This window comes from Vigna angularis, chromosome 4 (assembly GCF_016808095.1).
Source record: "Vigna angularis cultivar LongXiaoDou No.4 chromosome 4, ASM1680809v1, whole genome shotgun sequence".
NCBI classification, from domain to species: domain Eukaryota; kingdom Viridiplantae; phylum Streptophyta; class Magnoliopsida; order Fabales; family Fabaceae; genus Vigna; species Vigna angularis.
Window position 1 is genome coordinate 25,547,151 of NC_068973.1, and position 65,689 is coordinate 25,612,839.

Consider the following 65,689-nt stretch of genomic DNA (forward strand, 5'->3'; position numbering starts at 1 on the left):
AACACATTATATGTTCAACACATGTGGCAATCATAATATGTGTGCATTTCACAGTAAGCATAAGCACATACAACATGTGACATATAACACAATACATATTCATGTATTTTTATTATCAATGTGTTGTCATCATCAAAAACCAAAGTCACAGGGATTAGGTTCAGCTATCACAGTGCTTCCCCGATCAACAATCTCCCCTTTTTTTTATGATGCACAACCATGATTAATAAAACCATGTTGTACAGTCCACAATCAAGCACAATTCAGTTATCTTAGTAAGACAATTCAATTATTTCAATTACTTCTCCCCTTTTGGGCATTAGCAAAAAAGGAAATGTTGTTCATTGTAATTGAAACAGAGATAATGAAGCAAATAGAGATGCATCAACCAAATTTTCAGAAATATATATTTGGTAGGTAATATCGATGAAGCTACTGCGAAGGCTACGAACGTAGAAACGGAGAGCAATTTGAAGAAATGACTTTAAATCTTTGTGTATTGACCCCCAATCGAATTGTTTGGGATTCAGAAGTAAAGGAAATCATTTTACCTACTAATAGCGGACAAATTGGATTATTACCTAATCATGCGCCTATTGCCTCAGCTGTCGATATAGGTATTTTTAGAATACGTCTTAAAGACCAATGGTTAACAATGGCTCTGATGGGGGGGTTTGCTAGAATAAATAATAATGAGATAACTGTTTTAGTAAATGATGCGGAAAAGGGTAGTGACATTGATCCACAAGAAGCACAGCAAACTCTTGAAATAGCAGAAACTAATTTGAATAAGGCTGAAGGCAAGAGACAAACAATTGAAGCAAATCTAGCTCTTAGACAAGCTAGAACACGAGTAGAGGCTATCAATGTTATTTCATAACAAGTTGAAATTGATGCGTCCCAATATCCGAAAACAATAAAAAGAAAAAAGAAACAGTCAGAAGAAAAAAGTAAGTAGAAAAGCTTATTAGATATTCAAATCCGATAAGGGGCTTTTTACTTTTTTTTTTTCAAAAGCAATAGTCTTTCTATTTGAAGGAAGAATAAAAAGATTCTTGCTATTTTTAAAAAGTTTTTATTTGTAATAAAAAAGAAAGTAATCGTAGATTTTCATTAGAATAAAGTAATAAAAATGAAAAAGTGTAAAATTCTATAATGGAAAAATAAAAAAAAAGTAAGTGGACCTAACCCGTTGAATTCTATTTATATCTACTATTCTGATATTCAAATTTGATAAAGATGAAATTCGAACAATTTTTTTTCTTTTTAAGACTTTTTTCGTTTAGACTCACTCCCTAAGAATCTCACAAATAGTCAATCCATCCTAAGATTACTTCCAAGGTAGACATACAAGATTGACCATGAACTTATGCTCCTTTACTAACAATAAACATCTAGCACATACTATAAATGTCTTAACCAAACCTAAACCTAAAGTATATACCACCAGTTCATATTGCAACACCTTCATAGGTAAACCCAATTCTTGAACACGAGACTCTAACACAAAAAGTGTGTCGCTCCAAAATCATATAACACAAATAAACTATTACCAGCTATATCATTCAACACCGAACAATGCGATTACCTGAAGCTTGAGGTTTGTCACCTCCCTTCTTTACTAAGTCTGAAATTGTGGTAAATGTCTTGTCACTCTACTATTGTTAGAAGGATAGTCTTTGACAATATGTCCTTCTTTTCCACAACTAAAGCATCTCCTAGCACCAACAAACTACGAACAAACATCCCTTAGATGTGCCCCTTATACTGAAAGCATTTGACCTTGGATATATGAGATTGTTGTTGAGAAGAGAACCCTTTATTCCCTTGAGATTAAGGCCTAAAGTATGGTTTCTTCCTCTCCTCTTGTCTAGATTTGGACCTAGATGGTCCTTCAACCTTTTATTGTTGTCTCTATTGAGCTTCCATTTTAGCCATAAGCCTTGCCTTCCCTACTAAAGCAGGGAATTCCTTAATATAGGGGCTATCATCAACTTGAGATCTCCCCACAAACCATTTTCAAACTTTCTACATTATCACTCCTCATCCATTCTCAAGGTATGGAACCTTCCTAAATGCTTGAACTACTTTGAGTACTCCGACACTAACATGTTTCCCTGCACAAGCTGTAAAAATTATACTTTGTTTCCATATTTCACACTGTCAGGAAAGTAATCAGCATAAAACTTCTTCTTAAACAACTCCCATGTGATGTTCTCCCCACTTTCTTTCAACGTCATCTTCATACTAATCCATCAATGTATTGCTTCTCTGGAAAGCATCTACTCGGAATAGGCTAGCATGTTCTTTATTTGACACCTTTTTGCAACAAATATTCTCTCCATGTCTCTGATCCACTGATCCGCCTCATTTGAGCTTGTTTCCCATTAAACTTAGTCAAATAATGCTATAGGAAACTCTCCAAACTCCACTCTTGAACTTAAGGGGTGGAGTTTGAGAAGGTCCAACAGATGCACGAGCTTCTCCTAAATGTTGCATGGTACCTAGATATTGCATGGCTTCAACTGATAACCTAGCATACTTGATTTGTTGCATGACTACATTGTGTTGGTACACCATAGAAACTGTATTTTAAATAATGAAACTCATTTATAAAATCTTTATTTATACTTTAAACTTTTAATATTAAAATAATTGAATTTCATTATTATAAACATAATTCTAAAACAATTTTTTAAACTCTTATCAAAGAATGATTAAAACAATTGATCGATAAAAATGTGATGAGCAAAAGTCATCAAAGTTTCAATACTAAAAATTGATAAAATTTTACTATTTGAAAAATAAAACATAGGAAAGAAATATTCATCAAGTTATTTTCATTATCACTTATATATATATATATAAATAAGTAGTTAGTATATTTAACGAAATTAATTAAAATCCAAAGGAAAGTAAACTCATTGTATGTAAATCATTAAACTTTTTGTTATTATACTAAAAGCAGAAATGGGAATTGTTTTATATAAAACAAACATATTTTATCAAAAAATAAATAGAAAATATGTACAGTCTCAATATTTAAGCAATATTTAGTGCTTGATTATACAAAGAATTAAAAAAATTTAGAACTAATAAATAAGTTGACGTAAGTTAGTATTGGAATGTTTGTTAAAATTCTAAATGTTTGGCAAATGCTTTATTTTAAGAAAATAGCTAAAATCTTAAAACTTTAACTTCGTTAAGCAAGTTCCTAAAATATAGAAGTTGAATAAGAAGGCACTTGCTTGATGTTAACACATTGGCGAAGAAAAATAAAATAAAATTAAAGAGAAAAGCTGTTAGTGAAGGCATGTTTGGAAGCGAATTAATCTGAATGTCACATCAACTTAAGAGGATGGTACTAAGTGAAAGAAAAATAAAATTAGAATTGTTTATTACGATGCTGTAATCTGGCAGTTTGTGACAAGGGGTTATTACTAGCAATTTCATAATATAAAATTTATTGCCTCAAATTAATGTCATGATAAATAAAAGAGGATTAAATATGTTTTTAGTCCTTAAATTATCAAGTAAATTTGTTTTTAGTCCATCTTTTAAAGTAAGGTACATTTTAGTCCTCTTCTTTAAGGAAATTTTAATTTTTGATTCTCCAAAACTAACAGCGTTAAAAAAAAACTGAGCTGGCTGACGGTGTAGTGTCACATTATTTTTTTTTCTGACATCACTCCTGCCAGATTTTCTCCCCTTCCACCAACCCAACCCCATTCCCCCACCATGGACCTCAACCCCCACACGGCGCAACGCCACCCCACCCCCTGCCACGCTTGAGATGTTCTCACCGCCCCTCAGCCACTAACGACTCTCCCCTCCCTTTCGGATCTCCTCCGCACGGTTTTATCCGTCTGCTTCCTCATCTCCTCCTCCAAGCCCAACATCGCTTCCACTCGCTGCCCCTTCCCGCGCCGCTTCCTCAAATTCCCCGCCATGTCCCTCACCGCAACACCTTCCAAAAATACCACCACAGCCACTGCCCTCAACACCCTACCCCCGCGCCGCCACAACTTCGCATCTCCTCATTCCCTCTCCGACTGGCTCAAACCCCGCCTCCCCTCCGAGTCCTTCGCCTCGTGGGGCATTAAACCCGACACCAAACATGCACAACCTCTGGCTCGAACTCTCCCAGGGAGAAACCTCCCTCGCCGATTCCACTCCTCTAGTTCAGACGGTCCACGTCGTCCTCGTCCCTGTCACCGCCAAACACGATCATAGAATTGCAAGCAATTCACAAAATTAATAACATCAAACCTTGTAAAAAACGAAAATTTTGTGGAAATGGTTTATCACCGAAACTGAAAATTGGGGGGAAATGGTTGTCGGAGCTGCCGTGGAGGGTAGCGCGAGTAAGGGTGGTCGGGTGAGTGTAAGATGAGATCTAATGAATAAGCTGAGAAACTGAAAATGGAGACTAAGATGGAGAATGGCAGCCTCACCGACGCGGAAGAGGCAATTGGGATGAACCTCAAGCATGTCTTTGGTGAGATCGATGGTGATGACGTCGGCGCTGCAGCCCATGCCGCCAAGGTTGAAGCTTTTGACATTGCCACAGAGCTTGTACTTGTTGACGATCATGGCGGAAAGGGAGGGCGTGGGGTTGACGATGAGGAATCTGATGTCCTTGGGTTTGACGCGGGTGTTGGCGAAGAGGTTGTCAAGGGTGTCGAACATGACCTGCTCGGCCTCTTCCCTGGCGGTAGGTTTCCTTGCCGAGGCCAAAGCGGAGGAGAATCTTGCGCTCGAAATCGAGGGAGGATGGGAGGAAGTCGTCGGTAAGGGTGGAGTGGTGGATGAACTTTTGGAAGTGGACGGTGAGGTGATTTGGGGGACGGTAGTAGGAGAAGTCGAGGAGGTAGATGGAGGTGGGGCAGGTCATCACATGTGCCAAGAGTTAGGAAGGAAAACAGTGAACATACGTGGCAAAACGTTAGCCAGCTCAGTTGGTTTTTAACGGTGTTAATTTTGGAGAACCAAAAATTAAGATTTCCTTAAAGAAGAGGACTAAAATATACCTTACTTTGAAAGATGGACTATAAACAAATTTGTTTGATAGTTTAGGAACTAAAAACATATTTAACCCAATAAAAAATCTAGGTCTGTTTTTAACTTATTTTTTTTTCCACAAGAATACCTTTTTAGAAGGAAATTTCCAAACGAACCTAGTTTATTATTTTAGGGTTTAGTTGAGAATTTATTATTTGGATAATATCATTTTTAATTAATTTTTTATTCTTATACAGAAATTTGTTTCAGAATTTGTTAATTGGGTAATCGAGTTTTTAATTAATTTTTTATTCTTAGACAGAAAACTCTTTCAGGATTTGTTATCTGGAGCCTGAATTTGGAAAAGGTTTTATTTTCTCTTCGTTGTTTTTTCCAAAAAGAAATATATTTTTTTGAAAAAAAAGATAAGAAATTAAAATTAAAATTTTAAAATAATTAATTAAAAATGTTGAGATTAATTTTAATTGTTAAGAAGAATGACAAACTAAAAAATGGTTTAAAGACGAATAAATGTTACTTTTGTAATATAATTTAAAATTAGAATTAAATGTGTTATTATTGATTTGTTAAAAAATAAAATACATACAATTATAATAAAAAATATAAATTTTATTTTGAGAATTTGAATTAAAAATAAATATAGTAGTTTAAATAAAATAAATATTATTTTGGTGGTGTTAAAAATGTGAGTAAATATTTATTTATTAAAAAAATATTATTGTTACGCGTAAGATGATAGTAAAAAGTTTGAATGATAAAGAAAATGTTAAAGGATTTTTTAACCATGTTTAATAGTAAACTGAGAAGGTAAACTTATTTGAAAGTGACAATTTATAGATATATTTTATATTATCAATCTGGTGATAAAAGTTGGAAATGATTAACTGTGACTCTAGGTTTAAAATTAAAATTTTAAAATGAAAATTTATAATGATTTTGCAATAAAGAATATTTATAAATGTCTATATTTTTTATTTAATGTATTTAAAATTTTTTGCTACACTCATTTATATTTCTTTACTGTATTTTACAAATTAGTTTTCTTTTTAAATTATATGATCAATAGTAATAATAATAATTTTATGAAAATGTATATTTTTATTCTATTTTTCATTCAATTTTTATATAAATTATTTTATAATAAAAAATTATTATTAATTATATTGGAAAATTATCGTAACATCCTAATTTAGTAATATAAAATTACTAAAATAAGACATATATAGATAAGAACTTATAAGAAACTTGAAGCTACTAGAACAAAAGATCATATCCTTGACGGACCAAAATCTATCTATCATGTTGCTTTTCTCTCTCAACCAAATGTTAAATTTCTTGAAAGATATCATCCCTAAACTCATACCATTTAGGTTATCATTGCAAAAGAGAAAACATACCCAAAGACAGACAACACAAAAACAAGAGTAAGTTAGTGGATAAATAATTCATCTTAAATAAAGAAAAATTCATTATGCATTATATTACACACACAAGATAAACATTTATCCTAAACATCCCACACACTTAGACTTGATCATTTGATACAATATGAATGTCACACTATTGGTAGTCTGTGCACTTGTAATGATAATATAACTGGCTGAAACCAAGCTACCATACAAGGTTAATCCATTTCAGTTGCCTATAGCCCTGACCATTGTCCATAGACAAGGACCTCCCACTACTTTCACCACATGTCTCACCCCTCTCTACTTGAGAATGGATGATCATTAGAGTGTCAGAATAGACCACTAGTTCAAAGCTCCATACATTCATACAACAACAACAATACAGGGCATCACCATGTAACCCCTCCACAAGGATCATGAAATTATGTCCATCAATACCATTCACATAATCAACCACATATTCATTATCATCATATCCCTCTCATCATCAAATATATACTCCTATGCATATTCATATGCATAATCTTGTTTCCAATTCATATTATAAATCAATTCATACTCCACAATACGTAGTATAAACCAATCATTCAAACACTCACATACAATGAACACACTTTAAGAAAATACATAGAAACTTAGTTGAAAAGTATGATATTTTCGCTCAGCCACCAAGTCTACTCGCTTAGCTAAAAGTGTCTGTCAACCCACTCGCTCAGCCACCATGACTCGTTTTGCGAAAACAGAAACAGTGGGTTCTGCTCACTCAACAACTACACTCGCTCAGCGAGAAGTGTTTTGCTTGCTTAGCTAGAACACACTTGTTCAACGAGACTGCATAATTTTGCAACACTAAAATTGTAGAATTTGCACCTCTCACCCACTCATGACCTATTCTATGCATCTTTCCTAACTTCTAACACTCCTAGATTGTATTCTAAAGTAAAATTGACCTAACTAAACATATCTAAATCAACCTAAACTCGTTTTAAACTATTTTACCTCAAGATCCCAATCCAAAAATAACAAAAACCTCACTTTAGACACCAAAATTAAACTCCACCAGTTCTAGCTCATAAATGAGCAACTTAGGGGTTTGAACAAGTCCCAGATGACTTAATTACAGACCCCAACCACTCCAAATTGCCTCAGAACATTCACATCAAAATTTCACTACTCAAAACCTCCAATTTGTACCTAATAACCATCCAAAACACCACCAATTGTATATCATACATTTCTAAACCATTTTTCTCTTAAATCACCACACAACTAAGTTTCAAATGACCATCCCATAGAGCCTAAAACATTATTTTTCCACTTAGACCAGTTTGTCTAAAGCTCACCTATTATAACCTTCAGTTTTAGACCAACAGTGACCTACAACCAAGACTACCCACTCATTCCCAATAATTCCAATTCAATTAACATAACTAACTTCACAAACACAAAAATTCACAATCAAGAACACATCCAAACAAATTAATCACATTCTAAACATTCGTTATTGCACCAAGCATCAATTAACTATTTTAAAGCATTTCAATCCCAATTCATACAAAGGCAGATAAACTTCTATTTTTAATCACATTCAACACAACCTAATTAAAATCATCAATTAAAATAACATCAAGAAAGGTCACTAGCTTCCCTTACCTTATACCGAAACAACGAAACTCTATAAACATCGAACCCTTGCTTAGAGTTCACGGAACTTTAGAAATGCCTACAAAATACCAAACAGAGATTAGAGAGAATCCTTAGAATCTTTAATCAAGAGCAAATTAGGAAAAAACATTACAACTCACATGCGACAAGAAATCATCAAACATGATCTCAATTAAGAACGAAAAGAGAAAAAGGAATCGAAACTAACTTACTTTATTAAATAAATTGATCAGGTAGAAACATAGACCTTGTTGTCGTGGTTGATTAGGTATCTCTTGATCGTCAAAGAGATGACTCGAGACTTAGAACTCTTAGAGAGAAGGTAGAGAACTCTAGAAAAGTGGTTTCTAGATACGTTTTAAAATAATGAAACTTGTTTATAACAAAACTATTTATAATAAAACCATTTAACATTAAAATAAAGAGTCTCACTATTTTTAAACTTATTATCAAAATTTATTCACTCTTACATTATTTTCAATTTATTCTTTTGTCAAAAGAATTAAAATTTAATCTTGGTATTTTTTAAATAGTTTCTAAAATTATCTTTACATAATTTCAATTCCAGTTTTTTTTCTTCCCTTTTTTCGAAAAGAGCAAAGAAAAACCAGAAAACTGGAGAGCTTAATTTCGAGGAGTTTTTAACCGTTACAATAAGAATTTTTTTCTTTAAGAAAAACTATTATGGTTAATTTTATACTAGAGGATAGTAAAAAATGTATATTATATAAGTAGATGCATCTTTTTCAATTATTATATATTTATTTTTACTTTTTACATTACTATTTAGGACATTTTTAAGAGTTTGGAATGCTAAAATAAATTTAAAAATGAAGGCGGTTCAAGAGTTTGGAATATTCAAAATAAATTTAAAAATAATTTTTTTATTTAAAATTTATTTTTTAAGGATTTTTTAAGAAAAATTATCTATTAAATTATTATAATTAATTTTATTTAATTTTAGTATAACTTTTAATTTCAACTTATATTGATAGTTTATTTTATTAGAGATTTCGTTTTCATTATTAAAAAATTGAATAAACGTATTTCTAATCTTATATAAATTAAAAAAATAAAATAAAAACAAAAACAAAAAAAGAAAGATACTAACAAAAAAATAAGATAAAAAATTAATATACATAAAATTCAAGTAATGAAAAGTCAAAACAAATAAATAAAAAAATAAAAGAGAAATCAAAATTTATTATATAACATTCTCTCTCCTTAACAAAATTATAATTTACTGAAAACAGTTTTAACTCATTAAATATAATTTTTAATATCAATAAAAATTAATTAATTTTTAAATTTTTTCCTTAAATATAAATTTTTAACTAATTTAATAGAAATATATTAATATTAAAAAAATTAAAATCTTTCTTTCTTGAACATAATTTTATAATCAATTTATAGAGAAATATTACTTCTTAAAAAATTTAAAAATATTGTTTTTTTAACTTAAAAAGCGAGTGTTTTATTTAATTCCATAATATTTTATCATTAAAACATAACGTCAAATGGGATACTTTTTATTACTGAAATGATGTTCCAATAATGACAGGAAGGTATAATGCATGGACGGGGGTAAAGGATTTCCAAGAAGAGATGTTAAAAATGAATGTGATCAGAGGGCAAGAAGGTTTTGCTCTGTTTCTTTTGGTTGCTCAGCTTCTTTTGGTTGCTCGGCTTCTTTTGGTTGCTCTGTTTCCTTTGGTTGCTCTGTTTCTTTTGGTTGCTCAGTTTCCTTTAGTTGCTCTGTTTCTTTTGGTTGCTCTGCCTTCTCTTCCTCATTTACAGCTTCCTCTGCTTTCACCTCCTTTACCTTATCTTCTTCCTGTTGAATGTTGTCCTTTGGAACAAGAAGGGTCTCGCCCTCAGCATTCTCTGGTGTGATGGGAGTCTGAATTGGGACCTCCTCTCCCATGTTCCTGGGACCGCTCACACAACCTCCCATTATAAATTTAACTAAACAAATATGAATGAAGGAGGAGTGTTTGTGATCCAAGGAACAAACACCACTACGCAAAGAATGCTGAGGTTACTATAACGTTGCCCAAACCCTCTTATTTATACCTTTAAGCCTCTCCGTTTTAGGAGCACTTTTCGCCTTCAAATACCACTCCAGGGGGATTTTGACTCTTTCCAATACTCATTTACGTTCCCTTCCATTGTCTCCAAAAGTGTTTTTCTTGGAATTTTTAGAAAATAAAAATCTGTACTACAAAGTCATATTTATTTTCTTGATACCTGAACATGGAAATGCAATGGTGTTTTTGTTAAAATAAATTTAGAGGGTATGAAATATAATTTTTTTATGAGATTATTTTTCGAAAAGACATTTTTAACCAAAGATTCTCGAGAAAGAAAAAGAAAACATTCCATTGAGAGAGTGAAAAATATGTGTTAATGTTTTCGAACAAAAAGTGTCGTGCGAGGTTGGAGCAGTGAAAGCATAAAAGGATAAGGGTAAACATATCATTTTAAATAAAAAGGAACAAGAAGGGTTGTCTAGATAGAAAAATTGGGTAGTGTAAATAGCATAAGCCTACATTTAGTCCATATTTCATTCTCGTGATTTGGAAGAAAAAATATTAGTACGTACACCTGAAATATGCTCATATACACGAGAGGTGAGAGAAAATTGGTTTGGAGGAAATAAAATGTGATAAGAGAAAAACAAGGGGAGATGTTCAATAAAAATAAAGTATTTTTTTTTAAATATCTACTGTAATTTGCATTGGATGATCCAATTTTGTATAAAGAAGTGATAGACAATATATAAATTTTAGGATGGTTTTCGTTATTTTTCTTGCCTTGTCTAGAAATGTGTTTTCTCCTAATTTAAATCTTTATGTATGAAAAACAAAATCGTGATTGGGAAAATTATCAAAGTGACATGTGATTTCAAATTTAAAAAGTTTAAATGTGAGCATGTATTAAAGATTAAAAACTTATCAGCTACAATTATTCATTTAACTAGAATAAAAGCACCTACTATATATGGTTTCTCGAAAATATTCGTTAACTGTATGTTAAATTATTTTTAATATATGCTTTTGCTAAGCATGCTTACGTATTTTAATACGTTATCTTAGGAAAAATTAATGGTAATTAAGTTTTGTGTTTTATTTTAATTATTTTGACGCGGAGACTGTATTTTTTTTCTTGCACACGTTTATGTATTTATCATTAAGAAGACTTTGATATTAGCACCAGAAGTTGACAGAGCAGAGAAACAGCAAAATGAATGATGAAGATTGATAAGCAATAAAGAAAGAAAGAAAGGTGCAGAGTAATTCGTGTAGTTCAACCACCACTCTCATCCCTCAATTTTCTTAACCTATCTTACAAACTCAACCCATTTCAATTTCTGTTCTCCGATTTCTCAGGCGAGCTTTATTAAGCTCGCCTCTCCCAGATCATGGCCGAAATCTTCAAAATCCTCTACTTCTCCGCTGTCTTCATCGCCGTTTTCCTCTGTGTCCTCCCGCCCGTGACAGCGAATGACGTTGTCTCGACGGTTCTCCGGATGCCGTCCCAGGTTGCCGGTGACCAAGGACAGAAAATATGCGGTGGGATAACGCCGTCATCGTGCCCTGTGAAGTGTTTTCGGACGGACCCCGTTTGCGGCGTGGACGGTGTGACGTACTGGTGCGGGTGCAGCGAAGCTGCGTGCGCCGGCGCACAGGTTGCGAAAATGGGGTTTTGTGAAGTGGGGAACGGCGGTTCTGTCGTCCCTCTGTCTGGTCAGGCGTTGCTTTTGGTGCATATTGTGTGGCTCATCGTACTAGGTTTCTCCGTCCTCTTTGGCCTTTTTTGAAAGAGGATGTAACATAGTAACAGTAGTATACGTACGAATAGCATATAGAGTTACGTATTATTGTACGACTATGTCTATACGATGCATATGGCTATTTTGTTTTCTAAGGAATGTTTTAAGTCGTCGGAGAACATAATAGAATTCAGATTTTTAGACACTTTGGTCCCTTGTATATTATTCTCTCTGAAAATGCAGTGTTAAATTGTTGTCACTGTTGATGAATTTCCCTAAGAATATTTCTGATTTTGGAATGAGAAGATTACTTGTTTATGGGACCACCTACGAGCTTAATTCCAGAAGGAAAAAAAAAATTCAACTTGTTCTTCAGAAATATGACTTGCTATCACATAATAAATTTTTAATTTATGTGAGAAATTACACAACATAGTAAATTTTGCCATGTGTGGAAATTTATTTTTGGATAAATTTGAATTTCGATTAGATTTCGTCTTTCATTTGCTAAACCAATTGTTGAGTTTGTTTTCATTAATGTTTTCCTCACATGATCATAATAGTTAAACGCGTTTTGAAGATATATGAATTTTTTTAGCAGGTTTTATCTAGATTTTGAAAATTATCGACACCATGGACTCGTTAATTGTTAATCATAAAAAGTATTTTGGACATCCTTAATGCTAAAGGATGCCAATAAGAGAATAAATAGAAGTATTAGAATTAATATGTGTAATAGGAAAAGGAATTCCAAAATAAAAATGGTAATGTAATAAGAGACAAGAAAAAAAGAGGTAAGTGTTACAAATGATACTTTTAATAGGAAAACGACATCAAAATTAATTGAAACAGCTAAGTATTTTAAATTATAGTTTTTTTTTTTAGTTTTGGCTATTTTCTTTTATACAGTGCTTCTTAGAAGTTTACTAGCCCTTTTTCATAAGAAAGTTTATCTAAATTATTTTTTCCTCTAATTACATCTTTTGTCAATAAATAATAAATATTCAATTAATCAGATACGTTAATGATAACTCAGTTGTAACGTATGCTAATTATTTATATAAAAATTAGATAAACGAAAATAACAACCCAGAGAAAAAACAATTTAAAAATATCCAGAATTTTAGTATTCAAATAAAAGTTTTTATACGGGTTAAAAAATACTTTTATAAGAAAGTTCTTCAAATAACAACCTAATTGGATATTTAGTTTTTCCTACCAGACTCTAACATTAAAATGTGCTTTATTTTCACAATTTATCCAAATTCAAGCAAAATTAAACACATCACTAATATTATCTTATATTAACTCATCTTCATCTTTTAATTTTTAATCAAACAATGAAGTTACAAACGAGAGTGAACATTTATTTGTCTTTTAATAAAGTCAACATCCCAAAACATACATTCACACTCATTCTCTTTTTTACCGATCATGTTCTGAATCCAACAATGATGAGCAAATAAAATTTATTTGCATTCATGCATTAGTTAGGTCATTTTCATACATTTTTGCATTCTTGAATGATTTCATCACATATTATCTTTGTTTCTAATCATATATTTGGATTTGTGTATCATTATTCTAAACAGGTGTTTTGAGATGTTGCAATTACAATTTGGAGGGAGTTGGTGTCAAAAGTAAAGAAAGCAAAATAGAGAGTTCCACAAGCAACTCATGGATCTTTTACAACCTATGGATTTGGTTCCAAAATACATAATTCAAATCAGCAAGTTCCACAGGTAACTTATGGATTTTTCATAACTTGTGGATTTTTCAGTAAGCAATATTAAATTTTAATATTGTGTGGACCGAAAAGGATTAGAAAAAGGAAACGAGAAAAGAGAAAAATGGTTATGAGAGAGAAGTAACCACCTCTGCAAATGGAGGAATCCAGGAAACCATAAAGGGGGAAAAGGAGCAAAACAAGGGGATCTTCTTCCATTTCAACTTCTTCTAATTCTATTTATTTTATTCATAAATTAAACGCATTGCTAGACGTAACAGGAGTAGTGCTAGAAGAAGAAGGCGAGAAAGAAGGCAAGAAGAGACACCAATTGATAACAAAGAGCATATATCCACAATAACAAAACAACCTGTGAGGAAGACTCTTCATAATTATTCTATGCCATATCCTAATAATTATTAAGGAGCATTGTGAGACCTCCTATTCAAACCAATAATTTTGAAATCAATCTTGAATTAGTACGAGTCATCCAACATAATCAATTGGCGGTGCAATTTTAAAGGATCTCAATTCTCACATGGAGAATTTTCTAGCGATTTGTCACACCTTGAAGATTAATGAAGTTTCAAAAGATACAATTCGCTTGGGGCTTTTCCCTTTCTCATTACCGGATAAAGCTAAAAGTTAGCTTTAATCATAACCTCAAGGCAATAATTCTAAAAGGGAGGATACAACTATAAAATTTGTAAACAAGTACTTCCATCCATCCAAGTAAGCTAGAATGAGAAATGAGATCACTTCTTTTGTGCTGCAAGAAACTAAATCTCTAAATGAGGCTTGGGAAAAGTATAAGGAGTTAATGAGGAAATGTCCACATCATGTTTTACCAAACTAGTTACAAGTCTAGATATTCTATAGTAGTCTTGCACCTTCCTTTAAAACAATTCTAGATGCAACAAGTGGATGATTGTTTAATCTTAAAATAGTAGAGGAAACTTTGAAGACTTTTGAGTTAATGGCAAATAATATCGTGAATATGCAATTTGACCACCAAAATAGAAAAAGGTGGATTGTTAAAGTTTAATACTTTGGATGCTATCCTAGTCCAAAACAAGTTGTTCACACAACAAATTACTAAATAAGAAGGTGTACTGATAATGCTAATTCTTACCATTATCTAAGCATCATTTTAGTAACAAAATCAACTCTTCTTTAGCTTATTACTTGCTTAAATCCTCTCTTTTATTTAGTTTTAGTATTTATCTATATTTTGAGCTACATTACGTAAATAATACTCTAATCCCTTGTTTTCTTTGATCTATTTCGATGTTAGGAAGATCATCCATTACATTGAAGAGCCTCGGTGATCCAAGAAGTCATTGATTTAACAGTCATTTTCGCTTAAGCGAGAATAATTTAGCTTAAGCGAGAATGACTATCTTCTCCAAGAAGAATTCTCGCTTAAGCGAGAATAATTTAGCTTAAGCGAGAATTCAGGTAGTATATATACTTACGAGGCAGAAAGAAAAAGGGTCTTTGGTTCTTTGGAGGCGCGATTTCACGTCTGGAGCTCATGGAGGGCGCGAGGAGCTTGTGGGAACATCTCCTCCTCTTCCTTTGGGTCTCCTTCTTCTTCCATCTTCCATGTTTGTAAGCTTTAGGGTTCTTCATGGAAATGGAGAACCAGATTCATCTTGTTAGGGTTAGATGTAGCCAATGAACTCTTGTGTAATGAATGATTGTTTCGTATTTATAAATGCATTTTCTATCTATTACTAGTATTATTGTTTCCGATCTTAAAGCTTGCATGTAATGGGGACGTTCATGACTTGATTTTGGGGTTTCATTGAGCCAGGGATGGGATATGATTCACATGTTGTCTTAGATCCTAGTTCTTAATGCAGGTTTGCTTGTTAGATTGTCCAAGGGATTGAAGTTTGATAAGGAAAACCTAGGCTCTTTCACCTAAGGGATTATGGCTAGAGTGTTTTAGTGGATTGACTTTAGTAAATTGATAGAGAGGAGATGAAATTGGTTATACACAAGAGTGCATTGGTGAAAACTAACCTTAACAATGTCATTTCATACCATTTCTAGTCTTTTCCATTTCCAAGTGCCTTCAATACCAAAGTCCAACCTTGTAATTACTTGTGAATTTATCTTTTTGCACATATTCTTAAATGATGAGTTGTTCTTGAGTCTAGATGAGTTGTTAATCGCACAATTTTCTAGTATTACGAGTCTCTTGGGAAAATGATACCTAGTTTTACCACGGTTTATTACTTGAACGATTTGGTGCACTTGCCAAAGAGATTAACATGTACCGAGGTTACCTGAGGTGGCCCGAGACAACCAAAGTAAAGGCATAAGTATAAAAGAATTGTGAAGCTACAAAGTGCTTTGTTTATCTTTCTGTGCTCACTTACTCACTTAGTGTATCTACTTATATCTCTTATACGTCTTCATCCTATCTCTGATTATACCTTGCCATTTTCGATTTACTTATACTTGTAATATCTTATAAGCAATATAAACACATCAAAGAAAAAAAATAAAAAAATAGCAATCAAAACAACCTTTTACTTCCCTTCAACGCAATGTTTAGGGCTTGCAATGCTATTTTCCGTTGAGGTTACGATTTGTATATCTTGTTACAGACTCCATCATTGATGTGGTTTGCATAAGTTTATTCTTTGCCATCTCTCTAGTGTTATTATTGGAAACATGTTACATGTGGAACATTATATCTCGTTGGTGCTTGGGTTTAGTGTTGATTTTGCATTAGCTTATTGAAATCTATGTGGTCATATTGTGTTTAGGGTTATATCCTCATAATTTGCATTTGCATGTTGTTGATGTGCTCTCTGAAATTTCTACGCTAGAAAGTTGGTTTTTATGCTTTTTTGTGCATTGATTGATTATGTTCTAGTTTGAATGTTGTTGTCACTTCTATAGTTGCAATGGGGCGAAAGATCATTGAATCTGACCAAGGTTAGAACTATATGCATAAGGGAATTCACAATGTTAAGAGAATCCTTGAAAGATTATTTGAAATTTCCTTTAGTTTTAAGAAATACATGATGTTATACATGTATCCTTTTTTCTTGGGTTCTGATTTTGTTCCTGACAATGTTTTGGTGGGCTATTCCATCCTCTTTTTAATGCATAATTTTGAATACTTTGTATTTTTTTCTTAAGATAATCATCACTGAATCATTTATAATATACGCATCCAAAAGCCCTTATATGGTTTTTTACAATAGCTCTACTACAAATACAAGGAAGGATATATATGATGAATACATTAAAACCACAATAAGAAAAATCCCTTGTTTATATTATTTTGTTTGTATTAGTTTCTTAGTTAACTAATTCAATAAGTTAAATAAGTTAAATAAGTTAATTAGGTTCTTCTCCTTTCTCTTGAAACCTATTTATTATAAATTATGTTGATATATGATATAAAAAGATATTTATAATACCATTAAACTACTCAAATTTGACCATTTATTTTGTTAATATATATAGTAACTAAACTAACCAATATCTCTATTAATATTATTTATCTGATTCAGACTAATAACATTGAATGAGACTTAATGAACCATGCTCTAGTATATTTACAAAATATAACCATAATATCCAATAAATAAAACTTACAAAAACCTCTCTCAAAGCAACTATTACCAACATCAAGTCATGGACACGGACGGGAAGGAGGACAGAGTGGTTCACGGAAATTGAAAGTAATTACAAAATAAAAAGGGCAAAATGAACATTTTGAAAAATAGGCAAAGTATGACGAAATTATGTGGGGTACGGAAAGCATTTGGTTTAGTTTTGTTTGCTAGAAGCAGAAAACAGAAACGGGTCATATGTGGGCCTAAAGTCAAAACATTTGGAGTGTTGCTCCCTCCACCACCACCAAATGCTTTCTGCACCACCCATACCCAATTTATCCTTTATAAAACGGATGTCAACATTCGTTTCATCTTCAACACATGTTGACATCCGTGAACGGATGTTGACATCTGTTTACCTATTTTTTTTTATATTTTAATTTATTATTTTTATTTTAGATTTTATTTTAATAATGTTTTTTATTTGCGTAATATATTATAAAAACAAAAAAATAAAATACTTTATAAATTAAAATATAAAAAAATATTACATAATATTTATATATTCATTTAAAATATAATAAATTAATAAATTAAAAAAAACGAAAAACCTTAACGGATGTGGTTTTAAGTAATTATATAAAAAATATTAAACAATTAATTAAATAATAATACATAAATTAAATTAATAATAATTATTTTATTAAATAAAATAAATTTAATTTATATATAATTACATAATAAATTTTTTAAAAATTTAAACAATATTTATATATTAATTTAAAATACAATAACTTAATAAACTAATAACTAAAAAAAGTAAAAAATAAAACCTTAACGAATGCTACATATCCATTTAACTAAAAATAAAAAAAAATATATTATTTAATTAATGAAATAATAATACATAAATTAAATTAATAATAATTATTTTATTAAATAAAATAAAATTAATTTATATATAATTATATAATAAATTAAAAAGAATTTAAATAATATTAATATATTAATTTAAAATACAATAAATTATTAAATTAAAAAAAATGAATGTGGCATATCTATTTATCTAACATTATATAAAATATTTAAATAATTAATTAAATAATAATACATAAATTAAATTAATAATAATTATTTTATTAAATAAAATAAAATAAATTTATATATAATTATATAATATATTTAAAAAAATTTAAATAATATTTATATATTAATTTAAAATATAATAAATCAATAAATTAAAAATTTAAAGAAAAATCTTAACAGATTTGGCTACATTCGTTGACGAGGATATTAGTTGAAGAATTTTTCTTTCAATAAATAAATGTCGATATTTGTTGAAGAAAGGAAGTCAAATATAAAATATTTTAAAATATAAAAGGTAATTTTGGAATTTAAAAAAAATATGGTGGTGTAAGAATAATATGGGTGGTATTGGAAGTAACCCTCAAACATTTGATATGTGGACTTAAAATCAAATCATAAATATAATTGTTCATTAGGGTTTTGGAAGTGCAGTGAGGGAGGTGCGCTGTCTGCGACAGAGAGGGAGAGTTGCAGCAACAATGAAGACGATTCTCTCATCAGAGACGATGAACATTCCCGATGGCGTGAGCGTCAAGGTTCACGCCAAGGTGATCGAGGTTGAAGGCCCTCGTGGAAAACTAGTGCGAGACTTCAAACATCTCAACCTTGATTTTCAGCTCATCACCGACGAGAACGGAAAGAAGAAGCTTAAGATCGACGCCTGGTTTGGATCTCGGAAAACCTCCGCCGCCATTCGCACCGCCCTCAGCCACGTCGACAATCTCATCACCGGCGTCACCAAGGGCTACCGCTACAAGATGAGGTTCGTGTACGCTCACTTCCCCATCAACGCCAGCATTGGCAACGACAACAAGTCCATTGAAATCCGAAATTTCCTCGGCGAGAAGAAGGTGCACAAATACTCTCTTCCTGTATATTTTTAATTAATTAATTTTCTTTTTTATTTGATATTAAGAAAAATGTGCGATTAGGTTTATTGATTTATTTAGTTACTTGTGCGTGATTAGGTGAGAAAAGTTGACATGCTCGAGGGTGTGTCCGTTGTTCGGTCTGAAAAGGTTAAGGATGAGTTGGTTTTGGATGGAAACGATATCGAACTTGTCTCCCGGTCTTGTGCTCTGATTAACCAGGTATTTTCTTTCTCTCTGCACATGCCCTGCCCAAACCCTTTTCTATTCTACTCTTGTTTAGACTTCAATTGTTTTTCTGTTATTTGCTACAGAAATGTCATGTTAAGAACAAGGATATTCGGAAGTTCCTTGATGGTATCTACGTAAGCGAGAAGGGAACCATATTAGTAGAAGAGTAGACCATGAAATCAGACATGCTACTATTTAGTTTTGAAATCATTTTTGAGATTGAATTTTACAATTTTTGTGTTGTCAAACTTGTCTTTGCGGAAATATTTTATTCGAAATTTATGCCATGGAATATTTGCCCAATTCACTTCACAGTCCATAGATATTTTGCTATTCTTAATGTGTATTGTGATGAATGTTTATTTAAGCAGTTGATTGACTGAATTCATAACCCTGCTGTTCAATGTGGTTAGTATGCAATCACAATTAACTATTTAAATTTCTGTAGTGCGACCTTGATTTGATAAACTGAATTTTTTATTTTTCTTTATTTCATCGGTAGACGATGTGTATGAGAAGTTGTCATTATGTTCTACACCAGACTGCCTTGAACTGGTGGTTGGATGACTTACAGAAATCTCATTTATGCACTCATGGTTGAGTAGATTCATTTAATAGAAGCAGGTTCATTCTTGAGGGAATATATATCAACAGACAGAAAGTCCTAAGGCAAACCATGTCAATGAAAAACACTTGTTTTTGTTTTTGTGTAGAGTCCCCATTTCATTAAGGGCGTAATATTTTTGAATTAATATGAAGATAATCAAGTAATACTTGTTTGGTGTTTATTGTGTCTATTAACAATATTCAGTGGCAGCTGAGATTAACAATTAACCGTTTAGTTCTTATAAAATAATTATAGAGCTAATGAGAACTGTTTTTAAGTTTTATAACCTTGAGAACCAATTCATAAGCATTGGGAAAAGTTTATAAGAACTAAACTAAGGGGATATGTTTATAAACTAAACAGTTCTCGTAGAAAAAAATTTATAAGAACTAAACTAAGGTGCTATGTATAGAAGTCTAGAATTAGCCAGGAATGAATTATCATTTTTAAAAATCGTGATCATAGAAAGGACTTGGAACTTCATTAAAGGCTCGAATAATTGGATTCTCAGAAATTTTATACAATAGAAGAGGAATTACTGTGAATTGATTGACTTATCAACACAGTACTTGTTTTGTAGGATCATTCACAAACTCAGGATACACTAGAATTAAAGTGAATATTGAGAAATACAACATTGTAGATAATATTGCCATTCTTTATTAATTATCCTAATAACCAAATCATACAAAAGGTTTTTCCGTATAAATAACATTCGAAGCTTTTAATTACAGTGCATTTTGTCAGCTAAAGCGTTATTCTTGCATGATGAATACTTCTTCACCGGCTGGCGAATAATTTTTCCATGGTCAACAAATTAGACAATGGACCATGGTTATCAAACTCGTTAACTAGTACGAGTTTATGTTTCTGACTCTTGGTTTTTGAGTTAATTAAGAAATAAATTCGATTTTCAAGTAAAATCAATAAAATTGATTGTGGAATTAGTAGAATTGTGTGAAATCACGACTTTACAGTTGTTTTGAGAGTTTGAAAAGAGAGAGAAATGAAAAAAAAAAGGTCGTTTTAGGAGAAACATGGCTTAATTAGGGCTTGATTAGAGTTTTAATGTTAAGCATGTTTTGTTTTGTTGTGCTCCATTATTATCTCTCGTGTCTTGGATTTCTCGTTGTGGTTTTCACGCTTGTCGTTGTGTCTCTTTCATGCTTGCTATCTCGCGTCTTGGTCTCGCTCGTCATTGTGCCTCTTGGTCTCGCCTCCTGTGCGTGGGTCTTGCCTTCGTGCTCGCATTGTGTCATTGTAGTATAAGTGAATTTATTTTTCTAAATAGTAAAGTAAAGACCTCTGCCACTATTTTTAATATGTAATTATTGCTTTTTTTTTAATGTTTTGTTGTGAAAAAGCATTATGTATGGAAATGCATCAAATTCAATGGATACTAATCTAATTGCATCTTCATCAAAAGTAGAAGTAAAAATGTTATGGGAAATCTGTATGATGTTGGATGGAAACATGGGTTTGATTTAGTTGTAATAGAAGAAAAGTTAAAGTAATTATTGTTCAAAAATTGTGAGTAAAGACATATTTAGATTTAAACACCATCTTACTGCAATGAGGATTTTGGACCTTGTGCTTTTGTTTCAGAAGAAATTATAAATTTGATGATAAAAATAGTTGTAAAAGCTAAGGATGTTCCATTAAAGAGAAAAAAAGTTAAATGTCATTGATGAAGGCCATGAGGAAAGTGACACTGTTGAAGGAGACCATAGGGTGTTTAGTTTTAAGAAACTAAAAGTTGCCACTACTAGCAAGACGAGAGTCCAAGCAACTATAAATCAAATGATGAAAAAAGGATACAAAGAAGAAGTTGATGCTCAAGTGGTTGAACTCTTTTTCACTAGTGTCATTCCTTTCAATGTAATTAGAAATCCAACATTTTTAAAGAAATGTGAAATGATTGGTAAGTATGAAGTTGACTAAAAACAACCATCTTATCATGATATTAGAGAGAAGATATTGAAACAAGTTGTGAACAAAATAGATATAATTCTTGAGGAATAGAAGGATGACTGAAAGAGAACTCGCTATACCATTATGTCTGATGGTTGGACAGACAAAAAAAGATGTTCTATTTGTAACTTCTTGGTGAATAGTCTTAAAGAGAAAATTTTTCTTTATTCACTTGACACCTTAGGCATTTAAAAAACAATTAATAAATTATTCTAAATGATAGATGGCGTTGAGTTTGTTGGAGAAGAAAATGTAGTTCAAGTTGTCATTGACAATACTGAAATTTCAAGACAGTTAGAGAGATGCAAAAAAGAGAAAAATTGTATTGGACTCTATGAGCAACACATTGCATTGATTTGATATTTGAAGATTTTGAAAGAATTTGAAGGTCCATGAATTGACAATTAAAAAGGGAAGAAAGATTACCACTTACATTTATGGAAGATCAGTGCTGATTTTGTTGTTGAAAAAGTTCACTAAAGGTAAAGACTTGATAAAACTAAGTGTGACTAGATTTGCAACAGTTTATTTAACTCTAGCTTGTCTTCATGAATTGAATGCATCATTGTTGACCATGTTTAGTTTTGAGGAGTAGAATTCAAGCTACTTTGGAACTTCACAAGAGGGGAGAAGAGTAGAACACGTGGCATTAGATAGCCTGTTTTGGAAGAACGTTTCCACATACTTGAAAGTTGCTGCCCCTTTTATGGTGGTCTTAAGATTGGTGATAAAACCCACAATGAGTTTTATTTATGAAGAGATGAGTGGTGTAAAAGAGAAGATTTGGTTCAATTCTAACCATATTAAAAAGAGGTAAAATTTCAAACTTTTACTAATTCAATGTTTAATTATTTATGTGTGAAATTATTTCAAATATAGCATAATTGGTTTGGTAATTAAATGTAGTTATGAAGAGGTTTGGAGAATAATTGATGTTCGATGGGATAATCAACTTTATAGGCCTTTGCATGCAACTATCATTATTTATATCACATCCTTTAATTCGTTCCTTTTCTAATTTGATAGAAGAAATCCTATATTATTTGTATCACATTATGTTTAATGAATATGTGGTACTAAAGGCTTGATTGATTTTTTATTAGGCAAGATTTGAGTTTTATGCTACCTTGAATATTAGTTTGTATGTAATTAAAGTTGTAAGTAGATGTGAACTTTCAATGATGCCTATATTGCAAAATTTTTGTTGTTGTGGTGTAGCAAAAAGAAATATATGTTTCTGGATGACATTTTACTCCAAATCCTCTTTTAAGCCATAATTCAGATATCTATATTCTGTTTCTTTGCAATTATTATTTTATTGTTCATTTCCCATTTGCTTGAAGTAATTTATTGATAAAATGTTTACTTGCATGAATTTTGTTAGTAATAAGCTTTTTAAGGAGATACAGGATCTAAACTTTGAAGTTGTCCAAATTGATTCATTTTTACCACCTATAGCATAATTATAACTAAATATCTCTCGATCTATCTCTCACTCACACAGAGGAACTAGGAGAGAAAAATTAAACAAAAAATCCTTGGCTGTCTTATAGTTCTATTTTCTTAGTTTATGTCGTATTACAAATTTTGCGTCAAAAAGTTATTTTCATGAAGCAAGACTACGTGATGAGTGCATATTTATGCCCACATTTATGCTTTAAAATTCAAATTTTTGATGGGATAATTGTGCTTAAATGGTTGATTTTAAGTGAATTTGTGATGATTGGAATTGTTGGGTTTGGGAAATAAAGAGACGTAAAAAGTGAGTTTTAGCGCATAAATTATTCTTGGATGCTCTAATGTTTATTTGTGCAGCTGAGAATATAAGTTTTATTGGTCCAAATGGCAATTCAAGGCCCAAAATAAGATTTTATTTGGAAAATAATATACAAATGGGCCAAACTGATAGACTTTACCCTTGCACCTCCTAAAATTCCTACATACACTCCTATTTCTCAAACAGACCAAACAACCAGGCCCAATACTAAGCCAAACAGTAACCCTATTCTAAATACACCTCCTAAATTTCCCTACCCATACCCTTCCTAAATCAAACTCCACTAGATTCTGCCACGTGTCCAAATCCTCACACACATATCTGACCATCTAGAATCTGCCACGTCATTAATCCTCTACACACCAAATTGACCTATCAGCTTTTGACACATCATCATCCTCCATCCAAACAGAAACCCTAATTTCATCATCCTAACCTAACCCTAGCTGCCACTACCGTGCCGCCGCCGCAAGCCCCAACGCCGCTCCGCCACCAACCTTCAACGCACAGCAACCACCGTAACGCGCAGCCTCCACGCCTCGCTTCAGGGCACCATCATCATCCAAATCGGAGCGCAAGTCGTCACCTTCATCGTGCCATTAACGGCGACGCCACCATCAACACGCGTCAACCTTTGTCGTGAACCTCTATGGCCGCCGCAACCTGCACAACTCAACACACCACGATTCACACTTCTCACCATCTCCACAGCACTGCCTCGGTCTCGCCATCACCACCACGGTTTCGCATCTCGACCATCTTCATCTTCTCCACTCTCGGAACCAAATCGCACCACCGCAAGAAACCCCACCATCAACCATTACAACCGTTCATCTTCTCTACTCGCGAAACACAATCGCACCATCTCGCTCTTCCAGTAATGCGAGCCCTTTTCCTGACCGCGACTCCCTCTTCTTCATCGCCCTAGCCATCGAGAGAAGCCTCCACGCATCAGATTGTCAACATGCATCTCCCATGGCAGCTATCATCGCGCATCCTCGTCGTCATCTCCAACCCCAAACCTAAAAACAGAAAACCAATCAGGAACTAGAAACGCAAAATCGCGAGCAGCGACGCATGAATTTCCCTTCCCCAATGTTCTGAAACCCTAATTGGGAGGGGAGAGTTCTGACACGAGGCAGCACCTCATTGGTGCGTCCTCCTCTGGTCAAAGCTGGTCAACTGAGGGGCTTTCTTGCAATTTCAGAAATTCAGAAGGGGCTAAAGTGCAGATAGAGACAATTTCAGGGTATTTGTGCAATTTTGGAAAGTCAGAAAAAGCTAAAAGATAAAATTCAGTTGTTGAATTAATTTAATTTGGAAATATGAACAGAAAATATCTTCCAAATAATGTTATAATTATCTAAATCTTTTAGTTATTTGGAAGATATAAGATAAAAGATTTTGTCAACTGAATACTCAGAGTCCAAGCCCAATCAAGCCCTATATAAAGAGACCCAAGGACTTACTTGATTCACTCTCTCATACTTCTCTCTCTTATTTTCATCTTATATTCAACTCCATTCATGGAGAGCTAAGCATATAGGGCTATTCTACTGTAATTCCATGATGGATTCTGAGGTTACGTTCAATTAATGCAATTGTTTATTTTGATTATTGATTTAAGTTGTTCTCTCTCTCTATGTCTTTCATCTCTCTATCTTGTTAAAAGTAAAGATTTTTGCATCATAATGTGTTTGAATCTACATGCATATTGATTATATGAGTTCTAGGGTTTCTAGGTTTAATTGAGAATCTACTTTGATTTAATTTAGGAACTTTCATATGATTAAATGATTTTTACTATCAATTGAGAATGTACTTTGGTTGGTAGTAATAATTTCAACTATAATTAATTGAGAATTTACTTTGATTGATTAACTTTTAACTTGGTTAGGAGATTTAAGAATAGACATGATTAAACACAATAGAATTTGATTGAGAATGTACTTTGGTTGAATTTATTGTGAATAATCTAGAAAGGTTTTGCATTTGATTGAGAATTTACTTTGGTTAAATGCATGATCGCCCTCGAATTAATTAAGAATGTACTTTAATTAATTTGAAACTTAAACAATAATCAATTGAACAATTATCCGTGGATAACCGATGATGAATCTATCTTGGAAAAGCAGTGGAATTAGCCTATTTCATCGTAATTGTTTTTAAGTTTCTTATTTGTTCTTTAAACATTCTCCAAACATTACTTTTATCCATAAGCATTGCATAACATTCGTAAGAATCAGATATTCAAAAGCAATTCCGTGTTCGTTGGGAGACGACTTAGGGTTACTTTAGCCCTATCTAATTTCTTGAATACTACTTGGCAATACTGAAGTTGCCTTGAAAAGTAGTATTAATTTGATAGCTTCAACAACAGCCTATCACTATGCAAAAATGACAACGTCAAAAAGTTATTTTCATGAAGCAAGACTACGCAAAAATGACAACTGCATATGGCCTTATACTTGGACATTGATTTTTCTATCAATTTTATAAAAGTAATTGAATCTATCTTTTATGTGAGTAATATCAGTTAATCAACCAAAGTTGTGTTGTTCCAAGAATATAATAAATTGAAGTATTCAAATAATTTTTCTACCATACTTTATCTTCAAAGGTACTACAGTTTTATGTTTCTTTGTTGGATGCGAAAATTAAAAGTATTTTAAAACATCTTAGATAAATGAAGTAGCGCTTACAGTTGTAGTTCATGGATGAATTTTAAATTACATGGAATAAACTTCGAATAAACTTGATTTGCCAAAACTAATTGTTTGGTATTGTTAACGGGGTGAGGGCCTGCAATTAATTGATATTGAGGCATTACAGTTTACAAATGCATGCACATAACTAAATGTTTTTATAATGTGAAACTTTGGTCATTACCTATTCAAATGATTTGATTACATTGAAGAACTGATCCATAAGTAGGAGCCTTTGACAACAATCTTACGCCTTCTAATCCTATTTTCTATAACTAATTCTGGTTGTCAAAGTAGCACTTTGATGATTGAATTGCCTAATTTTTTCTTGCTGATGTTGCTGTCACCTTGCCAAACCTTGTTTAACTTTTGTTGCTTAATCCTTGCTTATCTTTGCTGCACCATTAGTAGAAGCCGATCATACATATTATGGAGGAATTTGAAACAATTTTCCTTAATATGCATAAGTGTGCATTCCACTTGGCAGGTGATCTTGTTTAGATTAAAGAGTATTACAAAGATAATCAATGGCAAAATAATTGATACATTTTTCCAACTTTACTTAGTGAGACAGTTTGGAATTTGGGTTATGATTATTGTTGTTTTAGACATGATATCAACTTCAAAAAGTTTTCCCTTTAATTCTTTCCTTTTTAAATTTAATTAAAGGAATCCTATTTATTTATATCACCTATGCATAGTCTTGCTTTTATAGTATGAAACTTTGACAACACTTTTTATAATATGAAACTTTGGTCATCATCTATGCAGATGCTTTGATTACATTAAAGAACCGTTCCAAAATCAGGAGCCTTTAACAATCTTATGCCTTCTAATCCTATTTTCTATTACTAATTATGGGTTGCCAAAGAAATACTTTGATTTTTGGGTTTCTGATAATGATTTATTTTACGTGTTTTTATATGTATATTTTGGTGAAATAAATCAACTTCTTCATAACTTTTACCTTGTTTTGCTCTCAAGTTTAGTGTGTTTTTATGTTTTCTTGTGTTTTACTTAATATATGCCTGTTTTACTTCTAATATCTTTTCGAGTGTATTAAATAAAGAAATAAGAAGCAATTTTGGTGGAGGAAAACAAGCTAGAACTCAAGGAAGTATGATTGGACAAGAAGGAATTATTTTTAGACAAATACCCACTTCAAGGGCTCTAGAATCACACCTAAGGTTGAAAACATGAAGACTAGACTCACCTGTAGGGTTATATTTCCATGGACCGCCCTTGGACGACCATGAAATCAACATTGGGCGCCAGGCTGACTCGCTGACCGAGTTGGCTACTCGTTGGGCGAGTTTGACAACTTAAACCTACAATATTCGAGTCATTGGGTGCAAAGTTGGCTAGCTCAACGAGTTACAAGTCAGGGAGCATCCATTTTTAGGTCTCATTGGGCAAGAATGAAGCCATTTTTTGAGAATGAAGCCGTTGGGCGAGGCTGTCAGCCCTGATATGTAAAAGTGGGTTTTTAATCTTGTTTCCATGAGGGTTTTGGAGATTCCTCCTTTTTACACAAATTAAATCACCTAGGGTGCGTGTGAGAGGCTTTTGAAGGCTGTTTGGAGTGCTCAGAAGCCCTTCCTCTTGTCCTTGGATTTCCTCCTTCATCCATGGTGGTTTTTCCCTTTTGGGGTAAGGAAGGAAGACAGGTCACGAATTGGAGGAATAAATGCAAAGGGGAGGCACAATTGAAGCATGGAGCATCTCCTAAGAACCTTGGGATAGGGTATGCATCTTTCTTTGGTTTCAATTTCTTCCTTATCTCTTCAATTTGTAAAACCTTAAGTTCAATGTGGAGGACTATTCTTATGTGTTGAGATTAGATGTAATAAAATAAATCTTATGTGTTTTGTTATGTTAATGCATATGCTTTCCATTTCAAAGTTAGTATTTGATTTATATTCTTAATGCTTGTTGTGGTTTGATCACCCATGACTTGATTTGCGGTTCTTGATGTATTGGGAAATATGACTTGAACCTAAAACCTAAAATTGAATGACTAATGGAAGCTGGTATCTAGGAATAGAACATGATTCATTAGTAATCTTAAGACTCTTGAACTTAATGCATGATTGCTTGTTGAGGATTCAAGGAATTGGAACTTGATGAGTTATCATAGACTCAAAGTCACTAAGGATATGATTTGAGTATGTTTGTGAGTTGATTTTGACTTGATTATGGAATTGAGATGTTTGTGAATGCATGAGAGTGAAGTGGATGAACTCTAGTCTTAACAATTTGTAAATAATCTATGTTAGATTTCCTTGCACACCAACTATTTGATGGAAATACCAATTAGAGTTTCTTGTGTTTTTGTGAACTTTGTGGTTTAATTGAGTTAAAATGCAATAGTTGTTAAGTGTTGCACAAGTTCCTTGGGAGAGAACGATATTTATCACTTGCTACGCTGCGACTGGTACACTTGTTGTTGGTTTTGCAACCAACATGTTTTTGGCGCCATTGTTAGGGACTTATGTTACAACATAAAACGATTTGGGAATTTGTGACTCTTTTAGACAATGTTGTGTGTTTTCTTTTCTTGTGCTTTCTTATATGCAATTTTTCTATAGATGTTTCTGCTTTTCATTGGTTTGGTTTATGCTTAATGCTTGTTTCTGGGTATGCCTTATAACATGATCTAGTTGTTAGAGGGTCCTAGAAATGGGAATTCAGTAGCCTACCTAACTAAATCAAATCAGATAACACAAGTTAGTAGGGATGAGATTATGTGTTTGGGCCCCATTGTTCTGGTTTTTAATGCAAGTCTTGATGCATGCTTAGGCTAAGAGATTGGGTAAGGTGTGTCAAACTTAGATAGATGCAACAAGAGGAGCCTGAATGTTTGTACCTTAGCGAACAAGAAAAGTAGTATTCATCACCTTTTAAGAGTACTAAGTGATCTTGCAACAAGAAGGATCTGAGTGAGGTTATTTGGAAAATCCATTTCAATCATTCTGCATATTGGAACTATTGTTTGATTGATGTGCTCATGTTCTACAATTATTTTCTTTATCTGTTTTTGTTTATGATTTTCAATTTTCAATTTTAATTTTCTCTTTATTGTTTTTACGATTATGTTTTTCAATTTTCAATTATCAAATATTGGTTCCTATAAAAATTGGACTAATGTGTTTCTTCAAGTTTTTTGGTGTTCTTGTGAGTAATAGGTATGAATGCTAATGCAGAAGAATACACAAAAGGCCGATGAATTTGAGCAACAAGCTAGTCCACCCAAAAAGAGTTTGTGTTTTCTTTTCCTTTCTATTTTCTTTTTCTGCTTTGTGGATAAAAAGTATGACTTGGCTGGTCTGACAAATATGATGCATTGGTTTAATGACTTTGAGTGAGTTTTGCATGACTTTGAGGAGAATAATTTGTGTTTGATCATAAATTGATTTTGGAATACATTGATAATGTGTTTTGATTTAGTGAAAACTTATGCTTGTGGTTGTTCACATGTGGGTATATCGAGAATTTTGTTATTGTTTTTACTGCTGTTAATGATTTTGGCATGTTGTATGACAAACGTAGGAACCAAAGAACTAAATTGGGTAAGATTTTATGCCTCGAGTTTATATCTATTGAGTGCTACCACTTTTTTGTTACAATTAACTTTGCTTGATTTTCATTGCTAGAGTTCTTTTTTGCATGCTTACATTGAAACAATGTCATCTTTCTTTCCTTCTTTGCATCAAGCACCCAAAATATCCAATTGTGTTCTCAAAGACAAGAATCCTTGTGTAACCCTTAGAGCATTAAGAAAACATCTCTTTCACATTTTGAACCTTTGAACCTTGTTGAAAATGATTAACCACCTCACTTTGAGTGATAGAGCAAAGTTTCCATGGTCATTAGTGTGATTTAAGTGTGGGGGAAGTTATCATGAGAAGTGGAGCATGGGTAGCAATTGTGAATTGGTATTTTGTTGATGTGATGCATTCTTGTATATATATGTCTTTTATAAGAGAAAAAGAGAAAAAGAGAAAACAAATAGAATAATGTGATTGTAAAGTGGTGATTGGTTGTGTTATAGATTTCAATTAGAAGAGAGTTGAATGATATGTTTTTGAATTTGATGTAATTGCTCTCTCTGCTTATTCATTCTATCTAGATACCCCATTTCTCTTCTTAGCCTAGTCACAATACCAAATAAAATCCTTGTATGTTTTTTATATTCTTGACTCTTGAAATGAAAAACAAAGCCAAATTATATACTTTTAGTGGTATAAGAGAGAATAAAAAATTGTGCCAAGCTTACACGATTTTATTGTAAAGGAATCATACTCAAGTAACATAAATTTTTGACAAAGAAGGTAAAGTCATGCTAATTATAATGTGACATAATTCATTGTTTAATTATTTGAAAAATGTGCAGTAATAAAGTCATGTGAAAAGGTCCACTAAAATTTACACCAACTAAAAAATTCATAATAAAATATAAATGTAAAAAAGAACATTGAAAACATATATAACCAAAAAGATTGAAATAAATTAATGCTATGAAATTGTAATTAAATAATTGAATAATAAATCATAATTTAAATTTAATATATAAAAATAAATTGAATAAATAAATTTAAAATATAAATGTAAAAAAGAACATTGAAAACATATATAACCGAAAAGATTGAAATAAATTAATGCTATGAAATTGTAATTAAATAATTGAATAATAAATCATAATTTAAATTTAATATATAAAAATAAATTGAATAAATAAATTTAAAATATAAATGTAAAAAAGAACATTGAAAACATATATAACCGAAAAGATTGAAATAAATTAATGCTATGAAATTGTAATTAAATAATTGAATAATAAATCATAATTTAAATTTAATATATAAAAATAAATTGAATAAATAAATTTAGTTACTTATATCATTAGTGAAAACTAAATTCGACTTAAAAAGCATTGGATACAATTAATATCATCAAGGGTTCTAACCAGCTTGGCGAAGCATTTTTTATCTGGTGTGAGTTTTAAAAATTCTACATCTCTTAATCTAAGGTAAAATGGTATCAGAAAAATGTAATATAAGCTAGGAAATTCAATGCTTATCTTTTTGTGTAAGGGTTAAATCACTACCATAAACATTTAAAAATTATGCCTACTGATAAGGTTTATACCGATTCAACTATATTTTATCCAAAATCTTTTAATTGGTGTGGATGGTATCAATTACCTCCTAAGGTGTGGTTTAATGTATTGTGTAATCTATTAGCTTAGGTTCTTAATGTTGGGAATCCAAGTGTGAGTCCAAGTCCCACATTGGATAGAAAAAAGAAAATAAAGCACTGTATAAAGGTGAAAGACCCATTAATTCATTGTCTTAAGCTTTTAGGTATGTTACATCAGTTTACTTTAGTAGGAGTTTGTCATAAGTTTTGAGTCTTAATAAAACCTTTCTTTAAGACCTCCGTATTAGAGATATTCTAAGGATATAGTTTTGAAGCTTGTCCTCCTTGCTACATATACTTGTCATAATCCATATTCTGCATTTTTGCACCCTTTGTCAAAACAGGGCTTATCACGGATTGTAATGTTTTTGAAACACAAATTAACTTACAAAGCAATAAACAAATGTATCCAAACTCAGATTCAACCAGAGAACAGATATAGACCTTTATCTGGCTCGAACCAAAATAATAACAACCCACATTGTATCCAAACTGCCTTAATAAAAACATTCGAACTTTACATGCAGAGAATAGACATAAAATTTTCAGAAACTAACTGTTATACAGTCCATCACCCCAACTGCTCAAAAGGGTCAAACTACAACAGAAAAAATTAGAAAACCCATACCTCAAAGTCACACACGAAATAACCCACAAAAATGGAAACGCCAACCAGAAACCTCATAGCCACCGAAAACCTCCACAACCACCGGAAACCTCCACAACCATCGATTGGGAGCGACACAATGATGCTACACCTTCAAACCCACAAAAAACCTCCACAACCACCGATTCAACCACCTCAGAAACACAAATGCGAAGCAATGAAGAAGGAGGGAGAACGTGAGAGAAGGAAGTCAGAGAAAGTTAACCTAAATGTTATTTTTCATTCACCACCGAAACAAGAAGAAAACAAAATTTTAACTTTTCCCATTTTTACCCTCAAGCAGTATGTAATTTTTTTTTAAAAAAATTAAATTGACCGTGTCGTATGAATGTAACTGACACATAGACGTGTCATTATATTACTACTCAAAAGATAATTATATCCCCTCTACTAGCGTCAGATTAAAACAACAAAAATAATCCTTTTGACACACATATTTCCTTTTACATACATGGGTGGGTCCCACTTTTTAAAATATTTATTAAAGATTAAAGGGTAATTTTAAAAGAAAAATTTAAAAAGTATTGTATCATTTGAATATTATTGCCATCACGTGTCAATTTACCAGTCCTCTAAAAGAACTACTCTCACTCTCCTAATAATTTATGCATCAACAAAAGGATTAAGAGAGAATCTTTATTCTCTACACCATCAAGTGAGTGGCCCCACAGTTGAAAGCATACAAGAAGGGCAAAACAAAAGCCTTTAATTTTAGCAAAATGTTTCTTTAACAATTTGTGAAAAAAATTATTAATGTATCTTGGTCTTTAATTTTAAGGCAGCAACAGCAATAATCGAAACCTGGAGCAATCAGAGGAAGGACAATTTGGACCAGTGCATTAACCATTAAGACAATATTATCACACTGAAAGTATAGTACAAGAAATTGTATATAATCCCTCCTTCGTCCCATTTTGAAAATTAAAATAAAATTAACTATAAATTAATTTTTATAAACTCTTAAACACTTTTCTCACCCAATACCATACCATAATTAAATATTTATTCTTAGAAAATATAAAAATTAAAATAAAATTTATTTTTATTTTATTCGAGTCTTACAAACTCAAGAATAACCTTTTATGGAGGGTGTTTTGGAAGTTATATTCTCTATAGAATCATGAAATTGAGACAGAAGAAACATTTGATAGATGGAGCCCTTTAAGAAGAAAGTTGGAATTTGCTGTCTTTCTATAAAGGACTTTTTCATCTTATATTTATGCTTTTCTAGTCTATGAAAGTACATCAAACTACCTTCTGAAATTTCTAGAATAGCCTTCAATTATATACCCAATAAAAAACAATAGTGTGTATCATATCATGTTTAGAAAAATATTATTTGGGGAAGGTGAAATAAAGGGAAAAGTAACGAGTTGTATTATAGAGCTCTAAAACTGTATGAAAGGAGAAAGAAAGTAGGAAGGGCTCTTGATAGGTAGGACAATGGGCTGTTGACAATTAAGGTAGTTTACTATAAATATAGGAGGTAGTTGTACAGGGAGTTAGTTTTTGAATTTGTAAAATTTAGATTGGATCATTGTTCCAATGCAAGAAGGGAGGCTTTCTTGGTGTATTCGTGATTTTTTCATTCGTTTAACAACAATAAAAATACTTTCTTTTGTTGTCTTTGTGAGTTTTGGTGTGTGAGGAGTGTGTTCTTAGACTTCTTGATCAAAGAAATCTAACAAGATTGGTCCGACCTGCTAGATCTCATACTGTGTTGTGGCGCGCAATGGAGGGCAAGGTGAACCTATTGGAGGGAAGGTTTGACGTCATTGAAACGACAATGAAGGAATTTAGAGCCGAGATGGGAGGGATGGCCCAAGATTTGGGTCGCATTCTCTGGAGAAGAGAAACAAACTAGAGAAGGAGCTCCAAGGGTAGTCACGACTTGGTCAATAGAGGTCGGGAGAGGTAAAGGCAAAGGGAAGGCTCCAACGAAGACATGGAGGAAGAGCACAGAGACCTCCATAGAAACTGGATGAAACGTGTGGAGGTGCCCACCTTTGAAGGCATCGATTCTATGGGTTGGATTGCGCGAGCAGAAAAATTCTTCGAACTACAAAACATATGAGAGCGAGAGAAGATGAAGCTAGCCTACATTTGTATGAAGGGTGGAGCGAGTTACTAATTTTGCTTTTGGTGAACGAAGACCAAGAATCCTTCTTGGGAGATGCTGACGGAAGTTATGGTGCGGAGGTTTGATGGTAGGTATAGGGGGACGGTTATTGAGAAATTGGTTGCGGTCCAGTAAAGGGGAACGATGGATAAATACATGCAAGAATTTGAAATTCTTGTGGCTCAAGCAACAGGATTGATGGAGGAGCAGCTCCTAGGGTACTTCTTCGCACGGTTGCAAGAAGGGGTGTGAAATTTGGTCAAACCCCATGACCCACGTGATCTCCTGATCACGATGGACAGGGTGCGGGATATCGAACAGGCGAGATTCTTCCCAAGGATGAACAATGGCAGGGCGAAGATAAAAGGGGGGTGGGGGGAACATGAGGACGATATCCTGCCAGTATGGGTACGTTTACGAGAATGAAAACCAATTAGAGAACATCGGAAGGCGCGACAAACGTTGGCAGAGGAAATGGGTCGAAGCGAGAAGGAGTTTCTAATACTGTGAGCTCTAAGGTAGGCAACACTGCAGGGGGTAACACGTAATGATGAGGGTTGAGGACACTGCCATACCCATAATATTTATTAAGTGTTGATTTGCGATTAAAACATTATTCAACCCCCTTCCCCCACTAGTGCAAAAATAGTGTATAACGTCACGCGTTCAACGTGCAACCAATGAATAACCAACGTTAAAAATGATCGGTGACATTTTTGTAAATAAATGCAATTATTAGACATTGTTTAGAATTGTAATTCGACGTCAATTTGTTATATTGGGTAAATTTTGCGAAAATATTTGGCGCGAAGGTGAAAATGTATTTACGTATGAAGTCGAATGCCTCAGCATTAGACGTTAACAAGTTAGTGAATTCAATAAAAATTTGAGCGGGAGATTGGAAATTCATTCACTTTATCTTAGCTCACGATACTCTCTTCTCTGCTCAAACTTTTCTGGAACGAAGTTTGACGACCATCACATGTAATCTTTCTTTCATTTGTTACAAATGCATGTTAATTAACTACTTTAGGTATGCTTTTCGTTTGTTTTGACCGATTATTTTCGTGTTCTTGTCCTTCATAGGTTTTTTTGAACTTGTTTGTTGTTTTTGTTTGGTTGAACCTGTTTGTTGTTGTTGTTGTTTGATTGAACTTGTTTGTTATTTGTTATTGTTTGTTGTTGATACTACACTACACATTCATAGGTCATGCTTTATAAAATATCAAAAACTAAAATTTGTTGTTTTCCTGCTTCAGGTCTCGTAGAGTTATAAAAAAAGATCACAATTAATTAAAAAAAACAAAAAAATTGATTAACGTCGAATATTGACAAAATTCGACGTTAATTTGATTAACGTCGAATATTGACAAAATTCGACGTTAATTTGATTAACGTCGAATTGTTCTATGTTGAACGTCAATTTAACGTCTCCCGATATGATGTCGATCTTGAATTCGACGTGAAAGGCCAAAAAACAACAACGTGATACATTGTTTTTGTACTAGTATCCCTTTCTAGTGTTTTTCCTGCACTTCAATCACCATTAGTCCCCTTCTCATTTTTAGTCTTCCATCTTTTATCCTTCTTTCTTCCTTATTTTAATGTTTTTATGTTCATTATGTTTGGCTTAAACACTTCCATTTTCATTTGCTTTGGTTCTTGTTTGAAATCTCTTCATCTCTTCTTGAGCTCATACAAGTCAACTTTCATATCTAGATAACCTTGATTATCGTGGAAATCTTTATTGAGCTTTCTTCATCACCTAAACACCATATTTACTTAAAATGAAAATGAGTCTTTATCATTGAAATCAATATTTAGATCCACGTAGCCCATGTCATGACTTGATTATCTTGGACATTCCAATTTACATAATCATCTGTTTGCCTCTTTTTGTTAGGAGTAGAACTAATACCATTAATATGATTCCAACTACTTTTACCATTGACAAAGATCTAAAACTAGAATGTTTAGGCTAGAAAGTTATGGTCAATAAGACAAATGATAGGACAGGATACTTTCTAATAGACATGAGGCTAAGAAAGAATAAATCATTAGGAAGAAATCACTAAACAATCCTAGAGAAATTTAGAAAAAACCAAGAGACTACTTGGATAGAACTTTGGTAGGATCCAGCCTAATCTAATACCATGTTAAGCTTAAAAGAAAGTAAATTGAAAATTGTGTTCATCTGGAAAAAATTTATTTAAATAATGACAATACAAATTCTGTATAATATCATACAACAATTAATATGTTATAAATATTAATTATACAATATCTAATAATAACACAATCATAACCGTATATGTATAAATAAATCTACACTAATAATATATAATATTTTATTAATAAATTCCAAGTATTTGAAATACCAAATCTATTGACGTGTACATAGTAGTTTATCATTGAAGTTAACATATTTCTTTCATCTTGTTTATTAGCTATATTAGATTCAATCTTTCTAGAAAAGTTATTTTTAATCCAACTCTTGGTGACTTGAGTGTTCAAGAATTTTTCGAACTACATTTCAACCTTCACGAACAAACATACGCCAAGATTATCCAATCCAATCACATTCTACTACCAGTATGAAGATTGCACTCTAAGTTTCTGTAAGAATAATTTCTTTAAGAAACTCTCACTTTTATTTAAATTCAACATTTTGAAATAAAAATATCAAGGAATTATTATTTCCAAATCTATTATTTCATAAAAAGCTCATAATCAATTGCCCAATTCGCAGCCTCCCTTTCTGAACTTTCGACACTTTACTATATTCCTATGACTTACTAAAATAATAACCAATTGCCTTAAGAGTTTTAAGAAGCATTACCCAAAAGCATAATTTAGGAGTATTTTACATTTTTTTGTAAACATTTGGAATAATTTAAAAATGAGTATTAAATATGTTTGATGTTTTCAATATAATCATAAAATTGTTATTTCGTATAACCTTTCTTCACGTTTTTTCGATGTTTATGGAAGATGCAGAATTTTAGTTAAATTTGATAAATAAATTTATTAGAGAGACAGTTAAATTTTGATTAAGTGTGTTGTGTTTTCCTTGAAATTCAATAATTGGATTGCTATGAAAGAGTTAATTTGAAGTTGAGTATATGTAGTTTGGGGTCATTCGATGTATTAATTTCACTGAATTTATGGAAATGTTTCTTAAAAGAAGTTTATTTATAATTCATTACAATGACTTTTCAAAGTCTGGTTTGAGAACGACTTGTTGATAAATATCTCTTCTATTGGTCAAAAGATAACCAAACTTTCAAACATTTGTTCAATTCAATTCATAGTGCAGTTGTTGGAAGATGGAGGAGGCCAAGGTGGTTTTGTTAGGCTCAAGGTTCAGTATGTTTGGGATGAGAGCTAAGATAGCTTTGGCTGAGAAAGGAATAAAATATGAGTACATGGAAGAAGATCTCACCAACAAGAGCCCCTTGCTTCAAGAAATGAATCCAATTTACAAGAAAATTCCAGTTCTCATACATCATGGAAGACCAATCTGTGAGTCCCTCATCATTGTTGAGTATATTGACATGGTTTGGCACAACAATTCTCCTTTGCTCCCCTTGGATCCCTACCACAAAGCACAAGCCAAGTTCTGGGCTGATTTTGTAGATCAGAAGGTAAATTTCAAAATTAGAAGATTAAGAACTAAGCATACATGTTCTAGAAAGCTGTTGGTAACAACTTATGTGGTAAAAAATGGCAGGTGTATCATGCTTCTAAGAGAGTGTGGATTTCTAAGGGAGATGAGCAAGAGGTGGCAAAGAAGAACTTTCTAGAGAGCTTGAAGCATTTGGAGGAGTTTCTTGGAGACAAACCTTATTTTGGTGGAGAAACATTTGGGTTTGTTGATGTTGCCCTCATTCCTTTCTATTGCTGGTTTTATACCTATGAGACCTTTGGCAATTTCAAAGTGGAGGCAGTGTGTCCAAAACTGATCTCCTGGGCTAAGAGATGCATGCAAAAACAAAGTGTATTTGAAACTCTTGCAGATGAAAAGGAGGTCTATGAGGCTGTTTTGGATTATAAGACAAAATTTATATTGAATTAAGGTAACTCTATAGATGTTTATTGAAGATGTAAGAATTTGCCTGTATGAGATACACTTTTTTTTTGCTGTTGCAACAGATTCTGCTATTTGCTTCTGTTTTAGTTAGGCAATCCTAATAATAATATATATGCATGATTATTGCGGTTTCAAAACTGGTTATGAGTTTCAAAATGAAGCTGTCTTCACGAAATTTGTTGTGACTTTGTGCACATAATTTTTCTGTCCGTTATTTATGCCTAAAGAAATCATATATCTTTGACACGCAAATCAATATCATGATTTATAAACATCCACGGGCTGTTATTCAATCATAAATATCCATTAACAAGAACATAAGCAGCAAAACCAAAGATGCATCTCAGTAATTCCTTTATTCAGAAGACACAACACACATAGCCTCTGTTTCTTTTCTGGGAAACAGCAGGCTCTTTGGCAACCCTGACAATACTCTACCCTTTGTTTCTCTTCTGGGAAATATACTCTTTGACCATCTGCTCCTGGGGAAAACTTTTGGACACACTCTCTCTTTGGATGCACCTCCTGGCCCAAGAAATGATTTTGGGGTACTGTGCCTCGCTGATGAAATTGCCATATAAGCTAAAAGTATAAAAATAACAGAACAAAGGAACAAGTGCAACATCCACGAAACCAAAGTTGTTTCCACCAAAATAAGGCTCATCCCCAAGTTGTTTTTCTAATAACTTCAGACTCTCCAAAAATTCTTGCCCAGCAGCCTCTCTCTCTTCTCCTTCAGTTATCCAAAACCTTGTGGCATGCTTATATACCTATTAGAAGTCAATCATGAAATTTTTAATTTTCAAACATATAGGAATATTGTGCGAAATTCAAAGAAAGCAGTGTCAATGTAGTTTATTCATGATAAAATAATACAAAAAAAAAAAACATTCGAAATCATAATAACGAAACACCCGAAAGAAGTAAAGTACCACAGTGTCAACATAGTTAGCCCAGAATCTTGCTTGTGCTATCTGGTAAGGATTAGAAGGCAACAAGGGAGATTGTTCATTCCAAACCTCGTCAATGTACTCAACAGCAATCAGTGACTCACAAATGGGTTTGCTATTGTGGATGAGAACTGGTATTTTCTTATGAACTGGGTTCATTTGGAGGAGTAAAGAGCTCTTGTTGCTTAAGTCCTCTTCTCTGTTCTCATACTTGATGCCCTTTTCCTCTAGTGCAATCTGGACCCTCATCCCATAAGGGCTTAACCAGAAATTCAACAGAATCACCTCATCTCCCATTGCTGAAACAAAACTAATGTTCAGAAGTGAGTGACAAAAGGAGTTGGCAAATCAACTTAGAGAAGATGGAATAGGATGATAAGTGACAGGATAAACTATTGTAATTAAAAAGAAATCCCTATCACTCATGTTTCTATGAATATTGTCTGGCACTTCTTGACAACAGTATTTTATTCAGACGGCAATTGAGACATTAATTATGATGATGTGCTCATTATAAAACAATTAACATTGATAATAATGATAACAAAGCTGCTGAAGCACTTCGACAAAACCTATGCTTAATGAGTTTATCATGAATGTATGACTCACCCTCGTCTAAAGATACTTTTTTCTATTTTTTCTAATTTAATAACTACAATACATAGTATTTATATATGCCATGCCAAATAATAAATAAACAGAATTATAAATTTATAAACAAAGTTCTATTATTATTAAATAAAGGATAAAAATAGTGAATGTTGTTAAAATAATATTGAAGAAGAACTTCAAAGACAAATAAAGATGTTTGGATATATGTTTAAAGACATTAGATACGAGTCTAGCTTTTCATATTTTATGTTTATATTTTATGTTTATGTATTTCCTTGAACTTTTAAATTCAACATACAATCTATATTAAAATGTGATCATGTTTCTCTAAAGTTAAAATCAATCATAAAAATTTATCAATGTTTTTAATTGATTAAGATTTAAATGTAATCAATTAAATATTCTTTGTGAGGTTTTAGAACAAAATAATTGATTATAAAGTGAAAATATTCAATGCAACCAAAAGAGTATTTGAAGTATTTTAAACTCTTAGAATTATAATTCATTGAAACATTTTATAATTAATTAAACTTGTTTTATGTAATTATAATGAGAGCATATAATCTAGGGTTAAATATGTTTTTGGTCCCTTTTCAGCGAAAATTGGAATTAGTCCCTTTTCAAAACTTTGGCCTAATTTAGTTCCCAAACTTTCAAAATGTGTGAATTTAGTCCTTTTAACTAAATTTTGTTAGGTTTATTTGATGTTTCAAGTGCGTTTCATGATAGCATTTGAGTTGTTTACATCATTTGACACATTTTTGCTTCAATGTTCACTAAGAAATGCGTTTGAAACATCAAATAAAGTTAACAAAATTTGGTTAAAAGGTCTAAATTTAGACATTTCTAAAGTTTTGGGACTAAATTAGTCCAAAGTTTTGAAGAGGGACTAATTCCAATTTTCGCTGAAAGTTAAGGGACCAAAAACATATTTAACCCTATAATCTATTACCACAAAGACACATTGTTCTTTCTTGCTAACAAAAAAAACATTGTAACTATTTTTTAAATTTTAATTAGAATAATAGCTTAGCAGCTTGATTCAACTAATTAAATACGTTAAAATATCTTTAAACTCAATTATTTAAAAACTCTATAAATAGATAAACATTCTAAACATTTTGGTTAACTTTTGAAGCATATGGAGCTATTCATAATGATATTTTTTGAGTTGTTTACACAATTTTTAAGTGTTTTCAAAAGCCAATAACATTTACAAAGGTTATGTTGAATTTTGAAAGTTTTCATGTTTGCTATTGTGGTGATATTCTCTTCTTATTTTGTTTTAGGGTCATTAAAAGGTGTTCTAGTAGTGTGTCTTCATTGTTGGTATAAGAGTTGATAGGACAAACATCTTCTTAGACGGTTAACGAGTTGATAAGACTAAGATCTTTATATATATATATATATATATATATATATATATATATATATATATATATATATATATATATATATATATATATATATATATATATTCTCTTGAAAAATGATTGTTACAATAACAAGTTGACTTTTGAAAAGTTGGTAGCCTTTGGATGTGAAGTCTGACTTTAGTCTACTTTCTAGGGTTCAGAGCTTTTTCTCATAGCCTTAAGTGAAATTTGAGCTTTTACGATGTGACAAGATAAATGGCTTCAAGAAAACATTCCCATAATGTTCTTCTTTTCTCACAATATCTTTTTCATGGGCGTTGTGATTCTGATCATATCTTTATACTTTATTGATCTGCACAGATATCAAGAAACAACGTATACAAGCATTGAAGTATGTTTTCATACACACGTTAAATGTTTGGAACGTTGATAAATGTTAAGCAATGTAGCGTGTTCAAGACATTTTGTCATTTGTCATTTCACTTATAAATGCATCGTTTGGTAATACATACATACATATATATACATACATACATATATATATACATATATATATATATATATATATATATATATATATATATATTCATCAAATGGTATAATCATAAGATGTTTTCTCAAGGCTAAAGAGTTTAGTGGTCACTTATTAGATGATATTCTCTATAGAAAGCTTTGCTTGATATAAGACTGTTTTTATTTAAACATTTCTTTTGTGCTTAACGTTATATAAGAGTTGGACTTCTATTTTCATAAGAGGCTAGCTTATTTTGCTTATATATTGAGAGATTTAGATGAGAGACACTTATGCTTAGACGTTGTTTATGATTTTCTAATTCATTTAATCAGTTTGGTCTAGAAAGCATTACTTCATCTTTTGGCTTTAGACGTTGTAAGATGCTTCTTTATTACACGTTACTTATTTCAAACAACTTTTCCTACACAATAAATTATCTATTCTTGCCATATGTTGGTGGATGATTAACAACATATTTTCCTTGTTTATTCTGTCTACTTAGATAATGTGGGTCTAGAAAGGGGAGGAATGGTTAATAAAGCCTGTAGACGTTTTATCTAACTATGTTTCTAGAAATTATGATCAATCAGCTAATGCAACAACAAATGAAATAGCAGTTGCATTATTATGTAGTTAAGTTCCATTAACTCATGGATTATGGACTCAGGGTCATCATTTCATACTACACCTTCCTTAAAATTATTATCTAACTATGTTTCTGGAAATTTTGGGAAGATTTACCTTGCAGATGGAAAATCTCTTGATTTTGTGGGAATAGATGATATTAATTAACAATAGAACCTCTAATGAAAGTGTGTGTGGACTTTGAATAATGTCATACATATTCCTGCCTTAAAGAGAAACTTAATATCTATAGGGTAGTTGGATGATGAGAGACATTACACCACTTTTGAAAATGGATATTGGAAGGAAATGAAAAGAAATCTTGTTGTTGCTCGTGGAAAGAAGCAAGGATCTCTTTACACGATTGCATATGAGGATATGATATCAATTGCAGAAGTTGGCAATAGTTCCTCTTTGTGGCATCAAAGGCTTGGACATATGAGTGAGAAATGAAACATGTTGATGTTGGACCTTGTGAACATGGTATCTTTGGAAAGCTAAAAAAAGTTAGCTTCTCCAAAACATGTAAGATGTCTAAAGTTGAAAGACTAGAATTGGTGCATACAGATGTTTAAGGGCTAACTCCAGTGAAATCCCTTGGCGGTTCACAATATTATGCAACCTTCATTGATGATTCTACAAGAAAAGTATGGGTATAATTTCTTAAGATTAAATCTAATGTCATTTTTGTGTTTAAAAGGTGGAAAAAGGAGGTTAAGGCTCAAACACGTTTAAATGTTAAATGTTTGAAGTCTAATAATGGCGGAGAATATGACCATGGTGAATTCAAGAATTTTTGTTCAGATAACAGGATTAGAATGATCAAGATAATTCTAGGAACATCTAAACAAAACGATATGGCAGAAAGAATGAATAGAACCTTGAATGCAAGATGTATAAGAATCTAGTCAACACTACCCAAGTATTTTGGGTATCTTATAAATAGAGGACCATTTGTTCCTTTAGATTATAAGTTACCGGAAGAGGTGTGGTCTGGAAATTAGGTAAGTCTTTCAAACTTGAAAGTCTTTGGTTGTGCTTCATATATTTTATTGGACTCTAATAACATAGATAAATTGGACCCTAAGGCAAAACGATGTTATTTCATTGGCTATGAATTTGACATGTATGACTACAAATTTTGGGATGACCAAAATAAGAAAATTATCAAAAGTAAAAATGTTCCTTTTAATGAAAACATGTTCTATAAAGACAAGACTACATAATTGGTAAATGCACAGCCATAGCAAGTATCATTAGAAGAAATTTCAGAGAGTGATGTAGTCAACAAAAGACAAAATACATAGGTAGAGCTTGAGACAAAACCAGAACACATACTAGAGTTAGAAACTCCGTAAGTCATGATTAGGAGATCTAGCAAAACAATTGTAGCACCACAAAGGTATTCTCCTTCATTACATTAATTGTCGATTGATAATAGTGCACCAGAGCATTTTGTTGAGGCTATGTAGGGAGATGAATATGTTAAGTGGGACGTAGTAATGAAATATGAGATAATGTCTCTTCAAAAGAATAAAACATGGTCTTTAACCATGCTACTAGAAGGAAAGAAGGTTTTTCAAAATAGATGGGTCTATAGGTTAAAAGAAGAACCAAGCAGTAATAGAAGATATAAGGTTAGACTCATAGTAAAAGGTTTCCAACATAAATAGGGTATTGACTTCACAAAAATTTTCTCTTCTATTGTCAAGATGACTACCATTAGAATTATCTTGAGTATAGAAGCTGCAGGAAATATTCATCTAGAGTAGTTAGATGTCAAAACTGCATTCCTACATGGGGATCTTGGGGGAGGAAATATTTATGGCACAACCATAAGGTTTTGAAGCACAAGGCAAGAAGAATCTTGTATGCAAGCTTCATAGAAACTAGTATGGATTAAAATAGGCACCGAGACAATGGTACAAGAAGTTTAATGAGTTTATGAGAAACTTAGGTTTTCACATATGTGAAGAAGATCATTATCGTTATGTGAGAAAAATATGTTGACAGTTATATCATCCTTGCTTTATATGTTGATTGCATGAGCTAATATGACATAAATTAACAAATTGAAGAAACAATTGTCAGAAAATTTTGAAATAAAAGATCTTGGCTCAACCAAACAAATTCTTGGTATGAGAATTTCTAGGGATAGATCTGAAGGTATTTTGAACTTATGTCAGGAGAAATATATAGGAAAATTGCTTAGCAGATTTAATGTTGGAAATACTAAAACCAAGAATACACCTTTTGGGAACTTACTTAAAGTTTTCAAAAGGAAAATCTTCTCAAACAGATGAAGAAGAATCTTACATGTCTAAAGTTCCATATGCATCTAGAGTAGAAAGCTTGATGTATGTTATGGTTTGCACCAAACCTGACATAACACATGTATTGGAATTTATGAGTAGGTTTCTATCAAATCCCAAAAATAAGCATTAGGAAGGTGTGAAATGGACATTGAGATATTTGAGGGGCACTTCAAATATGAATTTGTCTTTTAGAAGAAGCAATCTTACTTTACAAGGGTTCTCTTATGCAGACTTGGGAGGAGATCTGGATGGTAGAAAAAGCACAACAAGTTACATTTTTATGTTGGGTGGTACAACTATCAGTTGGAAGTCAAGGAAGAGTCTCCCTCTTAATCACTGAAATTGAGTATGTAGCTATCTTAGAAGCAGCGAAGGAGATAATATGGTTGAAGAACCTTCTAAAAAAATTAGGAAAAAAGCAAGATGACCCTTCATCATTCAGTGATAGTCAAAGTGTTACATATCTTGCTAAAAATCCGGTTCTTCATTCTATATGCAAACACATTGAATTGAAGTATCATTTTATTAGAAACCTGGAGACTTGTCTTTGTCGAAGATTACAAGTGCAGCAGAGAATCCAGCTAATATGTTGACCAAGACTGTCACAACAAATAAGTTAAGGCTTTGTATTGCCTCAACTGGCCTTCAAGAGTAATTGATGATGAATGCAACTAGATAATGTAAATCAAGCTTCAAGTGAGAGAATTATTAGTATTGTAGAGCTTAATTTAGTCCCACATCGCTTAATACTATGAGATGTTGTTCTCTATTAAGCTATATAAGCAACCCTTTGTAAAGGTTGAAAGATACACCAAAATAAATATACTTCCTACTATAGTTGTGGACGTAAGCATTTGTACGCTGAATCACATTAAATTATTGTGTCATTTATTTCTCTCTTTCCTCTTTTATTGTCTTGTTCCTAACAAGTGGTATCACCCTTGAGGGAGAGAATTGTTGAGAATCCAAGTGAGACCAAATCCCACATTAGGTAGAAATGAGAAAGTGGAGCAACATATAAAGGTGAAGACCCATTAACCCATTATTTTAAGGTTTTGGGTAGAGAGTGGTAACAATTCTTTATATGATTAAATTTAAATCTCATTGATATTGTGTCTTCTCATTAAACTCCCTATGCTATAAACCTAACATTTGTTACAAGTTCTATTCATTCTTCTTCCAAAACTACATTACACCAATAAATTCATATTGAGATTTAGTGAGTACAAAGTGACCGCTTATAAACCAAGAAACCATAGGTCAACTTTAACTATCAAAAGTGAAATTAGTAAATATCAATTGAATGTTGTTTTATAATTTAAACATTTTACTGACTTTCTTTGCATAGAAGTCTTTGCTTTCCAAATGTTGATGCACATGTATTTGGTGTGAAATCTAGTTTGCATATTTACTTTTCTATATTCCAAGGTGTTATTATTAAACATATTTTAAAACCATAATTAGTATAAAATACAAGAACCACAAAGTAATAAATTTACTTATCAAAACTATAGAACAGGATATTAAGGCATTTTGAGATATACAACAATAAAATCATTTATCAAGAGTTTGCATAAAGCCTTAATAAAATAAAAAATCATAATATTAAACTGTTTGTAATTCATTCATATATATATATATATATATATATATATATATATATATATATATATATATATATATTCTTTATTTATTTTCCTTGTATCTTCACATTTATAGTTTTTAAAATATTCGATATCTACATAATATTTGAACATATTTAAATCTTCTCTTAAATTAATGTTTATATACTTTTTTTTATATCAAATCTAATAACATTATTTTATTAAACATATCATATATTATTAAAAACGAAATCTATTCAATATTCTTAAATTATGTAAAACCAATAATAAAAAATACTTAACTCATAATAATATTTTTTTGAAAATATGCATTATTATTTAAATTATAAACTATTAATCGTCAAATATTATCTTACACTTTACTATTTATAAATCTGTATAAAATAATAATTTTGACCTTTATTAATTTCTTTTAAATAAAAATAATAAAAGTATAAAAGAAAAAAAAAGGAGAAGCACATGTGTGATTAGTTGAGAGTATAATTTACTAAAAATTTAAAAAAAAAAAAAAACCTTTATTTTTTTTCTCTGGTTTCGGTGGAATTCGAGCGAAAGCAGAGTCAAAGCAGCATCCATCGAACAGTTGAGTTGAGTCACAAAAAATACGATGACATTGGTTGACGAGGTGGAGGTGGAAGTGGATGTGGAGGTGGAGGCGTCGGTGCCAGTAAAGAAGGTGCCGTACGGTGACATATTCGAGGCGTCCCGCGCTGGCGACGTGGAGCGGCTCCGGTACCTGCTGGAGACAGGCGTGAACGTCAACGCGCGGGACCAGTGGGACTCGGTGGCCCTCTACTACGCCTGCTTGGTCGGCCACCTCGACGCTGCTCGAATGCTCCTTGAAAACGGTGCCATCTGCTCCGAACACACCTTTGACGGCGACCGCTGCCACTATGCCGCCCTCAATCTCAAGGTCCGGAAACTCCTTAAGGCATTTGAGGCGCGGCCACCGCCCTTGGAACCCTTACAGGCTGCTTTGCGTGACACCTTCCTCGCTTGTATGCTACTCTACTATCCAATTTCATTTCACACTTGTATAGACTCTAGGTTTAGGGTGTAAACTACTAATTTTTTCCACCCTTCCGCATAATTCAGCCTGCATAGCAGTGAAGCATTTTTCTAGTGAAAATTTAATTACTGGGTTCAAGTACCTGTAATGCATGCAATATTCACATAACTATAGATCAAGAAGTTTGCAAGAATTTGGAATGCGCTGTATTGATTAATTTTTGTTGTACAATGATAGTGATACAGCTCAGATAGAGAGGTTTTGACGCAGCGTAGGATTTATTTATTTATTTGTTGGTTTGTGCACACTCAAGGAAGACGTGTAAAACATGTAATTATAACATAATGTAATATCCTACCTAAATACAAAATCATATTGAAAATGCAAACCAGTATGCTAGCATCTAGGGTGACATATATAGGCAAAATATCCACAACCAAAGGGAAATTTCACCTACCACCAGTCCCAAGCTGACATTTTCAGACCAGAAAAACTAGAGTTTAATTACAGTTAAACCTAAACAGCGTCAAATCATTAAAACAGGGGCACAGTTACATGGACATAATGTAGAAACATCAAACACTGAATAGAAAACAAGCCAGTTATCACTCACCAAGATTGTAGGAGAGAAGAGTTCAGCCATAACTGAGATCAGCCAGTTAAACCCAGACTACCCAGCAACAACAAATGCAGGTTGCACTAGGGTTTGAGGTGAGAGTGAAGTTCAATGGGAAATTCAATCACGTAGGGAAAGAGATCAAATGGGATATCCTGGCTTCAGCTACACTTTGTCTTGTGTTTTCTTTCTCAGAAAAGTGAGTTGCTCCACCACTTAAATGTTATCTAGATTGGTCACAAAATTTAGCATATTTTACTGGTTACACAAACTCCCCGAACAAACCTTCCATTAACTCTCCAAATTGATTTCGTGTTTAGCTTTGAAGTATATGTGATCCATTGAAGAAGTTTTTGTTGAAAATTAGTGATGGAACAAGTCAAGGAGGATAATACCGCTCTAGTATCATGATGAGGAGAAAGAAACTGAGAAGGAATATAATGAATTTTGTGTGTTGTGTACACACATGAATATTCTTATTGATAATAAAGAAAAGATACAATAATAAGGAACAATCAATATCTAATAATGTGAAATATTTGGTAAGATATGCACTTATCAAATCATATCTCTATCAATGTAATCAAATCATATCTCATGACAATTTTGATCTGAGGTTCTTAACAGTCAGATTTGTGGGATACAAAATTTTCTATGAGAGGAGTCCTCCACTTCAAATGGGAATATGATAACAAAATTGTAATGCTAAGTAGAAAAGAAACAATGCGTGATATAACCTGTATTAGTGAATTTACTTCATTAAATTTTACTTAGCTCCTGTTCTGAATTCTTGAATTTGTTATTTTACACACTATTTATGTTGAACTGCCTGAATTGTGTGGTTTAATCAATGACATTGGATTAACTTTCATACTAATTTTAGAAAGTGTGGTTCTAGACCTAATTCAACCTCATGATACTGGCTTGCAAGGTGAAGTTCACCTACTTATATGCTACAATTTAACTATATCTCTAACCAATGTGGGATCTCCAACGGTCTCACCAAGAATTAAAAATCTCGAGCATTGTTCGAGAGCCAGTGGTGGATAGGTTCTACTAAAGGGGATCAATAAATGAGAATATGTACAGGAAATTAGTCATGAGCCAACTATACAAAAGAACATGACACCACTCTCAACCCAAAATCTTAAGACAACATGTCTTTGGGTCCTTGTATTTATATATTGCCTATCTCTTCTACATTGTAAGCTGTCCCTTGGTGGAAGCTGTGAGTACTTTTAGTGTGAATTACCCATGTTGTCTGAACTAGACGTACTTGTCCGTCATTAGGTTGAATTTGATTTTAATACACATGAATATTCTTATTTATAGTGAAGAAGAGATACAATAATAAGGAAAAAAATCAGTATCCACTGATGGAAAATATTTTGTAAGATATTTTTGTATGAAATCATATTATATCACCCTATTTAATGTTGGTAAATCATATATTTAACATAATCAACTGATATATTTAACATTGGTTTCTAGATATAATTAACTTATCAAATACATGGAAGGATAAAAATGATTCTTGAATTGGTAAAATACCTATCATATGATTGATAGAGCGTGTTTTGGAGAAATAATTGCTTTTAAAAAGTAGGTTCACTAACTTTATTGTTTGCTAGGCATGCTAGAGGTAGACTTTGAATAATACAGATTTAGAACTGAACTACTAAAACTCTTAATTGACTTGTAAAGAAGTTGTGTTAGGAAACATCCCCCTATAACTCAGGTTTACTTTCATAAGAAAGCCTTGAAAATAAGAATAAGTTAATTATCCTTGTATTTATTGTTACCTAGAAAAGTAGGAATAAGTAAGTTATCCTTTTTATTTTTGTTTATTTAGAAAACAGGAATAAGTTAGTTATCTTTCTACAGTCGTCTATCTATATCTATATCCTTAGGAAAAGAGGGGAAGGGAGCCACTGTATATAGGAGGTCGGCAGAACTGAGAGAGGAAATTGGGCATTCTAGTTTGCCTGCATAATCAGGAAGGTGAATCCCTTGTTTACAAGGGAACTCAATTGGAAGTTCTTTCTCTTTTACTTCTCATCCATTTATTTCATAGTAAATAAAGGTTCCCTATTCTTACCAAGCATTTATTGATAGGCGTTGGATCTCTATCATGATGTCATTGGTTGTAGCAATTGTTTTATTTTTTTTCCCCAAAAAATAATGATGTCTGCATACATAGGCTGGGACTCAATATTATCATGATTGAATAGGTGTTTCATCCACTCAGGGGTCCATTTGCTGCCACTTCCCTCCAGATGTAGTATTTATTGTACAAGGAAAACGTATTCAAACTCACAGAGTCATATTAAGTGCAAGATCACCATTTTTCAAGAAAAAGTTTACTGCTGATTGGAAGGATCGCAATGAAGTTAGATTCTCAAAGGAAAAATTGTCATATCCTGCACTTTATAGCCTTATACACTTCTTTTATTCAGACAGATTAGAGATTGCCATTGATGATATGGAGGATCTTGTGAGAATCTGCAAAGTATGCAGATGTGAATCACTGCATAAAGTTATTGAGAAAGAACTAATTCATCAAAAATATGCAGACTATAAATCGTTGGGAAATGTAGATAATTCTCAGAAACGGTATATTTTACAAGGTCTATCCCTTCCTGAAGAAGACAGGCTTCCTGCTGCCTTGCATCGAATCCTTCTAACTGCCCTTTCAAATTCAACCCATGAAAGTGGTCAAGAAGATAAATTGATTTCTATGATGGATGCCATGCAGATGGCCAAATCTGTGGATGATCTTGCTGATGTTTGTGTAAAAGTTGATAGAAATATTTTCCGCTGTCATCAAGTTATTCTAGCATCCAGGTCAGAATACTTCAGAGCAAGATTATCACATATGAAGAACTTCAATGAGGGGAAACATGACTTATCTGTTGACACTCTTCCTTGTGTAGAAGAACATGACTTAAGCAAGGAAGCTTTTGAGAAAATGATTGAATATATGTAAGTTTCTTCCCTCGATATAAAATGTGGAAATTGAAAATATTTGAGGGATTTCATGTGGCACTATTGCCATGGTAAGCTGAGGATATTCTATAGAGTCTGGTTTGTCTGATTTATATGTGACTTAAATGCTTTACAATGAGGATATTGCATGCTTATGTCTAGAGATTCACCTTTTTTAATATATATATATATATATATATGTGTGTGTGTGTGTGTGTGTGTGTGTGTGTGTGTGTGTGTGTGTGTGTGTGTGTGTGTGTGTGTGTGTGTGTGTGTGTTTAGTTTGACTACTAGGTAATGTGAGACTTTTGGCATGCCAAAACAAATTGAAAGTAGGAATTATTACTAAATAGACAAACAAAATCAATTGTTGTATTCATACTGGATGTTTCTTAAGTAGTGTTCTGGTTGAGTCCAATTAGTTTGAGATTGATTAATAAAACCTGTTTATATTGCTTTAGTTTTATGAAGATTGCTTTGGTGCTAGGTCATTTATGTATTATATTGTTTTATGCTTTTGTTGCCTTTTTTGGAGTGCGTTTACCTTGATGAAGTTTCTTTAATAATGTAGTTTGTATATATAACATCAATTTTCCGTTCAAAAAGATATTTTCATGGATTGAATTGTCCCTTGTTGGACCAGGTACACTGATCGTTTGCAGGACATAAATCCAGATCAGGTTTGTATACACCCATATAACTTATGTGATAGTGGTTTGTCCCTCTGTCATCTAATATTAATATGTTTTGAACAGGCTGAAGAAATGTTTGATGTTGCTTCTAGATATTTATTGTTTCCTCTCAAGCGTGCAGTCGCTGATGTCTTGTTGCCACACTTGGAAATGGTTTCACTTGATGAACATTGCCATTGGTTAATACTAGCAGACATGTATTTGCTTTTCTGCCAATCTCCCTCCATTTTATATTAATGCATACCAATATAATTATTTCATTGATATTTGCATGAAAGGACGGATGGGATCTACGAAACATGAACTCCAACATAGACATGAGCTCCAACATAGACATAAACACTCTTGCGCAATTAATATATAAAATGTGAGGCACTATTACACCGTGCACAATCACCTAACTGAAATGAAATGTGTAACAATAAAATATTTAAATTGATAATCAATATTTGTATATTCATGTATATCTATCTTATTCTTATAATATTGAGCCTCAGTAAAGAATATTAGTAGACATTACAATGAAACAACATACTACTTTACAAAAATTACAAAAATAAGAGGATAAATGGTGTATTTACCTTCTCAAACTTACTTTCTATGTCTTTTCTATGATAACTACAGAAGAGGGGTTGCTTTTTTTTATATTTTAACCTGACTTTTGTAGAAGATTGAAATAAATATATTTTCAATAACATTAGTGTGTGCACCAGTGAGGACTATATCTTCCTTTGTTTAGCCCTGTAAAAAGAGTCTAACCAAGAAAGATATTGGAGGAAATATAAAATTTAGAGAGACCTTATGGTAAATAATATCTGTTTAGCCTCTTAGAGTAAATGTTAGGAGGACAATACTTACCTGTGTGCGCTCAAGGTCTTTGATGATATTAGTCATTGGTTTCGGCAATAAGTAATATATACCAATAACATGGTTAAAACAAATTGTTTCATGTGATCCATGTAGCTGACATCACTGTGGCTTGCGGGATAAGGCATCTTTTGTCCATTCCTATGGATTGAACTATGTAGAGGTGTTGACTGAAGTATTCAAGCTGAAAAGATAATCTTTTTATTGGACACTTAATGAGAAGTGTTTAACACTAGTCACTGACAGGTGTTGGTGTTGAAAATGTGTTCTGCATTGTGACACTTCAAATAGGAGAAACTTTTGTGCTTCATGGGAAGAAATTCTTCCTTGACTCTTATGTTTTTGTTACATTTTGATGATTAAGGAGAAAATATAGTTGATAAGCTACAATATGATATTGTAATTAATTACAAGTGTGTTGTTATAAGCTGTTAGAAGATTTTAGAGATCTTTTTGTAATCTTTACTTTAGGGTTAGCATTCTTTATATATAGAGAGGCTGATTTACTGTTTAAAATTCAATTCAATAAAAATATTTTCTCATTGACTTTAATCTTTTTCAAGTTATTTATAGGATTGTTTCAATACTTTTCAAATCTCATGCTGTACTACTTGCCTTAAAGTTTATTTTAGACTCTACTTGTGTTTGTACAGCTTATTAAGATAAGTTCTACTTGACTAAAATCCTTTATTTTTCCGATGAAAATAGGTTTACAAAAACATCACTATGTTGATTACTATCCTAATTTGGTTGACATCCTAATTAACATCAACTGTTTGTAGAATACCTGAAAATATATTTAGAAGTAGAAAACAGTACAGGGGGACTGGTAGGTAATTGAAAATGCAGACTCTAGAATTCCCTTTATTTAAGCTATTTATCCAAATAGGTTATTCAACTTTGTAGGTTAGGTAATTTAGAATGTAGATGTCAGATATCACTTTGCATCACGAGGAGGATGAAATTTGAAAGGGAGAACCAAAAGTGAATCAATTAAAGATCGTTATCTTTTGGAAATTATTACTGCACAAAATTTGGGAATAAATATGAGAATGGAAAGACATTTATTTTGTTTACTCTTGTCTATCATCCCTGCACTAATTGGATTTAAGATTGGTGTAACGAGAAATTATATTTTTGTTAAATGATTGCCTGGTCCTATCTGCAAAGTGTCACAAGTCCTGCTATTGTGAATTACCTATGTTCCGTATTTTCCCACTGGATAAGTTATCTTTGTTCTCATTATTCTATGCTATATGGTGAATATGTAGTTAGTTGTGTCCATTGAATATTTGTTCTTGTCCAGGTATGGTGTTTTCAAGATTCGGGAGTATTGTCTTGACACCATTGCTTGCAATTTTGAAACTTTTGCTGATAGTAAAGAGTTCCGGGCAATGTTGCTGACTTTGCCTCCACCATCTGGAGACTCGTCCCTTCGTACCACTGTCCCTAGTATTCCTGGATCTCCTCTTAATACTGATCAAGGAAATCTTCTTGATGATTTACGTGAGAAATGGCTTGCAATTGAAGCGGCTGAGCTTGACAAGAGAGATGAGAGTGCTTTGCAATTCGACAAGCGACTAGAGATGCTTATGCTTGTTGCAGAGCAAGAACAATCATCAGATAATACTGATTCCGATTACACTCGTGCATTTCTTCCCAATCACTACCCTGATTTAAAGTGAAAAAGAACCCGGATTTCTGAGCACTTCTTTTTCCTACAAAATTAAAATAAAATGATAGATATTATTGTAAGTCATCATGGTGCTATTCCGTAGAAGCTAGATATTAAGGTCACTGTATTTAAGTTGAATTTTTTGTAACTTCAGTTGCTCGGACATTCCTTAATTTTTAAATTTCTTTGTATGTTTAGTAGAAAAAAAAATGAATATATTGATTTTATCTACCTGGCTCATATAATTATATTTTTAGCAGATTCAAAAAAGCTCAATAAACTAAAGATCTGAATGAGATTCATATGATGTATTAATCACCTTAAAATAATAACATGCCAAGAAATATATATTTTACCTGATGTTGCAAGACAAATGTAGTAAGGTTAGCTTGTTAGAATTGTAAGGTCGAAGCATTGGCTAATAAGAGCACCCAAAAGTTCTGAGAAAAGCATAGGCAGGGAATTTGTTAAACAGCAACTCATGGAAACCTATTTTGTAGGACATGAGTAGGAAGCAAGTTTATTATGTAGACAATAGCTTGAAAGCTTCTCCTCAGTATTTCATAGGTAAAGATGAAATAGCAATAAAAGATAAGCTAACGTTAATAATGTGTTTGTGTTTGCATTCGCTAGAAGCATTTTGCCCATGATATGGATAAGTTAAACAATGGAAGATCCCATATTCTCGTAAAACAAAAGAAAAACACAAGAATTCCTTTGCATTATTGGTTTCTATGCATTTAAGTTTACATGTGATTGTTTTTCAGAGAAAATTTTGAACATCTTAAACACAAATATAGCTTGAGATTTGTGAGTTAATAAATAAATCTAAGTATGACGGGTGTAAGCATCAAGAAAAGATATATAATACCAAGAAGCACTAACAGAAGATTATCAATTAAAACTAATTGCAAAGGAGCAGCGTAGACAGTAGACGATTTAGTAAACCGAAACTGATGAGATTTGGCTAAAATAAGATTCACAAAAGAGATTTTTGTTTTACAAAATATATTGCAAGATGTTAATAGTAGAAGATGCATGACCAAGTCTTTTATGTCAAAGATTAAATTGAGTATTCGGTGAAGCACATTCAACGGTATGAGCAACGTGTGAAGATGTATTAGTGAGTGAAGGAAAAACATATAGTCCATCCTTAAGAATTCCTTGCAGAATTATCATGTTGGTGGCCTGAGTTTTCACATAACATTTGTCAGCATGAAATTCAAAATAAACATTATTATCTTTTTTGCAAATTTTGAAACACTTAACAAAATTTTCATAATGACAAGGACATGAAGCAGATTATGAAGAAAGATTTGTGAGTGTGTGTGTGAGGAATAGCGATTTTTGTAGAACCAACGTGAGAGATGTTCACACCAGAGTCATGTGATGTGTGGCACCGTTCTCAGGATACCAAAGAGGATCGCTCATACCTATACCAGCAGCCTAAAGTACTATGCCCTTGTTACACCTTCTTGAGTTTCAAAGGTTATTATTGGATCTGAACTTAGCATTGCGATTATTGTTTGTAGATGATCGAAATTGATTTCTTGAAAAAGTATCAGTAGTAGATGAAAGATTCGTCTAAGCAATTTGTTGATCAAGAGCACGATGTCGTTCAAAACATTTTTCTGACCCTAGAGAATATTGGAAATCCAAGTGTGAGTATAAATCTCACATTGGATAAAAATGAGAACGTAGAACACTATATAAAAATGAAAGACCCATTAACTCATTGTCTTAAGGTTTTGGGTAGAAAGCGGTGTCAAACCCTTGTATGGTTGGGCCCATATCTCATTAGTATTGTGTCTCCCGATGAACCTTCTCCTAAATAGACTCAACAGTGGTATCAAAGCCAATGATTTGTCATCATTGTAAGTGAAGGACAATATGGATACAACATGAAGGGACATATGGATGCTAGAAGAAGATGCTATCTTGAAATAAAATCAATTCTAAGGAAAATGTATAGGGAAAATGAGAAACAATGCCTTAATGAGATTAGAATCGAAATTTACTAGGATGAATTTAGTGACAAAAAGTATAAGTGCTTTTTTATAGGTTTTAATTCAAATGTTATTGGATCCTTTATCTCTTTCGCAAAGTGTGAGATAGCATTTATTGTTACCTCCATATATTTTCCTTTGAGACTACTACTTTTTTAAATATCCATTTTGTGATTTGTGATTTATACATCTTGACATTTTTGTGAATATTATGATATTCGTATTCTTGTTTTTCTTTTATCGACATCTTGTGAATTGTTCAATTCAGAAATTACAATAAGAAATGTATACGGTATGAATTGTAAACTTGTGTGTGTGTAGTGCCCGGTGAAGCTCTCGGAAGAGTGGTGGGAGTAACACTAGTACTTGCCTGGTGAAACTCTCTTGAATAGAGTGGTGGGGGTATATACTTGTCCGGTGAAGCCCAAGAGGGTGGTGGAAAGCATATACTTGCCTGGGAAAGCTCTAAGAGAGTGGTGGGAAGTGGTGTGCTTGCCGGTGAAGCCTTCCAAAGGGTGGTGGGAAGTGTGATTGTGTAACGGGGAGGTGAAGTGTACCGGCCCGGTGAAGCTCTTTAATAGAGTGGTGGGAGGCGACACTCGGCCTTATGTTGTATGTGAGTAACCCGGTGGTGAATCAATATATAGTAATGGTTTCAAACTTGTTAATGATTTGATGATTTATGACGTATTGAGATGTATGTAGATTTATGATTATATGTATTATTTGAAGATATTATTCTGAGTTGATGTTTAAAACTTATGTATGTTTATATGACTCGTTTCTGTTAGCTCACCCTTGCATGTTGTGGTTGTGGTTGTGGTTTCCACCTGCGATGATCGTACTTGTATGAGAGTAGATGTTGTTACAGATGTAGCTAAAGAGGAGTTGAGCAGCGAGATATATGGGAGAACTAAGTGATTTTTATTTTAGGGCTAATAGTTTTGTAACAAGATTCCATGAACGTTTTATAGTTGCATTTGATTTATGAAGTTTTTCTTGAACTTAGTTATAATAAATAGAGTTTTATTTAATTTGTATTTTGCAATGGTATTAGAGTTAAAGTTTAAAAAGTTTTTGTAAACCCGTGACATCCAAAAATTTTGGGTGTTACAAATATTATGATATTCATATTCTTGTTTTTCTTTTATCGACATCTTGTGAATTGTTCAATTCAGAAATTACAATAAGGAATGTATAAGGTATGAATTGTAAACTTCTGTGTGTGTTTTATTAGAAGAAAAGATTGGCTAGCCATACACAACAATTACAAAGTTTAGCTTCAACCACGATTACACCCTAAATTCATGGGTTATTAGTTGACTTAGACTCCAAACGTTTAATCCCTGATAAATAACAAATTAATAAATTTATTTGACATACTAAAACATAATAATAACTTCATAGAAAAAAATATCTTTTTAAGGTAACCTACCTTCCATCCCTTAAACTATATGATATGACATCTAGTTTATATTTAAAGCTTTAATTATGTCTAACATATATCTAAGCCTTAAAAATTGATCTAGCTTGAGGGACTTGGTCATAATGTCTATAACTTGAACCTCTGACTTGTAATAACTCGATTTGACAACTCCATCCTCCATCGAGTTTCTTAAAAAAGGAAACCTTATTTCAATGTGTTTGCTTTTTCCATGAAAAATAGGATTCTTGGATAATTGTATGACTAAGTTGTTGTCACACAAAACTAGCGTGCTCTTTTTCTTCTTAATCTCAAGCTTTTCCAATACTCTTTTAATCCACACACATTGACAAGCACAAAACGCAGCTATTATATACTCAGTCTCGATTGTAGATAATGTAACTATATGTGGTTTCTTTGAGGAGCATAAAACTACTCCAAAACTAAGAAGAAACACATATCCAAAAGTATTTCTACGATCATCGAAGTCTCTAGCAAAGTTGTTGCCATAATAAGCTACAACATCAATTCTTCCCCTTTTCTTGTAGGAGATGCCCAGTTCGATAATACCTTTTAAGTATCTTAATATGCATTTTGTTGCCAGCAAATGAGACTCAGAAGGACAAGACATGAATCTTCTAATTAAACTTATTGCATACATAATATCTAGACAGGTCGTGATCAAGTACATAAGACTCCCAACAAGTTCCTTGAGCACGATTGAATAACTATGGCTCCTACATCATTCTTTGATAGTTTTGTACCTGAGACAATAAAATTATTATTGCATTACTATTCTTCATTCCAAACCTTGTTAAAATCTCACGAGTAAATTTTCTTTGACAAATGAAAATACCTTCTAAATTTTGAACAACTTCTATTCAAAGCAAATACTTCATTCTTCCTAAATAGTTTATGTCAAATTCTAACATCATTAACTCTCCTTCCTTTGATTTTGGGAAGAGAGTATGTTCACAGATGCACCTTTCAAAGCCATTACGAGAAAGTAGTTTTCTATCATGTTATACCATGCTTTTGAAGTCTGTTTAAGGCTATATAATGCCTTTTTTAATTTGTAAACTTTGTTGTCTTCTCCTTTCTTCAAAAAACTAGTTGTCTGTTGTACATAAATATCTTATTTAAGTTCACCATGAACGAAGACACTTTTCACATCTAACTAAAAACCTTCCTAACTATAATGGGTTGCCATAACAAGTATAATGTGAACGGTATCAAGTCTGGCAATAGGGGCAAACACCTCCGTGTAATCAACTCCATATTCTTGAACATATTCTTTCACCACTAATCTTGCTTTAAATTTGTCTACTTTGTCATTTTCTTTGAACTTTGTCTTGAAAACCCACTTAATTCTAATGGACTTCACTCCATTAGGTGCATAAACCAATTCCCAAGTTTTATTTTTTTTTTCTATTAACTCCTGAAATACACAGGAAAACACTAGAAAGGGGGTGAATAATGTTTTCTGAAACTTTTCACAAAGGGTGTCTAATGAGTTTTCAAAGGATTACTAATTAAAGATATTCTTCAGATGATGTAATAGAAAACTTAATAAAAGCTTTTAATGAATGAAAACAATAAAGCACAATTTTTATATTAGTTTACTCAACCTAGGTTACCTCCAACTCTCCCTTAAGAACTCTTAAGGGATTTCATTAATCTTATCAAAGATTACAAGGAGTTTCACCCACTTCTAGTTGTCAACATCCAATTTCGTCCGGGTAAATAAATAAATAAAAATAAAGAATAAAAGAATAGTAATTAATGGTGGGTAAAGAAAAAAGGGAAAAAAGAAAATAATAAAATAAATTTCCTTAATGCAAGACACATCACTAGAAAATATTTTTGAAATATTAGTTTGATATAGTAATAATTTGAATCAATATTATGCCAATAATTATAAGCAGTAATTAAAATAGTATATTAATATAATTTGTTGCGTCAGTTGCTTTTAAAGAAGAAAATATGATTTTAAAAATGGACAAATTTTTTGACAATAATTATAATCAATGTCTTGAATATTATTTGATTTCTTTTTCTTGGAACCAAGACATTTTCTTTCCCTATTTTGTTTGTTGTCAATTAATTCACAATTAAGGGCAAGATTACCATAATATTATAATGTGGGTATATAAATACGCACCCTGTCATGGAAAAGGGGGACGAAAAAAAAGGGAGAGATACTCTGGAATAATAGAGAGAGAAAGAGTGAGATAGTGTATAGAGGAAAGGAAGTTCTCACACTAGAGGGACTCTGCCAACAAAAACTAGCAAGGAAGAACTAGGGGAGTACTTAAAGCCAAAAAGGCATGTCGTCTCTACACCATTCTTCTTCTCTTTCTATTGTACTCTGAAAGTTTTTTTTTTTTAAGATTTTATTTTTTTACTACACACCAATAATGTTTTTCATAAAAAAAAATATCTTTTCGCGTTTATTTTGGTATTGGTTATATCTCTCGCATCACATGATATTTATTTTTAAAATTTTACTTAAAAATAAAAAATAAATAAACAATTTCAAAAAAAATAAAAAATATTTCTTATCATGTATTTTCCTATAAAAAATATTAAATCATAAAATAAAGGGTATCGGTACGCGTCGGCTTATGGCCGGTCTCTTTCCTTTTCTTTTTTTCCCACTAGTTTTATTAAATAGAAGAATACAAAAATCTTTAAAAAAACAATGTCAATTGTCGGGTTCACTTTTCAAAAATCCTAAATAATCCATAATAATTTTCAAACAAACTCACAAACATTTTTGTAGATAAAGAACTACGTGATCCCTGATTGTCCATCATAAATGGATATACGTAGGAGCAAGGTCAATCTTTGTCGGGTTCATAAAACAAAAAATATTTTTTGTTTCTTAATAGTTTCCTTATATTATTATTTTTTTTAGGGAAAATTAAATATTTTGAAAAATCACGTCAACTTTATACATTTAATTAAAGGTACTGCTTTTGGACAGGCGCAGTAGGGTGCTAACACCTTCCTTACGCGTAACTGATTCCCGAACCTAAAATCTAGTTTTCGTAGACCATGTCTTATTTTATGGTTTTCCATAGTTTTTCCATAATAAATTATGGTGACGACTCCCAAAATCTTTTTCTCAAACCCGTTTGTTTTTCGGCTAGCCGTCCCGTCGCGATCCCGGTTGCGACACTAGTTACAAGTATTATTATCACTTTTGGTTTCCTAGTCGATCCTGACTAGTCCGAGTATTATAAATTACTCTTGGTTCCCCTAATCAACCATGACTATTCTGATTATTATAAACCATTCTTGATTCCCTTAGTCAATCATGATTAGTTCGAGTTTACCCACCCATGGTTCACCTAGTCAACACGACTAGTCCGGGTATTCTTACACCACTCTTGATTTTCCTAGTCAATCATTACTAGTTCGAGTATTATAAATCACTCCTAGTTCCTCTAGTCAATATTGACTAGTCCGAGTTTACTCAATCTTGGTTGTTGAGTATCATGACCACTCCTAGTACCCAAGTATTTTCAACCACTCTTAATTCCCTAATCTAACCTGACTAGTACACAAATAATATTAGTGTTTTAATACAATCATACATGGTGTTTGATTACAAATACAAAATGAATAAACTCTCACGGAGAGGATTACGAAGATACAAATCAATCTATGAACTCATGAGGTTTCTTCTCTTTAGGTTGAAGAGCATTAGACGATATGAGCTTATGAAGTTCTTTTCTCTCTTTTCTTCTCTTCTTTTTTCTTTTATGCTTCTACTCTTTCTTTCATTTTGAAAGCTTCAGACATTGTAAGCTTGGAGATGTAGTAGAAAGCGAGATATGATGATAGATTTTTCTTCATGTTTTCCTTTGCTTGAGCTTGCTTTCATCATTTTTCTTTAGGTTGAAGACCATCACACGATATGAGAATTGGGATAGAGTAGAACTAATATTATATATGATCTTTCTTTAGCATACTCTCTCTTTTTCTTTCACATTTCTCACTTCTTTTCATATCTTCTTCAACAACTTTTTCTCTTCAATTGATCTTCTTTATATAGGCTTTCTTCAGAGATGATCGTTGGATAAAGAGTTGATTTCAGAATAGGCTTTATAGCCCTTTTTAGTTAGCTTGATCAAACTCAGGTCTACATTGTAGGTCAGTAGTGCTTTTTCACGAAGATAACTTGTACGATCCTTCTAGGTTGGTGGCCTTGAATATGTATCCTTATTTCTTAGTGTCTCTTTATTTGGAGCACTTGGATAAAGCTTGGTGTTGTCATTTTCTGCATAGAAAAAGAGAACAAAGTAAGTAAGCACAAAAGCATTTTTCTGTACATTAAATGTTTAATTCATTGATGATCGTACAACACATTACGTGTTCAAACATATTTTCATATGTCAACATCATTTAATTATTGCATCGTTGATTATCAAGTTGGCGTATATGATGTAAATGATATATTCTTTAGATACTTTTCTTATAAGACGATTTATATAATCTTGCATTTTTGTTTGAATGAGGTTAACGCTTAGATATTACCCATGTTGTTTAATTCAAACGCTGTAGAGCATAGATAGTGTGTTAGGAGTTTTATATCATTTAGCACATGTTTGAGCTAGTGTGTTGCTTAATGGAATGACTTTTATTTATCCTGACACACTATGTTCTATATATTTTTCAATAACGTCTAGAGTCCATTTTTAGTCATTATCCATGATTTACTTTGTCAAAACGCTTGGTGATGCAAGTAGCTTGAATATAACTATATAAGTATTTAGCATATACATTTCTATATTGCATCATAAGTTATTTATTTGGTCTGAATTACTCTAATATTAATTATGTATATTATGTCCAAATAGTATTTCGTTGAGTTTTGTTTGATAAACTTCAAAACATGGGTTCCTAAACATTGACTTTGTCTTGACAATTGCATTTCTCCATTTCTTACTTCTAGCAGCTTCTTCAAATGATAGTGGATCAGTTGTCGTCATCATAACATTTAAAGCATCTTCATCAGACAAGTTATTTTCATTTCCATAATCAAGCATCTAGTTAGGTTCTCATTTATTTCTCCTAACCCCCTTCAACTTGATTGTCATTTACATGTGGTTCATCAGTACTTGCATAAACTCTATTGGAATCACCAGGATGTTCAACAACCCTCATGCTTTCATCAACATCATTAATTTTTGCTTCCTATTATTCACATTCAATTTCAGCCTTTGCATCCTTTTGCCAATCTAAAGTATATTGTGTTGTATACTCTTTGTTTTTCTCCTAACTTCAACTCTTTTGTTCTTCAAATATTACATTTGTATTGATTATGATTTTTTTGTACATTGGATCATACAAGCGATAGGATTTTGATTCATCGTTTACTCCCAACAAGACACACTTTTTGATTTTGTTGTATAATATGATTCTCAGTTAATCTTATATGTAAACATGTGTTATGCATCCAAAGACTAAAAATATTCAACTGAGTTTGACTCCACTCCTTGCCTTTTAAGGATTTTTTTCTAGCACCGCTACAATAGGACACCTTTGAAGGACATGCACACACCATCTGGTAGCCTCTTCCTGAAATATATTCGGAAGTTGTTTCTTAATCAATATGGATCACACCATATTTCTTATTGTTCTGTTTTTCCTTTCAGCCACTCCATTTTTACTAAGGAGTGTAAGCTACTGTCAATTGCCATTTTATGCCATGAATCATGTAGAATCCTCTAAATTCATTATAGGTGAATTCACCACCTCTATCTATCCTTAAGAAAGTGATGTGTACTTCAATTTCTTTTTCAACACAAACTTGGAGATTTTAAAACATAAAGAATGCTTATGAACTTTCATGTAAGAGATAAATCCAAGTCTTATGAGAGAAATCATCAATAAAGGTTAATATGTACCTATTGTTGCTAATTGGAATGGGTTTGATAGGTACATATACATATATATGCATGCTCAACTTGAATTTTTTTTTAAGCGTGCACCTACTTTTCTTTGGAATAGAGTCTCATGTTGCATTCCCTCTAAGCAGTGTATACATAGTTCCTTTGGAGTCGATATAGAGGGTAACACATTTACCATCTTTTTGGAGGGGAGCATCTTCAGGCCAGTATAATTGAAATGGCTAAACCGATGATGCTAAAGGTTGATTATACCTGAAGACACACAAAATTTCTAGGCACCATAAAGGCAATTACTAAAAACATCCTATTGCTAGTGATCTTGATTTCCATAATCTGATAATGACTTTACACTTCCCACTCTAAATCAAAATGGTTAGTCTTTTTTTTTCTTAACAGATTGTTCTTAAGATCAGAAACATAGTAGAAATTTCTTAACTCCATTAACATGGAGTTAAACATTCCCTTTCTCCATTACAGCCATTATGGTATTATTACCAAGCTTTACAGTGTGTCTAAAGCTTTCATCTATCTCAGAAAACTTCTCTTTATTTCCACTCATGATTACTACATCCAGAGTCAAGAAACCATTTTTCTTTCATGCCTTGTTTTAGATCAACATAAGCCATTAGTAGAATCTCATCTTCCACTTCTTTTTCACCTTCATCCTGTACTCCATCATAGTTGGCCTTCTTTTGCCAAATGGGACATTCATATGGAAAATGTCCATCTTATGACATTTAAATCATTCAATTTTTGATTTGTTGAAGAATTGTCTGTCTCTTCCTCTCCCTAGACTGCCTCTGCTAAAAGTTCTTCCACATCCTCTTCTTGTCCCTCCTTTATCTTCATTGGTAACTTGTAACACATTATCTTCTTCTTCTTGATCGTTCATTCATTGCGCATGAACAAGAAGACTACTTTGTAACTCATCAATCTTCATAATCTTTAAATTGTTAGACTCCTCAATTGAGCACACTACATAATAAATCTAGAGACACCTTAAGATTTTGCAGTAATAATGTTTTCATCTATATTCTCAATACACACCTTCATACTTTTATCAATCTTGAGAGTGAACAAAATAGGAGTTGACAATCTCTCCTTTCTTCATCTATAGAATTTCAAATTCTCCGTGTAATGCTTGTAGTTGTGCTCTTCTAACCCTTATAGAACTTTCGAATTTTTGTTTCATTTAATCCCAAATATCTTTAAAGGTCTTGTCATTTTAGATAGTATTCAAACTCTCACACACTCAAGGAAAAACTAGATCAAGTCCCATAATAAGAGACTTGATATCAATTGTTGAACTAAAAAAAAATACAATAAGATGTACGATAAACTTATGTGTTATCTTTTATTAGAAGAAAAGATTGATTTTTAAAGCATACACAAGTTATAAAGTTGAAATTCACCCACGATTACATGTTAAATTCATGGGTGGTTAGTTGACTTAAATTTCAAACAGATAATCCTAATAAATAGCAAATTAACAAATTTATTTTGCATACTAAAACAGAATAATATCTAAATAAAGGATGATGTAGACGGTCATACGAGTACTCATAACATATTTTAAACACTTGAAAAAAAAAGAATTAAATACTAGGATGACGAGGGTGATCACACAAGTACTCACATATTTACAGCATATATTAATTATTTAGAAAAACATACCTTAAAATGTAGAAAACCCTGTTTTCATTTTTGTCATTTTGTAATTTTATCATTTTTATTTTATAAAAAAAGGATAAGTGTATGAGATAATGAAGGGCACCAAAATAGGTAGAAATCTAAAATCATGATGTCAGTCAGGCCAAATGAATACAACTTTTTTTAAGAAGGGAGGAACAATAAGGGTCATCGGCCTCGTTGAGCTCACCTATGCCTCGTCGAGCTTCATTGAGTCACCTCAACCTCCCTGAGCTTCATTGAGTTCACCTCGACCTCCCCGAGCTTTGCAAAGTTCAACTCTACCTTGTCGAGCTC

General features: G+C 32.4%; 6 protein-coding genes and 1 non-coding gene across 9 annotated transcripts; 5 read left to right on the plus strand and 2 right to left on the minus strand.

Moving 5' to 3' along the window:
- The first annotated feature begins 443 nt into the window (after positions 1 to 443).
- LOC128196328 (ATP synthase epsilon chain, chloroplastic-like) lies at positions 444 to 954 on the plus strand. The gene has a single exon (XM_052876871.1). It carries the CDS (start codon positions 479 to 481, stop codon positions 878 to 880), a length of 402 nt encoding a protein of 133 aa, XP_052732831.1. The 5' UTR covers positions 444 to 478; the 3' UTR covers positions 881 to 954.
- A 10,341-nt stretch (positions 955 to 11,295) lies between these two features.
- On the plus strand, positions 11,296 to 12,071 carry LOC108331236 (uncharacterized). The gene has a single exon (XM_017565883.1). It carries the CDS (start codon positions 11,518 to 11,520, stop codon positions 11,914 to 11,916), a length of 399 nt encoding a protein of 132 aa, XP_017421372.1. The 5' UTR covers positions 11,296 to 11,517; the 3' UTR covers positions 11,917 to 12,071.
- A 2,262-nt stretch (positions 12,072 to 14,333) lies between these two features.
- LOC128196405 (small nucleolar RNA R71) lies at positions 14,334 to 14,440 on the minus strand. The gene has a single exon (XR_008248688.1). It is a non-coding gene; the product is annotated as a small nucleolar RNA R71 (small nucleolar RNA).
- Positions 14,441 to 18,665: 4,225 nt separating this feature from the next.
- On the plus strand, positions 18,666 to 19,668 carry LOC108330860 (60S ribosomal protein L9). Its single transcript, XM_017565440.2, has 3 exons — positions 18,666 to 19,112; positions 19,230 to 19,352; positions 19,445 to 19,668. Exons 1-3 carry the CDS (start codon positions 18,741 to 18,743, stop codon positions 19,529 to 19,531), a joined length of 582 nt encoding a protein of 193 aa, XP_017420929.1. The 5' UTR covers positions 18,666 to 18,740; the 3' UTR covers positions 19,532 to 19,668.
- An 18,013-nt stretch (positions 19,669 to 37,681) lies between these two features.
- On the plus strand, positions 37,682 to 38,582 carry LOC108331002 (probable glutathione S-transferase). The gene is made up of 2 exons (XM_017565609.2): positions 37,682 to 38,050; positions 38,137 to 38,582. The coding sequence occupies exons 1-2, from the start codon at positions 37,733 to 37,735 to the stop codon at positions 38,479 to 38,481; spliced, it is 663 nt and encodes a 220-aa protein (XP_017421098.1). The 5' UTR covers positions 37,682 to 37,732; the 3' UTR covers positions 38,482 to 38,582.
- A 348-nt stretch (positions 38,583 to 38,930) lies between these two features.
- Positions 38,931 to 39,908, minus strand: LOC108331125 (probable glutathione S-transferase). Its single transcript, XM_017565756.2, has 2 exons — positions 39,429 to 39,908; positions 38,931 to 39,266 (listed from the first exon to the last, which is right to left on the minus strand). The coding sequence occupies exons 1-2, from the start codon at positions 39,741 to 39,743 to the stop codon at positions 38,931 to 38,933; spliced, it is 651 nt and encodes a 216-aa protein (XP_017421245.1). The 5' UTR covers positions 39,744 to 39,908.
- A 7,096-nt stretch (positions 39,909 to 47,004) lies between these two features.
- On the plus strand, positions 47,005 to 54,585 carry LOC108332047 (BTB/POZ domain-containing protein At2g04740). Of its 3 annotated transcripts, none has more exons than XM_017567147.2 (5): positions 47,015 to 47,510; positions 50,369 to 51,119; positions 51,766 to 51,802; positions 51,878 to 52,011; positions 53,988 to 54,585. In XM_017567147.2, exons 1-5 carry the CDS (start codon positions 47,120 to 47,122, stop codon positions 54,364 to 54,366), a joined length of 1,692 nt encoding a protein of 563 aa, XP_017422636.1. In that variant the 5' UTR covers positions 47,015 to 47,119; the 3' UTR covers positions 54,367 to 54,585. The 3 variants fall into 3 exon arrangements, with proteins under 3 accessions (XP_052732332.1, XP_017422636.1, XP_017422637.1); XM_017567148.2 differs by having other exon boundaries at positions 47,255 to 47,510; positions 50,386 to 51,119; XM_052876372.1 differs by lacking the exon at positions 51,878 to 52,011 and having other exon boundaries at positions 47,005 to 47,510; positions 53,988 to 54,168.
- The last annotated feature ends 11,104 nt before the right edge of the window (positions 54,586 to 65,689 follow it).

Coding starts and splice junctions, on each gene's coding strand:
- LOC128196328 (XM_052876871.1), top strand. CDS start 479: ATGACTTTAAATCTTTGTGTATTGACCCCCAATCGAATTGTTTGGGAT.
- LOC108331236 (XM_017565883.1), top strand. CDS start 11,518: ATGGCCGAAATCTTCAAAATCCTCTACTTCTCCGCTGTCTTCATCGCC.
- LOC108330860 (XM_017565440.2), top strand. CDS start 18,741: ATGAAGACGATTCTCTCATCAGAGACGATGAACATTCCCGATGGCGTG. Junction 19,113..19,229: donor ATTTCCTCGGCGAGAAGAAG/GTGCACAAATAC, acceptor GTGCGTGATTAG/GTGAGAAAAGTTGACATGCT. Junction 19,353..19,444: donor CTTGTGCTCTGATTAACCAG/GTATTTTCTTTC, acceptor TATTTGCTACAG/AAATGTCATGTTAAGAACAA.
- LOC108331002 (XM_017565609.2), top strand. CDS start 37,733: ATGGAGGAGGCCAAGGTGGTTTTGTTAGGCTCAAGGTTCAGTATGTTT. Junction 38,051..38,136: donor CTGATTTTGTAGATCAGAAG/GTAAATTTCAAA, acceptor AAAAAATGGCAG/GTGTATCATGCTTCTAAGAG.
- LOC108331125 (XM_017565756.2), bottom strand. CDS start 39,743: ATGGGAGATGAGGTGATTCTGTTGAATTTCTGGTTAAGCCCTTATGGG. Junction 39,267..39,428: donor CTAACTATGTTGACACTGTG/GTACTTTACTTC, acceptor GACTTCTAATAG/GTATATAAGCATGCCACAAG.
- LOC108332047 (XM_017567147.2), top strand. CDS start 47,120: ATGACATTGGTTGACGAGGTGGAGGTGGAAGTGGATGTGGAGGTGGAG. Junction 51,120..51,765: donor GAGAAAATGATTGAATATAT/GTAAGTTTCTTC, acceptor TTGTTGGACCAG/GTACACTGATCGTTTGCAGG. Junction 51,803..51,877: donor AGGACATAAATCCAGATCAG/GTTTGTATACAC, acceptor TGTTTTGAACAG/GCTGAAGAAATGTTTGATGT.